Genomic DNA, 72,089 nt, shown 5'->3' on the forward strand with positions numbered 1-72,089 from the left:
TTACAGTCCTTTAAGAACAAATTATTTTAGCAAATATTAATAACGTATCTATTAGTATTATGTTTTGCAACGATATTTCAAAGGTTTAGAATAACCTCCATCAAAGGGCAGTCGATTACTCCTTTGAACCAAGAAAATCTTGACTGAATGCTAACTCCTGAATATCTCATATTCGCTTAGCACTTAGTTTCCGCTACTTCGATCAAGAATATAATAACAATTTAGTAATTCTTGTAAGTGTAACACTCCATTTTTCGGATCTCAGAGATAAGAATCATTGTGATCAAAAAATGGAAAGTCAATATGAAAACCAATCTAAGAAACCTTATTCATAAAAGGAGTTTGTGGTATTCCAAATCCTATAATACAACCCTTTGAAGGGAACGTCGCTCCAGGCAAACAAGCAGGTGCAATATAGGAATCTTACGGTGCGACCTAATCGTGGGATGTGTTGTCACATATCCTTCACCTACTTACAATGAACTACTTTCCCTTTTCAACTTGATAATCCATGCAAACACTCTTTGAAGGGAGTCCGCTCTTATGCATGATCCAAAGCCCTGTATGGACCTCACAGTGTGAACTCTTAGGGACGCTGGAGCTAAAAGTATGCACTTTTCTCTAGCTAAAGTGTTTTATGACAGTTTTTAAAGGATACTAAAGAAATAGGATCATATTTAGGCTAACTTCAACATATCCTAAGTCTAGGTGAAACATCTAGCATAACCATTATACCGGATTTTAACCTACAATGTTTAGGTGATAACAATTTTATTACCTCACATATCTCTCACGCATGCTCATAAAACTAGATTAACTAGGCTCAAGAACTGCTCATAAAACTAGGTTAACTAGGCTCAAGAACTGATTACGATCTCTAGGTAGCAGGTGTTCCATAAACTGTGAACTTAAAAACCTCCAACCTTAGTCATCTTATCTGACTTGTTGACAAAATCGAATCAAGTGAGCCTTTTATAACAAGTCTTACAAGATATCGACCCAACTTTATGAAAAATGGTTGATATCTTTTTAACCTAGGTGAGCATGCAACTTATCTTTGTTATAGATTTTAAAAGTCTAATTCATTTTATAACACTTATAAAAAGTTAGACAAACCTAATACAGATTTTAATTTATTTAACTTCTAATTAAATCGTATTTAATAAAATTAAATCATATTTAATTAAATTAAATAAATTACTAATTAAATAATTAATTTTTATTAGATCATATTTAATCAAAATCAATTCAATTAATTAAACAATTAATTTATCAAATTAATTAATATCCATATTAGTTAATTGACATGCATACCATACATTATAACCATTATAAACATACTTTCAATGCATGAACATGTTAACTTATGGTAGGATTTTAAATCTATATGGCATACTTTATGCACATACAAACGGTCTATAGTGTATGAATAAAGTTGAGCGCCTTATTCTGGAAACACTTGATTTGACTCGCTTTGTAGTTAGTACAAATGAAGTGATCTTGAATCGTTCATGTAGAGACATGGGAGTGAGGGACATCCTATGTAAAGAGTTTACATAAGATTGAAACCATGAAATAACCACTTTTAAGTTATAACACCGTTGATTATATAAAACTGACTATTTCGATTTTTGATGACCCACGTAACTTAACCTTAATTTTGAGCTAACTATGAACTTCTGTTCAAACGATATTATCCTTAGATTTGCATGGGTGAGGGTAGCTCAACGACACTGGCCCAATAAACCTCCCATTTTAGGGTTTCGGGTGGATAGCTAGAGACATAGGGTGCAAGACGAAATTCACTCCTACCCACATTAGGGTTAGTCGATAGGTTGTTCCCTTAAGGACTAAGATGGATTTGGTTTATAGGTTGGACCTTAAACCAATTGTTTAATAGTGGATCCATGAGACTTAAGAAACAAGATGTAATCTCGGGGGTAAAACGATATTTTGACTTAGCCGAGATTACAAACAACTAGTGAAGGATTAATTTACTGATAATGGTTATACAGATGGACAGAAATATGTCTATAGTGAGGGGAAAATGCAACTACGAGACTTTAGTGGAATGATCTATTAGTTAACGAATATTGATTAGCTCGGTCTAAAAGATTTTAGCCAGTTAATCTTGGATTGTTGGAGCTCATGACCTATAGGTTCATTAGGTTCCCCTGCTAGCTCATATGAAATTAACTTAGAACAATATGATGGAATAATTTGAATTGTTTGAATTAGGTGAAGAGAGAGAAATCAACGAATATATGTGATATAGCCGTTGGTTATAAATTTTAGATACAGCTTTATGTTTAAATGTGATTTAAATATTAAAAATATGAATAAAGATTCATATTTGGAATCTCAGAATAGATGAAAATGATCAAAGTTGTAAAAAGTCAAAATGTTGACTTTTGGCTTTGAAAAGTCAAACTTTAGCCTGCTTTATATTCAAATGTGATTTTAATTTCGAAAAATGAATGCGGATTCATGCTCGGGAGGCTAGAATTAGTCGAGATGAACAAAATGGTAAAAAGTCAAAATGTTGACTTTTGACTTTCACTAAAATGGTCAAATGGTCTTTTTGCCCCTTGACTAAAGTTAGTGGGAAAATCCAACATTTTGTTGGATAATCCGACTAACTTTTAATGGACTATATGGAAGCTCATGGTGATGACACCAAGCCTACTAAGAGAAATTGGAATGGTGATTAATTCCACTAAAAGTTAGTGGAAAAATAAGTGTTGGGATTTTATGAAGAAATTACATGCATTTTTGTAGGGGTGAAAAAATCGAACCGAACTGATTTGGTTCGGATTGGACCGATTAGTAACAACAATGTTATCGAACCAAACCGAATCGATTTGATTCGGGTCGGGTCTAAAATTAACAAATTAGGTTAAAATAAACCGTGTCTGCTTCATTTCTTCGTGCTTCCTTTCTTCGTCTTCTTCCTTTCTTCATCTGCATCATTGTATCATTTCTTCGTCTGCATCATTTCGTCTTCACCTCTTCATCTGCATCATTTCATTTGCATCATCTCTTCATCTTCATCACTTCGCCATTCCGTCGTCACTCGCTAGATAATTTTTCACTATTTTCCTATCTCTTTGCTTTGTTATCTGTGGGGTTTTTTTTTTATTTACAACACTCGCCAGCTAATTTTGGTTTAATTTCGTTGATGGGTTTTGATTTCTTGATTTCTTTAGAGTAAAAATATTGTTTAATTTAGGATATGGTGTTCATACTGTCTGGGGTATGTGTTTGTTAATATGTTAAAAATAAATTTCGGGTATAATTACAGTTGTAAATTATAGTAAGTCCAATGATATTCTTTGGTTGCTATAGTTTTATTGTGAATGTGTTTGTCAATTTACAGGGGCTAATAGTTGAGGCTAGGGAGTGACACATGTGTTTGTTGTTTTTTTTAAGCCATTAACCACCTTAATTTTATACAAGTTCTGGTCTCTGAGACTTCACTTTCTAGTTTCTACAAGTTGGAGTTGTGATAGTATCAAATTCTATAATTGGAATAATCCTAAATTTCTTTTTGTGACTGTGGCAGTATAGTTAAATGAATAAAATAAGATAGCAAAAAAACAAAGGCATGCAGATTGTGACTCATTTCTTCTTGTGTTATTTGTTCAAAAAATCTTCTACTTTTGTTCAATGATTATTAGTCAAAATTTAAGTGTTCTTTTTCTGTGTGTTTTGTTTGATGATTATTAGGATGACTTCATTCTCAGTAGATGAGACTTCAAACTAGAGTTGTTCTAGTCCGGTGTTAGGAAAAAGAAAATCGGTTAAACCACCATCATCGATATGGAAACATTTTATAAAAGTAGAAGGATGTGATCCGAAATATCCTAGGGCTGCTTGTAAACATTGTGCGGCTTCATATGCTTGTGATTCCAAAAGAAATGGTACCATTAATTTAAAAATACATTTAGAGAAATGTAAGATGTATGTAAATCAAGTGGAAGATAATGTTGAAGGAGAGGGAGATTCTGAAAGTAGATTGATGGTTGCATCATTCACTCAAGAAAATTGTAGAACAATGCTTGCTAGGATTGTTATCTTGGATGAATTGTCATTTAAGTTCGTAGAAAGTGAAGGGTTTCACCAATTTTGTCGAGCATTAAATCCAAAGTTTGTGATTCCATCAAGAGTAACCGTTGCAAAAGATTGTTTTCAAATGTATATGAGGGAGAAGAAAAGTTAAAAGATGCATTAAATCGAAGTGGCCAAAGAGTTTGTTTAACAAGGATACATAGACTTCTGTGCAAAATATTAATTATATGGTTATAACGGCTCATTTCATTGATGATGATTGGAACTTGCACAAAAGAATTTTGAAATTTTGTCAAGTAGCTAATCATAAAGGAGATACAATACAATAGGTAGAGCCATTGAAAAGTGCTTAGAAACTTGGGGTATTGATAGGCTCTTTATTGTAATAGTTGATAATGCGAGTTCAAACGATGTCGCCATTGCCTACTTGGTTAAAATGTTTAAAGGCATAAATGGGTTGGTGTTGGATGGTGAATTTATTCACATTAGATGTTGCGCCCATATTCTTAATTTAATTGTTAGTGATGCCTTAAAAGATTTCCATGTGTCTATCATTCAAATCAGAAATGATGTGAAGTATGTTAGGTCATCTTCTGCTAGATTGCAAATATTTAAAGATTTTGCTAAAGAATATAAGACGTCAACAAAAAATTGTCTTACGATGGATGACAACACGAAGCAATTCTACTTTTACTATGTTGGATGAAGCAATTAAGTGTCAAAAGACTTTTGAAAAATTAGAGGAGTGTGACCCTAGTTATTTGTCAAAGGATGATATTCCTACTGCTGAAGAATGGGATAATGCAAAAGTGTTTGTAAAGTTCATAAAGACTTTTTAAGAGGTAACAATGAAGTTTTCTGCATCTATGTTTGTGACTTCAAACATATTTTTTCACAAACTTTGTTTGATTCAAGAAATAATTTGTGAATACTCATCGTATGAGAATGCATTATTGAGTCACATGACATTAAGCATGCAGACAAAATTCAATAAGTATTGGGGTATAACTACAAGTGAGAAGACCAATTTATTATTGTCACTAGTACAAATTTGGGTTTTAACGACACTAGTAATCAAATTATTGTGTCGTTAAAAATAAAAATCAGGGTGGGTGGAAGTAAAATGTGTCGCTAAAACTAACAAATGCAGAATTTTTAATGACACAGTTTTTGGGTCGTTATTTAATTTTTCTTGACATAAATTTTGCGTCTTAAGAATAAACTCCAGCAATTTTTTTTGATCTAATCAAAGGGTAATCTTCTAAGGATAAGAGGTAATAGATATAACATTTTGTCCTTTATTTATTATTATTTTTATTTACTTTTTTATTTTATTTATCTACTTTATTTTACTTTATTTTTATTTTATTTTGAAAAGTTTGATTTGAATTTGAATTTAACCATTTGTTTTTTAAAAAAAAAACAAAAAAATGAATATCACATCTCCTTCCTATTTATTTTCCCTCAACTCACCTAATTCTCTCCTAAGATTTTTTTCCTCTCCCTCTTCTCTTCCACCTTCCACTCTTAAAACACGATACTGCCCTCTCTATCCAATAAAAAGAATTTCTTTTTGAGAGGGTATGTTAGATTGAGATCAATTGGAATAGTTGAAAAAAAGCTAAGGAAACTATTATGTCAGATTGGTCTTCAAAGGTAACTTTTTTTTTTTTCTCTATTTCCTTTCTCTTTTGAGATTGTGACTAATTATAACGGTGTATTTTTTCAAACTTTTTTTTAAATTACATTAATTGATTTTACGGTGACTTCAATTTTGTTAGGGATGTGCTTTTATTGTTTCTTCAAATTTAGCACCAATTGATTTCAATGTACTTCAAATTTTTAGATTTAGGTCATTTGAGTTGTCTGCTTTACTATACTTTAATTTTGTAAGGTTTAGGCCAATTAAATTTATTGTTACATCAAATTTAGCAGATTTAGGCGAATTAAGTTCAATGAATTTGTTATATTTAGGTCATTTGAGTTTACTCCTTTAATTTTGTTAGGTTTAAGCCAATTAAATTTATTTTTATTGTTGCATCAAATTTAGTAGATTTAAGCTAATTGATTTCAATGAATTTGTTAGATTTAGGTTTTACTTCTTTAATTTGCATCAAATTTAGTAGATTTAGACCAATTGATTTCAATTAATTTGTTAGATTTAGGTCATTTGAATTTATTAGCTAAAGATTTAGATCAATTGATTTAAAATGTGTTTCAAATATGTTAGATTTAAGTCATTTGAGTTTATTATGCTATTTTTAAATTTGTTTAAGCCAATTGATTTAAATTTGTTAGATTTAGGGTTTTAATTTGATTGTTATTAATTTTTTTTATTTACTGTTTATTAAATATATTGATTAGAGTTGTGAAAGGCAGAATAGTTTGTTAGGTCTGTATTTATTTCCCAAACTTGTATTATTTATGAACCGGTATATTATTTCCAATATATTATTTTATATTATTTTCAATATATTATTTTATATTATTTTAAATTATTTCCGATATATTATTTTATATTATTTTAAATTATTTCCAATATATTATTTTATATTATTTTAAATTATTTCCAATATATTATTTTCAATATTTTATTTCATATTATTTATATTATTTTCAATATATTATTTTATATTATTTTATATTATTTCCAATATATTATTTTATATTATTTCAAATATATTATTTTATATTATTTCCAATATATTATTTATATTATTTCAAATATATTATTTTATATTATTTTCAATATATATTTCATATTATTTCTAATTTATTTTTTTATATTATTTCAAATATATTATTTTATATTATTTTCAATTTATTTTTATATTATTTTTTATTATTTTCCAATATATTATTTTTTATTATTTCGAATATATTATTTTATATTATTTCGAATATATTATTTACAATATATTATTTTATATTGTTTTCAATATATTTATTCTCAACCTCTATATTATTTCCCAACCTTGTACATTATTTCCAACCCGGATTATTTGTCAAATGTATTGTTTTGTGTATTATTTGTCAAATCATTTGCCAACTATTTTATATATCAACTTGTATTATTTTTCAACTTGTATTTGTCATATTTTACATTGTTTTGCTAGTATTATTATTAATATTTATTTTTTAATTTTTATAATTGTAAAATGTATGAAAATTCATTTGTTTTTTTTTTCATATGGATATAAAAATTGGAGATGGAAAAGAAGTGATGTTCATCTATGGATTTTATGATTTAAATTCCATAAATACATGAAATTTCTCATTTTGAAAAATTAATTAATAAATTGTTTATAAACAAAATATATCAACAATTTTATATTTTAAAATGAGACTGAATAGTGTTTTTTTTTATTTATTAATTCTCTTGATATTCCCTACTTATTATTTTATGTTTTCTTTTTTCTACTAACCACTTTCTTTTCAAAATTGATCAATCCAACTCCAATTTTCACCAAAAATCTCTCTAAATTTCATTTTGCCAGAACTCTTCCCTCTCATTTTTGCCATTTTCTCCTAAAAACTCTAGCAATCTTCTTTACTCTTCTCTATCCATTTTGTCATTTTCTCCCAAAAACTCCAGCAAATCTTTTTTGATCCAATGGAAAGGTAATCTTCTAAGAGGTAAGAGGGCAATGAGTATTCAATTTGTTTGAGAGTTTCTTCCCTTTTTTTCTACTTTTTGTTTGCTAATTAAATTTGCATCTAAAAAACAACTTATTTTGATTTTTGTTACAAATTCTCTTGATAATCCCTAAATATTCTTTTATGTTTTCCTTTTTCTACTAACCACTTTCCTTTCAAGCTTTGGTTTCAAGAATTTTTATTAGCAATCATTCCCTTGGGTCTGACATCCTAACTTGCCACCAAGCTACGGTAAAAAGTAAAAGTAAATTTTTTTTTTGTAAGTTAAATTGTTGAGTTTCTTATCATTTTTCTTGGTTCTTGGTTTTTTTAAGTACATTACATTTTCCAATTAGTAAAAAAATTTAATTTTTCCTTACTTAGATGATTTTTTTTTTACTTTTTCAAACTTGTGCTAATCTATGAAGTATCATGCTATGTAAGTTTCATTATCATCTAATTTTAACATTTATGAATAGTGATAGACTAAATTAAAAATTATACGAGGATAAGTTACAAAACTATGACTTCTCAATTTAAACCATTAAAGATTTGCTTATGTGTTGTATGTCAATGATGATGTTTTCTTGTGCTATGGTTCCTAGGGAAAAGCAAACATAATTTGGATCAATGCATTGTCTACTCGATTTTTTGGTTTGAATTTGATAGAAGAGGATCTACAAGAGATCTTTGATAACAACACTTCCCAATCCTCATGGTAAGAAAGTTTTGAGACTTACTTATTTTGCAACTGCATTTTATATATTATTTGGATTTTTTGAGTCACCTTCTTATGTAAATTTTTAGAGTGTTTGTTATTTGTTACGTTGTTTGTTGTTTTCTCATAACGTTGGTTGCAACTTTTGTTCTTGGAATAACTTTGATAATGATGTTAACTTAATTTATCAGAAGCCTCTGTGGAGGGTAATCAAGATATGGGGGTGGGGATTTAGTAAGCGTGCTTTATGTTTTGCAACCATAACTTAACTATTTTGTTTTAAGAATCATGTTGACATGTACTTAGGAATGTTGCTTTGATTATCCTATACAGTGGTAGCCATTGAAAAGCTATTTTGTGCAATCCACTTAGACATATGTTTTAGGAATCGTGTTGACATGTACTTAGGAACTTGATACTTTGTTATGTTGACTATCCTGCAGTTATGGTAGTCATGGAAAAGTTATTTTGTTCGATCCACTTAAACATATGTTATAGGAATCATATTGTTTTGTAATGGCTTTGGAGGAGGGGGGCCTAAGGGTAAATTTATTGCTAAGTTTCAACTTGATGCAAACTAGAACATTGCTTGGAATCTAAAGATTGAATTGGAACTTACATTTGCAACATTTATATACTATGTTTGTGCTTATTCTTATGTAGTCAGTATTTTTTTTTTCTTTTGCGTTCCTTATGGGTCTTCTATTAAAAACCTTGTTTGTATGAACTTTGGGCACTTATTTTGAAAAGTTTATTAGTCTGCTTATTAAGAAGGTGATTTCTGTTTCGCATGTACTTAATGTTTATGCATTTTCCATAATGAATGTTGGCTAAGGTTCATTTTTTTCAAATTTGGAGGTATAGTTGAAGAATCCATGGACTATGGTATCAATCAAGTTCATTTATGCGTCAATTTGGTTAGATTAGACCACACATACATGTAACATTACAGTTAATTTATTTTTTGGATTATTGTAAAACCTTTACCGACAATGTAATTTATATTTTTTTATTATCAATATAAATATCTTTCCAAACATATGTGGGTAATGTTGAAATTTAGTATTTAATTTCTTTGAAAGAAGAAATATATGACAGAAAAATATGTGTTGCGAAAATGAAGAATAACGACACAAAACATGTGTCGACATATAAGCCTTTATTAAATAGAAACAGTGTCGTCAAAGCACATTTCTTGACAACGATTTTGTGTAACGAAACATTTACAATGGCAATACATTAGTGTCGAGTTATATTGAAAGATGACACACTTAAACCGTCGTTATAAGAGTATTAATGACAATATATTTCTGTCAAGTGATATATAACGGTGACACATTTAAATTGTCAATATAATAGTATTAATGACAATATATTCGTGTCAATGTATAGATAATGATTACACTTTTAAAGCGTCAATATAAGGTTATTAATGACAATAAATTTGTGTCGAGTAATAGATAACGGTGACACATTTAAAGCGTCAATCTACGAGTATTAATGACAATATATTAGTGTCAAGATATAGATAATGGTGACACATGATTTGTGTCAATATAAGGGTATTGATGACAATATATTGGTATCGAGTTATAGATAACGATGACATATTTATTGCGTCAAGGTAAAGGTATTAATGACACAATTTTGGTGTCATCTAAGCATATTTAATGACACGTTTTCCTAAGTGTCGTTAAATAATCTTTCTTGACAGTGACTTCAATGACGCGAAAATTGTGTCGTTGAAAGTCTTTATGACGCAAAACTTGCGTCGTTAAAACCCAAATTTGTAGTAGTGTGTATGTTTCTGTAGTTCTTGACCCTAGGTACAAGCTAGCTTATGTGAATTATTGTTTTAATGAATTTTTGGAGGAAGATTGTTCAACAATATGGATGAATAAGGTTGAAGAAGCATTTCGTCGATTGTGTGATGATTATTATATGAGAATGTCAAAAGAAAAATATTTACAAACACAATCATGTACACCTATTGAAGGATTTGGCTTTCAAAGTCACTACTACAGAAATTGGATTACTTGACATTAATATAGCGTCAAGTAAACCTTTACTTGACGTTTTTAAAAGTGTCAAGTAATCGACTGTCAAGTATAGTTAAATTACTTGACACTAAAAAACCGTCAAGTGTATCTTTACTTGACACTAAAAAGACGTCAAGTATACCTTTACTTGACAGTAATAAACCGTCAAGTAAACGTTTATTTGACACTATATGGACGTCAAGTAATCTACCCTCAAAACCTTTACTTGACACTAAAAAGACGTCAAGTATACCTTTACTTGACACTAATAAACCGTCAAGTAAACATTTACTTGACACTGTATGGATGTCAAGTAATCTACCCTCGAGATAGCATGCACGATATTATTTACACGTCAAGTAAAATTGTATAGTTGACACTATAAAACCGTCAAGTAAAATATTATATTTGATTCAAATAAGATAGTATACTTGACGTGTATTTAACGTTATGTATATTGTTTATTAATATATTAAATATATAAATTTTCCATTTTCTACTTCCTGCATTAGGTTCATTATTTTCCAACCAGTAGTTACACAACAAAAAAATGACAAATAATTGAGTATAGTAAACCAACAATAATTTTGTTCTTCTCATCAATGTCATCAACAATTACAGAATTCCAATCCAAATATAACCAACTAAAATTTCCTACATGTGGCCTATTCCAAAATCAACAATAATAATAGCTATCTTATATAACCAAAAACATGTGTTATCTACAAAAACTAAAGTCTATCCCCTTACATATATTGCCTCATGTATATAAGTATAATGACTATATAAACAAAACATTTATACAAAAAAGGTTATGGACATTCTCATATGTTAGCCATTTACAAAATTAAGATCATATCTAAATGTCTATCATATGTACCAAGCTAAAAATTCAGCCCACTCCATTCGTACTTCATCCAATTCAAGCTTTGAGCATGAGTTTCTCGTAGCAATCTATAAAACATAAAAGGTCGAGTAGTCACGTTGTTAAAAAAAAGTCAGATATTATACTATTTATAACGTTACAATGTAAGTAGTTTAAAAACATACCGCAACAGTAATAATGCTTGTGTTGTTACTCACAATTTCGTGCATGTACCTCATGATATAATATCCACATTCAACAGTACCTACTTGTAAAGGACACTCTAACACAAAACCAAATAACAATGCATATTAGATTATGTGCTAAATTAAATTGTAAATAATTTTATAAATATCAATAGAAGAAATATAGGCTTTAATGTCGGTTGGGAAAAATGAAAAAAGAACATTAATGTCAGTTTTGAAAAGGCGGATGTTTAATGTCGGTTTTCCACCGACATCAAAGACTAAGCTTTAATGTCGGTTTTAAACCGACATTAAAGGTCCGCCATTTTGAAAACCGACATTAAAGGTCCATTTAAATTTAAATTTTAATAATTTTATTTTGTGAAAAATAACACGCTTTAATGTGGGTTTTCAACCGACATTAAAGGTCAATTTAACTTTTTTTAATAATTTTATTTTGTGAAAAAATAACATTGTCTCTTTCTTACTTGACTCTTTCGACCCTCTCCTACTCGCAATCCCTTTTCTTCTCCAAATGAATCCGTCCATTTCTTCTTCGATGACTTTTTCTTCTCCGATGTCCGTTCTTTCTCCGAATAACCATCGTTGCCACCATTGAGCTTGTCGCCACTATTGTGATCGATGCCACCATTGTGCTCACTGCCGCCAATTTGCTTGCTCCCTCCATTGTTGTTTTGATCGCCCACCCTTCAAAACAAATTCTTCGCGTTTGCCTCCTTCTAAACAAACTCGTCCGCATCTCCCTCTCACATTCTCACCCTAGACTATTAATGCCGCTCCTACCTTTAACATTCACACATTCTGCATCCACCTTCTAAACAAAATCGCTCGCGTCTCCCTCTCACATTCACATTCTCCCTCTCACATTCACAACAACGGTAATTTCCATCTTCTTTCAAGTAGTCACGATTTTTTTAATTTGGGGGTTTAAGCTGCAATGTTTTTTGACTTCGATTTAGACTACAAACCACCCATCAATCTCAAAATTCAATTTATTTCAGTATTTGAGTATTTGTGGACATGATTTTAATTAATTTGCAGCTTTGTTGTTATCTTTCTATCTTGCGTTTAGTGATTCGGTTATTTCATTCTGATGAGGACTGAGTTTGGGTTTTGCTCAAAATTCAACATGAGTTGTTTCAGTATTTGAGTATCTGTGGACATGATTATTACTTCTAAATCCTTTCTTTTTTTTCTCTCTTTGTAGGTAGAATCGTGATTGGATTATATGGGCAGATTGTACCCAAAATTGTAGGTATGTCCTTCCATCACGATATAATTAATTTAAATTGAATGGAGCCTTATGCTTGCTGTATTATCTCTGAGTTTATTGTTCAACCGAACATATATTCATGAATGTGTATACACTTCTTTCAATGTACTAGTTTATGAGTTGTATATCAATGGAATGGGATATATCAGGGGTGACCTAAAAATAAATAAATAGAAGCCCCCACCCACTTCAATCTTGGAGTATCCTGATTTGGGAAAAGGAGGAGGTTGGTTTGAGTTTATATATATATTGAAGAGAAGAGGGGTGTAAGGTGTTAGGAAGTTTCAGAAAATGGGATTGTAGGATGGGTGGATGGATGGCTAAGAAGGAAGAGGAACAGAAGAAGGATTAACGCTAAGAAGTAAAAATATATGCATACATCAGCCTCTGGGTATAAAGTGATTTGAGCATAGACTTCATCCGAATCCTTTTCAGCCTAAAAAATTGAAAGCAAAAGAAGAAAATGAACATGAAGAATCAACATAAACAAAGTAGGCAAGTGTACATGAACAAAAGAGAAAATAAGTAATACCAGCAAACGAATGTTAACAACACGACATAGGATCTTGGGAGGGAGATCAAAATGAGAGATTTGGTGATTAAGCTCCTGATTTGTGGACTCTTCCAACTGATGAAGAACCAAAAAGCAGAAGAAATTTATGAGGGGTTTTTGTTTCAAGGGTGAAATTGAAAAAGAGATGACAAAATACTTGTTCCATATGACTCTGCGGGAAGTAAAAAACCCTTTCTCCATCGATAGGAACTTCAACAAGAGGTCCTGCACATGCCTTCCACAGCTCCTCATACAGATCCTCACCTTCCAAACCTACCCACCAAACATAATCAATCAAACACTCCAAAAACACCTCGAAATTTCAGTCCTTTGGGTGTTTTGATAAACACCAAATTTGAAAAAAATAGAGAGATTCAACTGGGTTTCACCTTTGTGAGACTCCCCTGGTTTCTCTTCGTAAAGCGTCATACAAATTGAAAAAATGGGTCTCAGTCTAAAATGCCAAAAATTGAAGAACAACAAAAGAAGCCAAAGAAGAAGAGGAGAAAATAGGAACAGGGGAAAAAGGGTCTCTCTTTTCTCTCTCTCTCTCTCTCTTGCTCTGTTTTTCACAGTCTGAAAGAATGGTAAACTGTCGTGCTACTGCTACCCCATCTACCGATCAATCAAAGGACGAGGCACAGAAGAAAGAAAGAGAGAGGGAAAAAGCTAAGAAAACAGGACGGTTAAGCAAGCAATCATAATTAACTGCACAAGTTTATTTTCCCCAACCTCGTTTCTTTTTTCTGCTTTTTTTCTGTAACAGACTGTGTCTGTGATTATTATGTGCTCAATTTCTTTCTCTCCCTCATCTCCTTCAGTTACAAATCAAGCTTTATGCAGCATAGAAAAATGCTTCCGAGGGAAAAGAATTTGTTGGGATGTCTTTAACTGGGTTTCACCTTTCAAATTCTGTCATCTCATTTTTCATTCACCATTTTTTCTCTCTTTCAAAAATTTTTTATTGCTTTTTATTGCCAATTATAGTTTTGAAAACTTTATGATAGTTTGAGCACAATCTTCCGACTCTTGGAAGTACATTATTTGAAACAAATGACAAATTTGAAGTAAACTTTTTTTTGGTTGTTTATGAAGTGGGACCAGTGGATGAATCCACTTTTTAAAATATCTATTTTGATTTAGGTGGATGGATGAGTGTTTTCTCGATAATAATAATAATTAAAATATCCTATAGTTAGTAAAAAGTGATGTGATTCTTCTACTTTTTATTTTTTTATTTTAAAATTTTGGAAATAGAGAGACTAAAATTATCCAAATTTGAGAGTGAATATTGAAAAGAAAAGTAGAAAAAATGGAAGTAAGTCGTACAATTATTAAAATGATGTTTTGAAATGGATGGAGGAGATTTAATGAAATAAATGAATTTAGTTTGATTAATGTGTTAATGTGTTATGGGTATAGGTATTGGAGCTTGGGATAGTGGTACATTCGGTAATTATAGGAATAGGTTTGGGTGTTTCCGAAACTCCAAAGACAATAAGACCCCTTGTCGTTGCCATCACTTTTCATCAGTTATTTGAAGGCATGGGACTTGGAGGTTGCATTGCTCAGGTACTTCATCCAAATTCCCCCTTTTCTTCCTTCTCTATCTCTCTTCTTAATCAAAACTTGCATCAATTATTTTTTCTTCTTTTAATCATTTGAAAACCCATAATGTGGATGGCGATCATAGGGTTTGTCCATTTGTAATTCAATTTCTGGGACCTTCGTCTTCTGTGTGCATTCATGTTAATTTTGAAATGGGTTCATGGACATATATTATGTATACATACAACTGTGTAGAGAGTTAAGATCATTGTTATATTTATTTTATATCCAAGATATAGTTACATTCATTTACATAATCAATTTTTATATATTAACTATCATGTTAATTTTTATACTCTAATAATGCCACTGAGATTGAGATTGAGATTTGAGATAATTTTCAAAGCTCAATAATGCCTTTTTTTTTCTTATTTGTTATTTGTTATTTATGATTTCAAATGCCAAAGTTTGGTTCTTATGTAAGGGAGCAACATTGCAATTTATAACGTGACGTAACATTGCAATTTATAATGTATCACGTTAATGTTGATCATGTGCATCGTATCCATATGCCCATGTAGATTATATATTATGTTTTTTTCATTGTTGTTGGAGTGGTGCTTGCAGGTTCATTTTCATCATCCTACCACTATAATAAAAGAGTTTCCAATACTTGGACGTTGTAATGCTTAGAAATTGCCTTTTACTAGAAATAAAGAGCCAAGGATAGATTGGAAACAAAGACATATTTATGAAAAATAATTTCTAACCCAAGGATAGATTGGAAAAAAAAACATATTTATGAAAAATAATTTCTAAGCCAAGTAGATTGGAAACAAAGACATATTTATGAAAAATAATTTTATAACCGATAAAGGCCTTCAATAACACCTTCAAAGATGTCGGTTTATAACCGACATTGAAGGCCTTTAATATCAGTTTATAACCGACATTAAAACCCAACTGACATTAAAGGCCTTTAATATTAATAACGCTCGGAAAGATGTCGGTCGCCAAGTGACATTAAAGGCCAGATTTCTTGTAGTGTATATTTACCTTTACCGCTTTCCAGAATGTTGTTTTTCTGGTCTTTTTCAAATTCTTTTGATATTGGAAAATCGTCAAGGCCCTACATTTCCCAAAGTATAGTATAAATCAAAATGAACTAATTTTTTTACCGATTAAAAGAAAAGGAAACATAAACATAGTTAGCTTACATATTCGTTACGTATTTAATATCATCTCGAGAGCTTATCCTCAACGAGTCAGTATGGTACACCACATCATCATATGGATTCATGACTATTAATGACCAATGATCCCAAAATGAAATATATATATGCAAGTAATTAGTATTTTGGTACTAATACAAGTTTAAATTGATTAAAATTATATTGAATACTTACCCAGGATTATAAGGAGCAACAACCAATTGATCATGTTTGGAAGTCATTACTCTACTACATACGAATTAAACCAAGGTAAAGTAACATTGCAAATTCTTTAAAGAAATGACAAAATTAAACAAAGGTAAAGTAAGTAAATTTGAAATCACATACAAATTAAAGTACTTGGAGTTTGGTGTTAGTTTACGTCCTAGGAACTACCAAGCAATAATTAGAGTGATTGAAGAAAAACTGAAATGGATACTTCTTATTCTTTAGTTCATTCTCTCAATCGTAATCTTAATGTTAATCACTACCAACATTACTCCAGATACGAATCGGCTTTTGTGAAGCGAAGAATAAAGAAATTAATTAATGAATTAAAGAGAGAATTAGCCAGGAAAAAAAGCCAGAACTCCTCAGCTCCAAAACTTCCTAGTTCTTCGGATTCTATGGTGTATTATAATTCAACAAAGATGTAGTTGGAATCTATACATCATTAAAAAAGAAAATTACAAAGTGCTTTAAAATAAAGAAAAGTATACGTAGTGTGTGATGTTTAAGTTGTTTCTTTTTCTTTACTACTACTTCTATAACTTTCATTAGGTGCAGCGGCGGGTTTGTAAAACAGAGTACATAGAATTATCATTCCCTCTTCTAACAAAAAACTGAATCCTTTTTCTTTTCTTATTTAATACAAGTTAAAAATTAGGTTGGGCGAGAACCATTAGTTAGTCACTTTTGTTCTTCAATACAAACAACAAACTAGCATGTACTCTAGTTAAAAAGGAGTCCAAATAGAAGAAAACCTCTTAGAATTTGAGGCTTATTGGTATTATTAATGAGAATGATATATATGTTTTGATCTGACCGTGGGTTAGAGTTAGTGTGGGAGTGGTCGAACTACAGTGGGTCGCCATCGGAAGGTCGTGGGTCGCTGTCGGAAGTCTGTGGTTAGTCATCGAAAGACCGTTGTTCACAGTCCAAAGCCTGTCGAGGTCGCCATCTGAAGTCCGTCACGTGTGGAGATGCCGTCTGACGAAGCCCGTCGCGTGTGGAGATGCTGTCTGAAACCCATCGCGTCTATGGTGGCTGGCGGTGGAGCATTTGCCTGGGTTGTAATGGTCGGCTACTGAAGATAGAGTGACTGAAGATGGAGAGATTGAGAGTTTTGGGAAAGAAAGGGGCGTTGAAAGGTTTGAAGCAAAATTTTTAATAAATTTGTTTTTAATAACATAATTTAATTATTTTAATAAATTTCTTTTGGTAAATTAATTTTTAATAAGTTTCTTTTTACTAAATTTATTTTAATAAATTTATTTTATTAAATTAATTTTTAATAAGTATTTTTAATAAATTTATTTTAATAGGTTTGTATTAATAACTTTATTTTAATAGGTTTGTATTAATGACTTTATTTTATTTTAGTAAGTTTATTTTATAACTTTATTTTAATAAATTTATCTTAATAAGTTTATTTAATAGAATGAGAGAAATAAAAAAAATATTTTTATATTTTATATTTTTATATTTTTATACTTCACGTAAATTTTTATCTTTTTTAAACTATACTTGACGTTGTTTTCACGTCAAGTAAATGTTCGTAAAACTTGACACGAATAAAGCGTCAAGTAAAATGTCCTTTATACTTGACGTGAAAAAAACGTCAAATAAAGGTTATCGTAAAATAATTCAAAATATTCCATGAAAACTCCGCTTTTTTGAGACTATACTTGACGTTTTTCCTTTAAAATGGTCAATATAACAAAAATGTCAAGTATGTAAAAATACCTAGTGTCAAATAAAGTATATTTTGTAGTAGTGAGTCAAAGTGAAATACCCTCTATCTCATCTAGTGGATCTTATAAGGCACGTGCTGCTATTCATGATAGATTTAAACAAAGTAACAAAACATGTATAGATGAGGCTAAAATAGAGGTGGCTCGTTATCTGGATGAGGCTCGTATAGAAGATGAAATACTTAGATTTGTTAACTTGGTGGAAGGTGAATTCCTCTCGATTTAAGATCATTAGCCAAGTAGTCAGGAACATCTACAGTATTCCTATATCAACTGTGCCTTTTGAGTCCGCCTTTAGCACTGGAGGACGGGTGTTAGATTCTTTTCGAAGTTCTTTAACTCCTCAAACTGCAAAGACACTCATTTATGCTTAGAATTGGATTCAGTCTAAACCTTTGGATGACATGACTGAACAAATTGACAGGGCTGAAGAAATTGATGAAGGTTATATTCTTTTTGATGTACGCATTTAAAATTTTCAATTATCCCATATAAGCTAACGGTTTGTCATTTTGATCTAGAATTCATAAACATAGGAAAGGAGATGGAAGCCACATTTGAAAATATGAATAATAATGACTCAATGGTTTAAAACCCTACTCTCAAATCTTTATTTACATTTTTTTATTTTAAATTGTTAACTTGTTAAATATTGAATCTTGTTTTTTTAGAGTCTTGACGTACGATGATGGAAGTAATTTGGGTTATACAAAGTGTAATGTAGACAAGGTTAAAGCAAGTAGGAGGCACATCTAGTCACCGTAGTTTTTTTGTTAAGGTCGGAATCCAGCAGTGATGGTAATTATACACTCTATATTATGTTGCAATTACCATTTGGTATATGGATGAACATTTTGTGTATATTATGTAATCTGAAGGAAAGCTCAAACGATTCAGAAAAGGCATTTTTCTGCTTAGACAGTTTATTATGGAATGATTAATGTGACTAAAATTTAGTGTTTTGAATAAATATCAAAGATGTTTCATTCCAAATTCTTTTTCATGTGAAGTTGCGTACAATGTGCTCTTTCCTATTTATCTGCTACCGCTAGTTGAGCCACTATTTTTGCTTGGAATAAAGCACAAAATGGAGAAATTAAAAAAGTTGGTTGATAAATCTAATTGCCATAAAGTTAATAAGTTAATTTTATTTTGCAGGTGTGTGTTTATAGTTGTTCTTGCATTTCCATCATTAATCCATGATCCTTGAAGCTCAGGAATTGGTTGATGTTTTTACAAACACTGCCAGTTCTTTGGCCAATTGTTTTTATGTTCTCTTTATGCTGTCCTCGTAGCTCCTGGATTCTGGCAATCGACTGCTGAATGGAAAACACTCTTCGATCCAGTTAGGGCATTAATTGGGCAGCCTAAAACTGATGAAAATGCTGTAGACGACTCCTCAAGTGAATCACAATATTTCTGGTTATTTATTAGTTATATGTTTTTGTTATTGTAATTGATGTTTTTTGCGTCTGCACAGCTGTTATTTATTAGTTTATGTTTGTGGGACCTGGTAGGCATTTTACTTCACAGCAACAACATCAACAGTGAGCGTTTTTGTTTTGCTCCTTCATTCTCTCTCTCTCTCTCTCCTTTTTTTTTTTTTTTTTTTTTTTTTTTTTTTTTTTTTTTTTTTTTTTTTACCTTTTGTTTTGTGCTGTTCAAATGGGGGTTTTGGTGTCTTGGGTTCCTTAATGGTCGAGCTAGGGTAAAATGGGTTGTAACTTGCTAAGTTTTGCCATATATATATTCAAGTTTTTGAGTTGCATTGCTTGAATTTCTGTCTTGAGATTCTTTGTTTTAGGTGGTGCAAGGCTTTATAAATGTGGTTGTTAGGCATTTAAGCTTTGGTTTACATTGATGCATTTCTCGGATGGGCTGACATCGATGTTGTTATTGTGTTTGAATATGCATGATTGAAACTTAACTCTACCTTCTCAAAAAGTATGGTTAGTTTGTTTTATGACTATGCTGTGGAATTTTCATTATCTATTGTACTTTCTATCTGTTGATTTTTTTTCCTTTTACAATATCTCAAAGGATGGCACCCTTCGAGCTTTTAACCATGGTTGCATCTCAAACAAGAAAACAATCTTCCATTAATGGCACCCTTCAAGCTTTTAACCATGATTTGTCCTGTTTTTACTTTTTCATTTACCTTTTCGGTGTTTGAAGAAATGATAAAGTTAGAGAATCTTTTTTTTTTGTTGTTGTTTGAATGGGTTGTACGGGGAATTTAAGGAATTTTGAGAATGTCCTTGTTGGCGGAGATATAGATGTTTTTTTTTTTTTTAATTGTGCATTGAAAAAAAAGACCCGACCCGAATGTGGGTCGGGTCGGGTCGGGTTGCATCAAGTCGGTTTTGAAGGAAACCCAACCCGATCCAATTACACCCCTACATTTTTGCATTTAATTTGTTTATAAATAGCTTATTTGTCAAATTGTTGAAAACTTTTTATTTTTTGAAAATTTAGAAATTACAAAATTATTTTTTCTCTCCATCTCAACCCTAAATCCCAACCTTCCAATTTTCATCTTTTTCTCAATTCTCTTTAACGAGTCCCACAATCCGGTTCTTAGTCCAGAATATAGCAGGTCAACAATAGTGGTGGTCCCCGATTCAAGTTCGTGAGGAGATTACGAGGAACGGGAGTCTTCAAAGGTATGTTCTTCTCTTACCCTAATTTTATTTAATTAGCGTAATTTGTATGTCAATCTCTAAATTAGTTAGATGCAATCTAGAGAAAAGTTTTTATTCTTAATTTCGCTGCATTTGTATGCTTTCTATCAAGTCTTGGTTGAATCACTTTTGTAAAGATGGCTTCAACATGATTTGCGGTGGCTAAGTTTAAACGAAAGCGCTCTTTGGAGGAAAAAGATTAGAGTTATATTGGTTCAACAAAATGTAGCAAAAATCTTAAATGAAGAGAACCTTTTGGAAACTATTACAAAAGCGGAGAAAAAAGATATGGATGAAATGGCCTATTCGATGATCCTTCTATATCTCAGATGAAGTCCTTAGGCTAGTGGATGAGACTACTACTATAAGGGAGTTGTGGAAAAAGCTAGAGAGTCTTTATTTGACAAAGTCCTTGCCAAATAAATTATATCTAAAAGAAAAATTCTTTGGATATAAGATGGACCAAAGTAAAGCCTTAGAAGAGAAGCCAGATGAATTTGATTATAGTTGATCTCAATAATATCGGTGAGAAGATGTCAAATAAGAATCAAGCAGTGATTCTTTTAAATTCATTACCTAAAACATAATGAGAGGTTAAGACAATGACGGATGACTTCAAGGCTAGACATCTCGAAATTAAGAAAGAACGCATGGACGGAGAGTTACTCATGGCAAGAGGAAGAAGTAATAAAAAGAGCTGGAAAGGCAAAGAGGAGTTCCAGGATTTCCCTTTGAATAAGGGGGAAGCTAGAAAGTGTTTCCTTTTTCATAAAAAAGGACAATTTAAGAAATATTGCCCTTTGAATAAGAGCAAGAAAGCATCAAGTAACAAGCATGCAACTGAGACTAGTGCAACAAATGTTACAGGGTATGTTTCAGTAGAGGTTTTGATGGTGTGTCACAAGGATATGTAGAATGCTTGGATCATGGATTCAGGTGCACGTATCACATGACTTCTAATTGGGATTTACTAATTGACTTTAAAAAAATGATGGGAGAAAAGTCTTATTGGGCGATAACGATACCTTTGATGTCAAGGGAAGTAGGTCAGTTAAAATTGCAACACATGATGGGATGATCAGAAAGCTCACAAATGTGAGGTAGGTTCCAAAACTCAAATGTAATCTAATATATCTTCGTGAATTAGCTAGATCAAGTTATGCTTTTAATTTTGACAACTAGAGTTCTGAAAGTTACAAAGGGTTCTTTGGTTAAACTTAAGGGAACCTTAAGGAATGGTTTGTATGTGTTGGAAGGTGCAGTTTCAGGTAGTGGTGGTACGACATCAAAACAGCAGAACAACAAATAGTTCATGTTGTGACAACGGTCAGAATTGATTCTAGAGTACGATCATTAGGGAAAAGTTTAGGTGTATCCAATGATCAATCACCACTAGTTTCACTGATAGAGGCTACAGAGCAGTCTGAATTTGTTGGTGTAAAGTCTCAACAGCAGATGACTTTGATTGATGAGGGAGTTTTCAGTGACAGTATTGTATCTGATTCGAAGAAACAATGGAATAATGCTACGGGAGCAGAGTTGTTCTCTTTGCAAAAGAATTAGACATGGTCATTGGTTCCAAAACCTCCTATTTAGAAACTCATTGAAACAAAGTGGATTAAGCCAGGAGGTGACAGTAAGCCATGGTATAAGGCTAGATTGGTAGCCAAGGTTGTTGCAGCTCAAAGGTTTAAGTATCGTTCAGATAAGCTGAAGGTTAATTCCAGATGATAGGGTGATTGGGAGAATCAATTTAGTGTCTTAAATAGTTTGTCATGAGGGAGATTCGTAGAAAAATGACAAATATTTAAGTGGTTTAAAATGAGTCTTATGTTGAGGGCAGAAATGTAATTATACCTCAATAGAATTTTTGCAAGTATTCACATCTTCTTCTTTAGGTCTTTTAATATAGAGACAAGAAAATAATGAGAGGTGTGAGAGAGGGGCAGCCAATGCAAGAATAAAAAAAACCTCAATGAGAGAGACAATTTTTCTTACAAACAAGAGAGGAGAAGAGTGCGGTCGACGGGGAGGAAGACGTTGAAGTTTTGGCATTAGTGACAACATGCATTTTTTAGTGGTGTTCAATGGCGGGTTTCAACGTGGTTTGACTGAGTATTTCGATCGTGGTTTTTTTCACGTGATTTAGCCGTGGGTTAGTTCTTCTTGGATTTGTAGTAACTTGTTCGAGACGTGGGTCTCCGGTCAAATGAGGCAATTTTCGGTGGTTTTAGGTCTTGATATCAGAGGCAGTAGCCGACACGTGGGTCTCTCAGTTTCTTGATGTTGGATCGATAGTAAAGTTGGGTTGGGCGGTAAAATTACAAATTGATTTTACTTGTTAATTTCTATAATTGTATCTTGATGTTGCTCTTAATAAAATCCCTCTAAGCTGATTCTCAAAATGGATGTAGACCGAATTGGTCAAACCATATATATCTTTGTGTCATTTATATCGCTTACTTTGTGGTTATTTGGCTATTGCGTTATGCTTGGTTTGACATTGTGTCCTCTGATCTAGTGCAAAAAACTATACCAAGTGGTTGGGAGCTTGGTATAGTCATAACAAGTGGTAACAAAACCTGGGTGTACTCCCAACACAGTGAAAGATTTTCCTCGATGTATTCCCAAACACACTGAAAGATTTTGCTATTTTGCAACAATTTTCAAATATTGTTGCATATTTTAATATTTTGAACATAATTAATATATATGCGATTGTTCATATTTTTAGTCTGTGAAGTGCAAAACTTCAATTATAATTTCAACTATTAAAAATATGTGTTCAACCAGCCCATCGAAATTCGTTAAAGAGTTAAGATATATTACACATTACAAAGTTGTAAAATGTTGATAGATTCATGCATATATGTGGGTAATACTAGATCCTAGACAACATGAATATGTGAGAGTAATTTTAGAGTAGATATTTTTAGACGAAATGATTTGATAGAGTCATCCGTATGTGAATATAATTCCTAGGAGATTTCGGACAGAAAGGGTTATAATAAGCAAAGCATTACACAAAATACATAAACTGGCACAATACCTCACAAATACCCCGACCAAAAACCAACGCACTAAGACCAAAATGTATCTAAATTAAAGGAGCCCACAAAGCCAAATGATATTAAGCTGGTGCGATTTAACGCCTTTGGTTCTTTTAAAATCAGATCTCAAATGTTTTTTAATTTTTTTTTTAACAGATTAAACTAATAATTTTCTAAGACAACAGTTGTGGGAATAATTATCCAACCTCCCACCCAGGGAGGATGAAATTACTAAGAAAAAGTTTTTCAAGATTCAATCTAAAAATAATGAACCTGGACAAATAATAAGCCGATTTATGATTAACTCTTGAAAAGAATTTATATTTGTTTAATCTAAATTCTACTGATAAAATTATTTAATCTAAATTCTATTAGAGAATTTTTTATAAATATAACATAACACTAAAATATTTACGGTTTATGTAACAAAATAAAAAATTTCATGAAGTCGGCTATTTTCTTTTTAAATACTTCATGTTTGTTCTTTCTTTCCATCTTCTTTCTTCTAAATTTTTCTTTTCCTTTCCATCATTTTTTCTCTTCTTCTTCTGCAATGGTTCCTTTATTCTTTTTTTTTTCAAACTTTTATTTAGTTCATGTACCAAATATAAAATATCAAAAAATATTTACGGTTAATGTAACAAAATAAAAAAGTTCATGAAGTCGGCTATTTTCTTTTTAAATACTTTATGTTTGTCCTTCCTTTCCATCGTCTTTCTTCTGCAATTTTTCTTTTCCTTTCCATCGTCTTTTTCTCTTCTTCTTCTGCAATTGTTCTTGTCGTCACGTACCCGAGACGACGCGGAGCGGCCGACATCCTTAAGAAGGGTTTAATTTTAAAAACAAACAAGAGAGTCGCCACCAATCTTTTTTACGGTGTGATTGGACACCGAAATAAAGTAAATTATTTTAAATAAAATAAAAAAACTGGTCTACAAAAAAAAAATTGAGTTGAGTTCGGGACTCATTTGTGTACGGGGTAGGTGTTAGCACCCCGTAACACCTGTTTAAAAAAATGGTGGCCAAATTTTATGTCTTGAGTAAAATTCAGTTTTTTTAAAAAAAGAATCATGTCTTATTTCATTGCTCACCACTCCAATATTTGGAGCAATGATCCCATAAAATAAGTGGGATTCACCCATTAATTAGACTATATTGAGGAAAAATTCCTTACCTTAAGAGAATGAGAAATTATTACAATTTCTCAAATTCTATCATAGACTAGTTTTCGAATAAAGTTTTTTTTTAAAAAAACATTGATTAAATTTTTTTTTTCTTGGGATTAAATGTCGGACTCCCAGAGATATTGATCCCTCACCTCAAAAATCTAGAAATAACGGACTCCCATAAATTTCTAGATTCCATCGTAGGATTTTTTAACGAAATCGATGTGGGTTATTACAAAAAAAGGCTGATTAGGAAACCTTATGAAATATCTATTTAATTTTGAGTTTTAAAATAAATAATTTTAAAGCAGAAAAAGATTCTAAATGGTTTAAAAATTGAGATATAAGAAAGATTTCAAAATCACATGTAATTAAAGCTATTACTTTTGTACCTTATTCTTGAACTCACAACAATCCTCAATGAAATGGTCATCTATCTCGGGGTGGAATAAACACTGCTTCTCGTTGACACATCCAAACTTCTCCTCCTCATCATTGTTAAACCTTGGTGACAAATATCCAGCTCCACGAGGGATTTGGAAAAATGTATTCATTGAAGTAGTCACATCACACACCTTATTCTTGTATCTTTCCGTAAATGTGTCAACAACATTTGTGGCAGGACCCTCATGATTTGGTAAAGGGTTCTAGTTAACGTTAGAATCTTCTCCTGTCTTCTTGAATTTCAATCATCTGACCTTGACTAGACTTTGCACTTTAGCTTTCAAAGGAAAACAATTACCCCCAACTTAAGACTTGTTCGTCCCGAGCAAGAAAATTAAAAATGTGCTAACATTCAGTCATTCATCATGCAAGGGATTCAATATTATTTTGCAAGAATTAAACTTAAACAATCATGCAAAATTTTTGATGATGTTTTCAAACAAATATGCAAAGGATGTTACGCATGCCTTAACAATTCAACAAAGTAATTTTTTATTAAATATTCAAGAGAAGCAAGTAGTCAATTTGAGGTTGACTTTTAATAAAGTTCATTTATTGGAATCATGTTTAGATAAAACATCTAAGTCTTGCTATTTTGACTCACTAAACATGCTTCGAAAGAATTAAAAAATGCCCTAGGCTTGTTTTCCCTCTACTCTGAAGCGGGAAGGATCCCTCCTTAAACTCGGCCCTCGGTCAAAACATTGAAACTAGCTAGAAAATTCTAAGATAGAATTGTACGGATTTTACTAAGGCAAAGGATAGGCTTTTTCCGTAGGGATTTGTACCTCACTAACATCGGGTAATCCTAACGTTCGACTTAATCGTACTCTTTCTTTCTTTCTTTCTTTTTTCTCTCTCTCTCTTTTTTTTTTTTTTTTGATAAAAGTATTTTGCTAAAAGTATGAATTTTGCTACTTTTTTTTATTGGGATTCTATTTTTGGTAGCAAGCTTTTTGTTTAGCTCCGGCTTGGCTAATTCTAATCTTGGATTTAATCTATTAGGTTCTATGATTGACCGTTCTTTCGAGGTTACAACAAGCGAATTTAAGCATTCTATCCTTTTCTAAAGACTTCTAGGTTCGTCATGGCTCGACAAAGGGGTTTTTTTTCTAATTCATGAGTCAAAGAGATGAAAAGTTTAAAAATTAACCTCAATTTCATAAATGGTTCTTTATCCTATCAAAACAAAAATTGCTAAGAGAGGTGTATCATAGGGGCAATCATCATAAGAAGCTTTGCAAAAACGTTAACATACATGCATTTTCTTTTGCAAGCATTCATTCAAGCAAACAACATTCATTTCATTCATGCATTCAGAATAATACTAAAAAAAAAATTTGGTAAATTTTAATCTACCCAAGTCATGCAAATGCTTAAAAGAAGAAAAAAAATTAGCACCCACCCCCAACTTAAAAACTTGCTTTGTCCTCAAAGCATTTTTATGTAAAAAAAATGTATGAAAGTACTGAGGAAAAGCTTGCTTCAAAGCGAAGTGGTTGCTTCCTTTTATGATTCTTTGATTTCTTCAAGTGAAATTGCCGACAGGGGAGAGGCGCGCGCGGACGAGGGCTCGACACGTGGCGGACTAGGCACAGGTTGCAAATCGGTTCGTGGATCGGGTTGTCGGATCGTGCTTCCGGGTCGTACGAAAAAATGAAAGGAAAAATAGGGGCGCACCTGAGATTCGAACACGCGACTTCGAGGCGGACGCGTGGCGTGATCTGGTGATGCCACGTGGTGCGATCTAGTTTGTTCGATCTTTTCCAATTTCCCAGTTTTCCCCTTAAACTTATTTTTTACCGTTCTTCTTCGTTATAACTCCGATTTAAGTGATTTCAGTGGCGTTGGACTCGTATCGAGGTGAAGTTTCATATTCAGTTAGGATATGGTAGTTGCAAAGGCTTTTGTGGTATGATAGCCACTTAATGACTCTTTAAAGGTTGAGGCAAAGGCTCTGTATATGACATAGGTATGGGATCAAAATTGGTTTGCTTCCAATTGTTCCTTGTGTTTCTCTGAGTTGCCTGACCAAACGGGCTTTTACCTCAATTTTGATAACTAGGGGAGTAATTTGTCTGCCCCACAGTTTGTGAGGATACATGCACTACTCTTTGAGTCGAGCTCAACTCATGTATTTCTTCCTATTTCTCTTTGGGGTCATCATTCTTCTTATCTCTGAAGCGGGATCAGAGATCCTTCCATTCTTCACTCCAAATTAAATCTTCTCCTCAATGGTTATGACGTCCGAGAAATTAGTTGAAGCACTTCCAACCATTCTATCATAGTATGGGGTCCGAAGAGTGTTTATGAACATAGCCATCAATTCTTTGTCGGTTAGGGGAGGTTGCACTTATGCAGCTAACTCTCTCCATCGCTGTGCATATTCTTTAAAAGTTTCAACATTCTTTTTTTTCCATTCTCCGAAGATCCAGACGATCGGGTGCCATATCAATGTTGTACTTATATTGTTTTAAAAAAGAATCAGCAAGATCCTTCCACCTATGCACTTGTGAACCATCCAATTGCATGTACCAGCGAGAAGTCGAGCCGACTAAGTTGTCTTGGATGCAATCAATCAACAATTTATCATCATGAGCGTAAGCTGACATTTTCCGACAGTACATAACTAGATGACTTTTTGGGCATGTGGTTCCATTGTACTTCTCAAAATCTGGAGTCTTGAATTTGGCAGGGATCACCACATCTGATATCAAACATAGTTGTGCTGCGTCGATACTCCCATACATGTCTGCACCTTTAATGGCACGTAATCTTTCTTCTAGAAATTCTAGTCTTTTTCTACTACCCTGCTCTTCTGAAATTTTCTTACCACTTTCTGTAATTGGAGTAGACATTGGATCGCTCACATGGTTTGCCTGTTGGGTGATCGGATTAGGATTTTGTGTAGGATAAGTCATGCGAGGACTAGACGACCTTTGCGGAGTAAAACCTTGAGGGTATGCAGGCATGTCTTCTAGCACCTGGTTCAGATCTACTTCCACTTGTGATGAAATCCCCGCAACACTCTTTCCTCTTCCAGTAGTGAGCAGTTCTAAGATCTTTGCCAATTGATCTTTCAATCCTTCAACGTCTTGACGAACTGCTTGAACCTGATCATTGGTTTGCTCATCCATTATTCGAGCCTTTCTTCTTGTCCAATATGGATGCTTAGGAGGTGAACCTTGAGCTATTTTGCAAATTTTGGCTTTTTATCTTTTTAAAAAGAGAATAATGTTTCATTTAGGATGACTCTGCATGTAAATGCTAAATGTGAGAAAGAAAACCATCAAATAATGTAATGGCTCAAACAAACTTAGTGAAGTTAATGCTAGCATCCTATTTGACACAGGCCCTCAAAATGGTGTATAGTCACACTTGATCATACAACCAAATTGAGTGAGAATTTTTCGTGTGTTTGCATGGGAGCAACAACTCCTCGAAGGTCAAACACTACTACATTCTCGAATCTAATCCTATGGTATAACCCGGGTAGAGGGCTTGTGCTAGTGTGTGAGAATAATATAATAAGGTAGAAAATTAAAATTCTAAAACATGACATGCGAATCATAATGAGTGAAGCTGAATATAAGTCCTAAAAGATAAAAGGCTCTCAATTTGATCACAACCGTCACACGTGATTGTATGACCAAATTGAGTGAGAATTTTTCGTGTGCCTGCACGGAAGCATAAGTTCCTCGAAGGTCAACACTACTCCATCCTCGTTTCTAATTCTATAAGGTGGAGCTCGGGTAGGAGACTTGAGATTTTGTGTGAAACAATAATAAACAACACACTAAACTGAAAAGAAAATAAAACAAATAAAAAAAATATACAAGATCAAGACAGAAGAAAAGGCCAAACTCTCGAGGTGGAACCTCAGGTCCCCAGCGGAGTCGCCAAGCTGTCACCACGTACCCGAGACGACACGGAGTGGCCGACATCCTTAAGAAGGGTTTAATTTTAAGAACAAAAAGGGGAGTCGCTACCAATCTTTTTTACGGTATAATTGGACACCAAAATAAAGTAAATCATTTTAAATAAGATAAAAAAAAACTGGTCTACAAAAAAATTAGAGTTGACTTTGGAAGATATTTGTGTACGGGGAAGGTGTTAGCACCTCGTAACATCTGTTTAGAAAAACGGTGGCCAAATTTTATGTCTTGATTAAAATTCATTTTTTTTTTAAAAAAAAGAATCATGTCTTATTTCATTGCTCACCACTCCAATATTTGGAGCAATGATCCCATAAAATAAGTGGGATTCACCAATTAATTAGACTATATTGAGGAAAAATTCCTCACCTTAAGAGAATGAGAAATTATTACAATTTCTCAAATTCTATCATAGACTAGCCTTCGAATAAAGTTTTTTTTTTAAAAAAAACATTGATTAAATTTGTTTTTTCTTGGGATCAAATCTCGGACTCCCAAAGATATTGATCCCTCGCCTCAAGAATCTAGAAATAACGGACTCCCATAAATTTCTAGATTCCATCGTAGGATTTTTTTAGCGAAATCGATGTGGGTTATTATAAAAAAAGGTTGATTAGGAAACCTTATGAAATATCTATTTAATTTTGAGTTTTAAAATAAATAATTTTAAAGTAAAAAAAAAAATTCTAAATGGTTTAAAAACGGAGATTTAAGAAAGATTTCAAGATCACGTGTAATTAAGGCCAGAAATATTTTAAAAAACTTCAACAAATTCTTAATGAACATCAAATAGGAATAATGCATCATAAGTCAAATCAAGTACACCAACAATAAGTTAGGCAAATAACATGAGATATCAATGCATACATATATGTATTTAAAGTCATATACATAATAATTATTATTATGGTGGTAATGAGAATATGTTAAAAGAAAAAGAAAGGAAAGGTACATAATAATGATAAAGAAAATAAGGAAAAGAAAAGGAAAAACTAAATGAAATAATTAACAAATAAACAAATAAATAAATAAGTAAATATAAGGAAAAGAAAAAAAAAAAAGAAAGAAAACAGAAGGTGGCTCTAAAAGGAAAAAAAAGAAAAAAAAATATATATACACACACATATATATATATATATATATTAATAATAATAATAGAAATATAATAATAATAATAATAATAATAATAATAATAATAATAATAACAATACAAAAATTTTAGCTTATAACTTTTTCTTTCTCTCTATTTTTTAGAGAGAACAAAAAGGTTAAAAGACTTGTTTTTTTCTTTAGCATGACGATAAAAAAAGTAGCAAAAAAAAGAAAATTTCCTTATGTAAATTTTCTCTCTTTACGTTTAAAAAAGAGAAGAACAAAGATAAGCACTCAATCCTGAAGGGAATTGCTTATTGTATGAGGTACGGATCATTGGGAATAAATCCCTACCTAATGCAACCTCCAACTAAGTTTTTCCTCAATGGGATTAGATTTTGGGTAAAAAAAAAGACAAGTAAATAAATAAAAATGAAAATAACGCATAAAAAAAATAAAGCGAAAAGAAGTAATAACCCACATTGTAGAGAAATATGTATCTTCAAAAACGTTTTGTAGAGGTTTTCTAAGCAATCAAAAAAATTGTTTTCTCTCGTAGAGATTCTTTCTAATAGACTTTTTTTTCTTCTAAAGAATTTCTCTAAAACAATTTCTTCTCCCCTTTTCCAAATGACAAAAGATCTCTACTTAAAGACCCCGGGGTGTGCCACAAATTAGGGAAAAAAAGTATAAAATCAAATTAGGTTATTTTATTGAATTTCTTTTTCCTAAAATAGTAAAAATATGATATTAAAAGATTTTTTTCCAAAATAATACTTATTTGTTTTTCCTAAAATGATAAATCAGAAAATATTTTATATTTATCTTTTTCCTAAAATGATAAGTAAAAAATGATTTGATTTTTTTTTTAAATAATAGATATTCTCATTAATGGCTCTATTTTCCATTTTAATAAAAAGATTAAAAAAACATAAGATTTTATATTATTACAAAAGATTTTACCTTTTTCTTTTTTTAACAAAATAAATGAATAAAATATGTTAACCATAGCTACAATTAATATTTTAAAGAATAATAAAAAATGTAGGATAAAATTAGGTGGCTATAGATCTTTTATTTTTTTTTCAAATTTTTATTTAGTTCAATATCGTGTATCAAATATAAATATAATTTTTTTTAACTGTTATTCAAATTTTTATTTAGTTCAATATCGTGTATTAAATATAAATATAATTTTTTTTAACTGTTATTTAGTTGTTTAAGATTATGTCAAATATAAAAGATGGTGAAAAAAAATCATTGGGATATTGGGTACCTAAATCTAAATATTGTGTACAAAAAATAGCCAAATTTAAACGATCGTCCACCAAGAATCTTAAAAAAATCGTTTAGGTTTGGCTATCCAAATTTAAATGATCAAATCTAAACGATTGTATACCAAAGAATAACAATCTAAATGATCGTGTACAAAAGAATAGCAATCTAAACAATCATGTACCAAATAATCTTTAAAAAAAATCATTTAAATTTGGCTAAATTGAAACGATCAAGTCTAAAAGATCGTGTACCAAACATAAACGATCGTGTACCAAAAAAATCTTAAAATCAATCGTTTAGATTTGACTATCCAAATTTAACGATCAAATCTAGACGATCGTGTACCGGATCTAAATGATCGTGTACCAAAAAATCTTGAAAAAATTCGTTTAGATTTGGCTACCCAAATTTAAACAATCTTGTACAAAATCTAAAAGATTATGTACCAAATTTTTTTAAAGAAATCGTTTAGATTTGGCTACCCAACTTTAAACGGCTAAATCTAAACAATCTTGTACCAAATAATAGCCAAATCTAAACGATCGTTTACCAAATATATTACACGCGTAGGGTGTCAATTAATCACGGGTGCATTTTTTGTATTGCTCATGTGGGCCTATGGACTTTTTTCATTTTCGAAATTGTTCTATACAGTGTAAATATTTTGTCGCTTTGTTATATTTTTGAAAAGACCCCATAATAAAAACTATTTAAAATAAAATTTGAAAACGTTTTTCTTTTATTTTCACGATTATTCTCCCACTTGTTTCATCCGATGGAAGTGCCATATTTTCCGATAAATAAATCTCTTGTGTTTTATTTAAGGTTAATTTTCATAAATGTAACAAAACATACAAACATTTACGATTCGTGTAAAAAAGAAAAGAAAAAACCCAAGAAGCCAGTATAATATTTTTATAAATTTCAGATTTGTCCTTGAACATTGCGAACGATTCGTCACTTCTCTTTTTTCTTCTTTATGATTATTTATTCATTTTCTCATGTATATTTCTTTATCTTTTTTTCAAATTTTTTTTCTTTCTATTTTTAAACGATTCATTCTTTTGTTTAAATCTCCTATTTCATCTCCACAATTTTCGGTAAGATTCTTTGAAGCTTGCTTCATCTTCCTCATATTTGAGAATTTCAAGATTTTATAAATATCATTTTGACATAATCTAAACGATCGTTTACCATTGTCAACACGATCGTTTACCATTGTCAACACAATCTTTTACCATTGTCAACACAATCTTTTACCATTATCAACACGATCATTTATTATAGCCTACACGATCATTTAAATTTGAAGCATTTTTCCCATCGTTTAAAATGATCTAAACGATCATGTTGACATGATCTAAACAATCGCTAATCATAGTTAACACGATCATTTAGCATTGGTCAACACAATTGTTTAAATTTGAAACTTTTTTCTTATCGTTTAAAATTATCTAAATGATCGCTTACCATAGTTAACACGATTGTTTAGCATGGTTAATGCTATCGTTAGATTTGAAGTTTTTAATGAACATTTACATTTGATTACATGATTGTTTACCATAATCAATACAATCATTTTTCATGATCAATATGATCGTGTTACCATAGTTAACACAATCGTTTAGCATGGTTAACGCTATTGTTAGATTTGAAGTTTTTAATGATCATTTACATTTGACTACACGATCGTTTACCATAATCAATACAATCGTTTTTTATGATCAACGTGATCGTTTGCTATGGTTAACATGATCGTTTAGCATGGTCAACAAGATCGTTTAAATTTGAGCATTTTTTCTAATCATTAAAAAAGAACACACGATCGTGTATCATGAGCTAAACGATAGTAGATTATTCATTTAGACTGTAGTACACAATCGTTTAGAAGAAAATTACTCCCACGCGTAGCCAATTAAACGCGTGTAGCCAATCTTCTAGTGGAGACATTTTTTCTTTTTTTAATTTTCCATTGTAGGTCTATGAGTTTTTTCTGTTTTTAGAATAATTCTATACAATGTAAATATTTTTTTTCCATTTGTTATCTTTTTTAAAAAACTCCTCTATTTGATTATGTAATGGACATTCGACACAAATAACACGAGGGAGAGACTTGTTTGGCAAGAAAATAACCTCATGTTTATATGTAACAAACATTTGACAAATCCATCTCTTCAACCGATGCATCAAATTTCTATTGGACCTGCTTTTCAAAGGCATCTCTAATTTAAAACTAAAAATCATTTTACCTGTAGCAAATATGTTTTTAGTTATGCCAACGCCAACTTCACCTGTCGATATAGTGAATAAAGATAAAAATGAATTAAAATATTTTGCAAAATATCACAACATTTTATTTATAATAGATTGCGCATACTATTTTCTATATTTATCCGTGTCTATGTATATAGTGCACATAAATTTTGTAACATTTTTAAATATTTTCAAAGTTTTTGATTTAAGATAATTTTCGTAAAATATTTGAAATATTTCCTTTAGTTTATCCTACTAATTTTCTATTTGAATGCTTTGAATTATGGGTGGATAATTTTAGGACCAATAATTAAGTGTATAGCAACATGTTAAGAATTGCAAGTATCCTAAATTCTATCAGCGATGGTAGTCTTGATTATTGGACTCATATCATCGGTAGACTGAATTGCAAAAATTTGAAATTACAAATTTATTAAGAGGTAAGGAACGTTAGAATGAAAAACGTGGTCCATTCCTTGGAAATTTCCTTATGCTTAACGTGTTTGATGGTTAACAGTTATACAAGGGCATGTGATTGCGTTGGGACCAAATACTTTGATTTTGTCGTTTCAAATGCTCTTATGTCAACCTTTTGCATGTCTTGGTCCAAGTAAACAGCTACAAATTGAACAGTCTTCCCCTCAAGAATCCTCAAGTAAGTACTAATTTTTTTACTCATTCCAACATCGCTCAATTAGTTAGAGCTGCAAACATGTATTCAATGAATGATCATAAACTTTGAATTTTTCGACTTTACAATCTTCTGTGTTGAAATTTAAAAAGAAAAAACATGATTGGATTTTCATTTATGAATCTCTGTGTTTTGATGTTCTTCTCACTCGATTAAAAGAATTAATTAATGGGAAATTGACCCAAGAAGAGTTTGATTTTCTCAAATGCTATAATTTTCTCGAAATGTAATTAAAAGATCTTGCATCGGAAATATTGAAAAATTAAACCTTATAACTCTTAGAAGATATAGGATTTACTTATTTCATTAATCATTGATTTTCAGATGCACTCTTATATTTATCTAATACAATAAATCTCTAAATGGATATTTGGTAAAAGAAAATTATAACAATAAAATGAATTTGATCCATAATTGTTAAAAAAGAATGCATCGTCTTGAGGAAGAGACACCATACCTTATGATATGTAATAATCCCCAGGGTCAAGATTTAGAATCCATACGAGGCATCTCCTACAAACCAATACTAGATCTTTTGTACTTGTTTTGTCCTACATTCACATGCTTGCTAAAAAAACTATTATGAAGTGACCTAACATAGAACTACTCCAAGCTAAACTTACACTTAATTTGAGCATTTCTATGATTGAGCTATTGAAAATGAAGATTGTTCACATAAGATTTTCAGAGAATTTTGATTCGTGGAGTTGAACTTGTATTAATATTGTATTTATGTTAATTTGATGTGATGTAGTTTGATTTCTAGTATTTGATCCTTTGATTCTCTCTCGACTAGATGCTTATGCTTGATTTGGGAAAATGAAGCACATGATGTTTTTTAAGTTAGAGTTTTGGAAGAATGCTTGTATCTTCAAAGGAACTTCAATCGTCAAGAGCAGTCGGCTTCAAGAGTTAAGGAGTCTTCTAGCTCTTTGGAGAATTCCTTCTAGACTTTTTGGAGTAAAAAATTTCCAACCCCACAAATGAAGAGAACTCCTCTATTTATAGAGTTCTCTGGTAGTTTTTATGAGCTTGAACCTTGTTGGTCCATGGATCAGACCTATGAGCTCAGCTACTTGAATTTGGATCATATTTAACATGAACCTAAATTAAGCTTATTTTGGAGCTTAATTAAACTTTAGTATATAATATTTAATTTGACCAGAATAATTAGCTTCATCCAACTATCATAATGAAAACATGTGGCATCATTGGAATTAACCAATTTATGTCTTTAATTTTAATTTGGGACACATATAAACTTTTTAGTTAGTCCCAAATTCAATTTTTTTTCTTTTTTATCATTAATTTAGTAAATGATGTACAATTTGTGGTTAGTCCAGAATTTCTTATTCAACAAATATGTAATTTGTTGGGAATAAGTAGTAACTTCAATTTTTTAAAGATTTTTTTTAACTATATTTTAATATTCTCATAGTTCTTCTCATTCCATGATAACGATTCGTTTAAGTACCCGTCTAAACTCGCCTTTTACAAAATTTACGAGTTATTAGATCAGTAGTCAATTTAATTTTAATATACAATTTCATATTAATCTTAAATCGTAATGATATCGTTTTCTTGTTACAATTTTTTTTATTGTGCATAAAATCAAAACATACGATCTTTTAAAATAAGAAAAGAAGAACAAAAGACAAAAAAACTTGAAATTTTATCTCAAAGGTGGTATTCCTCCTTTATAATTTGTGAAATACATTTGAACTCCAATTCCCATAATCCAATAGGTCTTACATCATTTGGTTGATCTATAGTCTAGACAGAATTGGAATACATAGATTCCATTTCGAGGTCCATGACTTTGATCCATTGGTCACAATAATCCACATCATTCATTGCCTGTTTATAGGTCAATGGATCCTCTATGCCATCATCAGGTATGATGATTTGAGCTTCACTTAAACTCAAATAACGATCAGGCTATCGTACAACCCTCCCACTACGTTCAGGCTCTCCCAAAATTTGAGAAGGATGTGTTTGACCAATATTCCTAGTTTTATCTACTACTTTAGTAGATGAACTAGGTCTATCTGTAGTATTCTTGGAAATTTCTTCTAATACTAGTTTACTGTGGGTTTGATGATTTCTTATGTGGTTTCCTCTAAGAACGTAGCATTTGTCGATACAAATACTTTATTTTCTTGAGGATCATAAAATAAACCAGCTTTGATTCTTTTGAATAACCTACAAATAGGCATAATTTTGAACAATGTTCCAATTTTTTAAGGTTTTACACCAACACGTGTGCTGGACATCCCCAAATCCTAAAGTGACGTAAACTTCCTTACGACCTTTCCATAGCTCATAAGGTGTTTCAGAAACACTTTTAGAGGAAATGTTGTTCAAAATATAGATAGCTGTTTCTAAAGCATATCCCCAAAACGAATCTTGCAACTGAGCAAAACTCATCATAGAGCGAACCAGGTCTAACAAAGTTTAGTTTCTTCTTTCTGATACACCGTTCTGCTGAGGCGTATTAGGTGCAGAGAGTAGTCATTGGATTTCATGTTCTATCAAATAGTCTTGGAATCGTAAATCAATACACTCTCCACCTCAATCTGATCGAAGTGTCTTTATTGTTTTGCCTAATTCATTTTCAACTTCAGCCTTATATTCTTTGAAGTTTTCAAAAGACAGACTTGTCTGAATTAGGTAAACATGACCATACCTAGAATAACCATCAATAAAGCTGATGAAATATTCGTATCCTCCTCGAGCTTTGACATTCATTGGTCCACAAAGGTCCGAATGTACGAGCTCCAAAGGTGTTTTGGCTCTAAGACCATTTCCAGTAAAAGATCTTTTGGTCATTTTTCCTTCAAGACAGGAATCACAAGGAGGTAAAGAGTTATCTTCTAACTGATTTAGAAGTCCACTCTTAACCAATCTCCCAATCCTATTGAGATTTATGTGACTAAGTCTTAAGTGCCATAATAAGGCATTAGAAGAAACTTTTTGTCTTTTATTCTGAGTTTCAGCTGCTCTAAACATCTCAGTATTTAAGACAAAATTTGCTCGTGTTGGTCTTAACTTATATAAGTTGTTTTCAAGTATAGCAGAACAAATGTGAATACCTTTTCTTAAAATGAACGCTTCATTAATTTCAAAAAATATTTTATACATATGTTCTATTAAACAAGAGATAGATATCAAATTCCTCTTCATTTGAGGTGCATACAAGACATTCTTGAGTAGAATATATCTATCATTAAAAAATAACTTTAAATCTCCCATTGCTTTAACTGAGACCATATCTCCAGTTCCAACTTTGAGAGTGATCTCGCCCTCAGAAAGCTTTTTCCAAGAACTAGTTTCCTGAAATGAGAAACAAATATGATTAGTGGCTCCTGAATCTAATATCCAGGTAGAATTTTCATTTTCTACTAAACATGTTTCAAGAACAAGTAAATCATATTTACCTTGTGCTTCTTTCTCTGCTTTTTTCTGAGCAAGGTATTTTGGACAGTTTCTCAGCCAGTGCCCATTTTCACCACAGTGGTAACATTTACCTTTTTCTGTAGTCTTCTTTACCTTGTTTTGCTTGGGAGTCTTCCCCTTTCCCTTCTTTTTAATCTTTTGATTGGGTTTTGATGGTTCATATTTAGATCTAGAGGACGATCCTCTTTTGAATTTTCCTTTTGTAGTAGCAACATTTGCTTCTACTTTCTTTCCCTTACCCTTGGTAAGATTCTGGAATCGCTAGAGCTCATTCAGAAGGATTGTCAGATTAAACTCTATCTTATTCAGGGATGCATTCGTTTGGAATGGTATGAAGCTCTTCGGAAGAGACTCTAAGATAAAACTAAATTGATTAGCTTCATCGATGGCACCACCATTTACCTAAGCTATATTGAAGTGCATCATCATGTCCAGGACATGTTCTCTAACAGAGGTCCCCCCTTCATACGCTTAGTGTAAATGTATTTGATTGCCTCGTGTCTTAGGGACCACTCTGGTTGCCCAAACATTCCTTTTAAAGAATCCATAATCTCTTTAGTCGTGGCTAAGGATTCGTGTTTCTTTGCTAAAACATCTGACATGCTAGCAAGGATATAGACACGGGCTTTCTCATTTGCTTTTATCCATTGATCATATGATTTCCGACTAGCTCGGTTCGCATTTAAGGTTGGGGTTTGAGGACATTCCTCAGTTAAGACAAATCTTAAATCATCAACAACTAGTATTGTGTTAAGATTTGATTTCCATGCCGCATAGTTATCGTCGTGAAGTTTTTCGGAAGCTAATAATTGAACTATCGAGCTATTCATGCTGAAAAACAAACATACTTTGTTTAGAAACTATAATCTGAATAAACCAATAATTTTAGCAAAACTTTAAATAATATACCCTTTTATTATGTTTTGCAACGATAATTCAAAGGTTGAAAATAACCTCTACTGAGGGGTAGCCGATTACTCGTCCTTTGAATCAAGACAATCTTGACCAAACACTAACTCACAAATATCTCATATTTACTTAGCATTTAGTTACCATTTACTTCGGTCAAGAATACACTATCTATTTTAGTAATTCTTGTAAGTGTGCCCCTCCATTTTTGGTCCTCATAGATGAGAATCATTATGCTCCTGAAAGTAGAAAGACAATATGAAAACTTATCTAAGAGACCCTATCCAAATATGGAGTTCGCGGTGTTCCGAATCCTATATACAGCCTTTCGAAGGGGACGTCACTCCAGGGCAGACAAGCAGGCACATTATAGGAATCTCACGGTGCGACCCAATGGAAGAGACCGTGGGATGTATTGTCATAAATCCCTCACCCACTTACTATAAACTACTTCCCCCATTCACCTTGTTCATAGCTCATGCAAACACTCTCTGAAGGGAGTCCGCTCCTATGCACGGCCCAAAGCCTTGCATGAACCTCACGGTGTGAACTCTTTGGGACGTTAGAGCCAAAAGTACGATACTTTTCTCCAGCTGAAGTGTCTAAAAAGATTTTTTGGTAGATTATTTAGGATTTATTTTATGCTAACTTAAACAAATCCTAAATCTAGGTAAACCATCCAAGTATAACATTTATACTGGATTTTAACCTACGATGTCTAGGTGATAAACCAATTTTATGACCTTACATCTCTCACGCATGCTCGTAAAACTAGGTTAACTAGCCTCAAGAACCAATTACGATCTCCAAGTAGGAGGTGTTCCGTAAACCGTCAACTTAAAAACCTCCAATCCTTAGTCATCTTATCTAACTTGTTGCAAGATCGAATCAGGTGAGCCTCTTGTAACTTAGTTTTACAAGATATCGACCTAAATCTAATTTTGGAAGATATGGTACTTAACCTAGGTGAACATGCATTTTATCTTATTTATAGATTTTAAAGTCTAATTTCATTTTATAACAATTATAAAACTCTTAGACTAACCTATAACCATTCATCTAGAAAAACAAATTAATATGGCTTTGCAATAATTGAATAATTTTGTTAAATCATATTTAATAAAATTAATTCAATTATCTTTTAAATTAATCAAATTGATTTAACCATTAATTAATCATATTAATTAATTTTCATATTAATTTACTCAACATGCATGAACATGTTAACCTATGGTGGGATTTTAAAACTATATGTCATACAATATGCACATACAATTTTATTAATAATTAAATCATACATCACATGCAAGATTAAAACACCCCAAAATAGATTGATTTTGGCTCTCTAAATTAAGTTCAAACTAAGTTATTACAATAATAATTTGATGGAGTACAATAATCACATAACAACCTTTGCACGATCGTTGAGTAGGCAGATGACATTCACAAGCATAGGTGATTCGCATACCATATGCGATCGCTGAGCAAACCATATGCGATCGCTTATCAAGTACACGATCGTTTATAGATGCCAGTGACAAGCGTACCATATGCAATCGCTTAGCTTGTAAACGATCGTTTAAGCACTTAACGTTACGCATACCTTACGCGATCGCTTAATGGATATACGATCACTTCAGAGATAAACGATTGTTCAGCGCTAGGACAACACGTACTTTACGCGATCGCCTAGCGGGTATACAATCGTTTCTTACGCAAACGATACGCGTACCTTACGTGAATGGTTTATCATATAAACGATAGAGTCTTCTCAAAATGATATGCGTACCAAACGCGATCTTTTAGCTGGTAAGTGATGAAGTTTTCTTCAAACGATACGCATACTATACACGATTGTTTAGCTAGTAAGCTCGATGTTGACTGGCTAAAGTGATATGCATACCATATGCGATCGTTGAGAGGGTGAACGATAGACTTGTTTCATCTCCTTCTGAGCTTTCTTAAAGAGCATCATCTTCTTCCTGCATGTAAGAATTACAGCCTAATCTCAACTCTAATGACTCCAATAAATTGCAGACTCTTTGCAAAATTAAATTAAGCCACCAACAGGGCTAATTACAAAGATTAAAGCAAATAAACAACTTAATTTAGAGCCAAAACCAAAACTAATCTATTTTAGTTCAACCATATCAATTTATCACATAAATTATAAGAACCCACCATATGCATATGAGTGAAGCTAAGCATGCTCTGATACCACATGATGGAAAAACAAAGCACTAGAGACATGCAACGGTGGAATTTAAAGGATCGTGCTTTACTCTATATGCATCTAAATGATTTGGAAGTTAACATGCATCTACTAAGTGATGGACTTAAACGAAAAACCAGAAGATAAACGATGTTCTTACCTTTGTAGTTCTGAACTTCTTCTTTAATCCAACGCTTCTTTGCCTGAATATCACAAACATGGACAACCACCAAGCTGACCTACTATGCTCAGGACCAAGAACGAAGTTGTGGGACTCGGTTTTGTGAAGTGAGAGAGGGGAGTGTATCGTTTAGGTGTTGTTATTCAGAGAAAACCTCATCCTTTTCTCATTCGGTAATGAGAAGTTTTTTATATGAAATATACATGCAATTTGCATGTAAATTATTTCATATATAATCAACACCTAATCAAATCATTAACTCTTTAATGAAATTAGTGGCTTCAAATTCATAATAATTTACCACATTTTCCATTAACCGTTAATTAATGAAGTAATTAGTCAAAGGGACGATTTGGTCATTTGACCAATTTAAGTCAATGTCAAACTTTGACTTTTCTTAGTCAAAAGTCAACTTTTTGACTTTTTACTAATTTTCCCATCTTGACTAATTCTAACCTCCCGAGTATGAATTCGTACTTATTTCTTTAAAATTCAAATCATATTTGAATATAAATCCGGTCGAAGTTCAAAATCAACATTTTGACTTTTGACCATTTTCTAAACTTTTCAAAGTTTTAAATACGAATCTATATTCATATTTATTTAAATCATATTTAAACACAAAAATTAAAGTTTATTTCTACCGAATTATATCTTATATATTTGTCGGTTTCTCTCTCTTATCTTTATTCGAACAATTCGAATTACTTCAACATACTTGTTCTTAGTTGAATCCATATGAGCTAGTAGGGAAACCGAATAGACCTGTAAATCATGGGCTCCAACGATTCGAACTTAACTGGCTAAACTCTTTTAGACCAAGGTTAATCAACATTCGTTAACTAACGAGTCGTTCTACTAAAGACTCTTAGTTGCACTTCCCTCACTATAGATATATTTCTATCCACCTGATATAACCATGATGGGTAAGTTGATCCTTCACAGGTTATTCGTAATCTTGGCTGGGTCAAAATACTGTTTTACCCCTGAGATTACATCTTGCTCCTTAAGACCCACTGATCCACTATTGAACAAATTGGTTTAAGGTCCAACCTATAAACGAGAATCCTTCTCGGGCCAATGAGAAGGTGGGGCCCCTTGTTCAAGACTTGGATTCAGTCCTTAAGGGAACAACCTATCTACTATCCCAGAAGTGGGTAGGAGTGAATTCCATCTTGCACCCTATGTCCCTAGCTATCCACTCGGTCTTACCCCTGAAATGGGAGGCTTATTTGGGCAGCGATGTTCAGCTGCCCTCACCTATGCAGATCTAAGGATACTACCGAATGAACAGAAGTTCATAGTTAGCTCAGGATTAAGATCAAGTTACCTAGGTCATCATAATTGAAATAGTCAGTTTATAGTTTACGGTGTTATAACTAAAAGTGACTCCTTCGTGGTTCCAGTCTTATGCAAACCATTTAACTCTTTCTGTCCTAAAACTCGTACTTTGTTATTTGATTCAATAAATTTTATTATTGAATGCTATAATCTTAAAACCAATAAATTTAGGTTCCGAGGCTATTTTATTGAGTTTGTCAAATACACTTGAACTTTATGTTGAGACATAAACATGGATTAAGTTCAAGTTAATAGCCCAAATAATCTATAGTGTATGAATAAGGTTGGGCGCCTTATTCTAGATAAACACTATGGATGCGGCCCGCTCCGTAGTTAGTACAAACGATGTAATCCTGAATCGTTCATGTAGGACATGGGAGTGGGGGCATCCTATGTAAATGGTTTGCATAAGACTGGAACTACGAAATAATCACTTTTTGTTATAACACCGTAAACTATAAACTGACTATTTCATTTATGATGGCCTAGGTAACTTGATCTTAAATCTTGAGCTAACTATGAACTTTTATTCATTCGGTAGTATTCTTAAATCTGTATAGGTGAGGGAAGCTCATTATCTCCGGCTCAATAAGCCTCTCATTTCAGGGATAAGACTGAGTAGATAGCTAGGGACATAGGGTGCAAAACGGATTCACTCCTAACTATTTCTGGGATAGTAAATAGGTTGTTCACTTAAAGACTGAATCCAAGTCTTGAACAAGGAGCCCCACCTTCTCATTGGCTTGAGAAGGATTCAGGTTTATAGGTTGGACCTTAAACCAATTGTTCAATAGTGGATCATTGGGTCTTAAGGAGCAAGATGTAATCTCGGGGGTAAAACGGTATTTTGACCCAGTCCGAGATTACGAACAATCTGTGAAGGATCAACTTACTCATCATGGTTATATCAGGTGGACAGAAATATATCTATAGTAAGGGGAATGCAACTAAGAGTCTTTAGTGGAATGACTCTTTAGTTAACGAATGTTGATTAAGCTTGGTCTAAAAGAGTTTAGCCAGTTAATCTCGAATTATTGGAGCCCATGATCTATAGGTCAGGTTCCCCTACTTGCTCATATGGATTCAACTAAGAACAATATATTGAAGTAATACGAATTGTTCGAATTAAGAAAAGAGAGAGAAAGCGACAAATATATAAGATGTAAGTCGGTAGATATAAACTTCAAGCTTTGTATTTAAATATGATTTAAATAAATATGAATATAGATTCATATTTAAAAGCTTGAAAATTTTTGAAACGGTCAAAGTTGTAAAAGTCAACATGTTGACTTTGAACTTTGAACTTTGATCGGATGTATATTCAAATATGATTTGAATTTTATAGAAATGAATACGAATTTATACTCGGGATGTTAGAATTAGTCAAGACGGAAAAATAGTAAAAATTTCAAAAAGTTGACTTTTGACTATGAAATGTCAAAGTTTGACTTTGACTAAATTGGTCAAATGACCAAAATACCCCTTTGACTAACTATTCTATTAATTAACGGTTAATGGAAAATGTGGCAAATTATTGTGAATTTGAAGCCACTAATTCCATCAAGAATTAATGAATTAATGAGGTGTTGAACATATATGAAATAATTTGCATGTAATTTGCATGAAGATTTCATATAAAAAATTTCTCATTACAAAATGAGAAATGATGATGTTTTTCTGAAAACCAACTAAACGATACACTACCTCTTCTTTCAAAAAGTTTTACTTCTCAAAACCGAGTCCCACAACTCTGTTCTTGGTCATGAGCATAGTAGGTCAACTTGGTGGTTGTCCTTGTTCGTGATTTCCAGGCCGAGAAGAAAAAAGGATAAAAGAAGAAGTTCAGAACAACAAAAGGTAAGTTCATCGTTTACCTTTTAGGCTATTCGTTTAAGTCTATCACATAGCATGTGCATGTTGCCTTCTAAATCGTTTAGATGCATATAGAGTAAAGCATGATCCTTTATTTTCGCTACAACATGTCTTTTGTTGTTTTTCCATCAGAAACTACACTAGAAAATGCTTATAAATAAGAGAAAATCTTGTCATTTTTATGTTGATTTTACCTCGAGCTTACTATAGAAAGAGATGAAAGAATTTACAATGTTTTTAGATATCCAAAACGAACTTGAATTTGAAAAGAGTCGTAAGGAAGTGCATAGAAGTTCATGACCAAGAGACAAGCTGATTGTGGTTGTGAGTGATTTTTCTTATAAATGCTTTCCAAAATAAAAAAGGATTTCTAAAATATGTTTAAAATCCTTATTATATTTCTGCTGAGACCATGAACAACATGATTTCTCTTATGCTTTCTAATTCATAAAATGTATGTGATTCATAAACAAATTATACTTATTATGAATTAAAACAATGTAATGAGACATTATGTATTTGAGAATGGCATAAGATATGATGTGAATTGAAATGGTCAAAGGAGATGATCTTTTGTACCCTATGCAATGAGATGCCTTATCTTTGTTGTGTGATCTAAGATAAGATGCTCTATTTTTGTTGTATGCTCTAGAATAGAATGTCTTATTCATGCTGTGTGATATTGAGTAGGATGCCTCGTACTTGCTGTGTGATCTGGTATGAGATGCCTATTGCTTGCTATGTGATTTTGTCATTGGAAGATGCATTATGCGTACTATAATTGATGGATCTTGCTAAATGTGGTGAGATTACTTCGCATAGCTGCAACTAGATAAAAGAGCGTGGTAAATGCTTGAACAGAGAAAACTGTACAAAGATGTAATTAAACCAACAAAATAATTTTGTAAGGTGATTATATTATATGCGAGATGCATATCATGGGATGTGAATTACAATGAAAGAATTAAATAGAAAATGATTTCCTTATGAATTATGATTTATGAAAGTTGTTGGTGAAATTAAGATGTTGTGAATCATCTAACGCGTTGAAAATGATTTTATCATTCAAGAGCCTTACTGATTGAATCGTATATTATCTATCTCATATGACTTGGCGAAATAACTATAATACGTTAAGACAAACTTTCATTTATTAAAGACATTGATAAAAGTCCCCACTCACCAGACATTTTTGTCTTAGCTTTCAAATCTTTTGTTTTAATCCCCCTAGGTAGCGAAATACATCAACCTTTAAACTTGCAACCTTGATCGCCTACTGTGCCATTCGTGAAAAAGTATCATTTTGGTTATGGCCACTGTTAGCTCGTGTAGCATGTAGAAGCTATGCAAGAAGAGTCTGATTGTTTGTTTTGAGTTGTACATAATTCTTTTGAAAGAAACTTTGTATTAAGTACTAAATGTACTCTATTCTTTGAAATATCAATGAAGTCTCCGTATTGCATTTGTGATCACATTTCATGTTTAAGTTGTTGGTTGCATTTATTTCTACTTACGTAAATATACTAGGCGTTCTACGCTACATCTCACGGAGAGACTCGAGTAGAATGTCTAGGCGGTCACATCCGCACCTTGTCACATAGAGTGACTTTTGGGGGGGAGCATGATAAGTTGGTATCAAAGTTAGCTTCTTAGGAAAAGTCTTTGTTAGAGTCATGCATATAGAGAGTTGCATGTTGTTATGAAAGTCTAATGTATTGATGCGTAATTATGAATTATGGCACCACGTGGAAGGCCAAGGCGAGTTAGGCAAGTAACAATGGATGGTCCAGCTACTAGGAGCCCTAGTGCCCGACGAGATGTCTAGTAACCCATAAGAGATGATAGAGCAAAATGTGGGGGATCATTTTTCTCAAAAGTTAGATAAGAGGTTTAGTATTGAAAAGTTGAAGGTGTTGGGAGCAACAACCTTCAGAGAAACCACTAACCCAACTGATGCAAAGAAGTGGTTAAGTTTAATTGAGAAGTGTATTGGGGTGATGGATTGCCTTGAGGAAAGAAAGGTGAAATTAGCAACATGCTTGCTGCAAGATAGAATTGAAAACTAGTGGACTCTCGATGGGGCGAGAGCTGACGGTGTAAACTTTGTCACATGGGAGGAATTCAAGAAGGCATTTAGGGAAAAGTTCTTTCCTTGTTCCTTCTGTGACGAAAAGATAAAAGAATTAATGAGTTTTGATTCAAGGTGACATGACCATCGTAGAATATGAGAAAAGATTTACTGAATTGGCTAAGTACGCACTAGCCCTTGTGATTGATGAAACAGACAAGTACGAGAGGTTTCAAAATGGCTTGCGTACTAAGATTAGAGCATCAATAACCGCCTGCATAAACTGTCAGTTTTTTTTAGATTAGTTGAAGTTTCCATGAGAGTTGAAAGATGCATGGAAAATGATAAGAAGAACAAGGTTGCGAAGGAAAACTCATGTCATCAAAATCCTAATAGCATGCAAGGTAGTGAACATCAGAATCAGAATATGTGTTATCCGTCAGGCATTCTACTGCAAGGAAATTTCAAAACTCGTTGTCATGTTCCATCTGAATCCAGAAGGAGTCATGGAGGAAGATTTAAGAGTAGAGATCAAGGAAAAGGAAAGGACGAAGAATGTCCCTCAAAGGAGACAGGCAGCTGGATCGAGTTAAGGTTTTGAAGAAAGGACAGGTTTTCCAATGAATTGCTTCAATTGCGAACAACCATGACATTTTGCTAGATATTATCCTAACTTGGAAAGTCAAGGTAACCCAAGGACGTATCACAATCAATTAACCAACCATACCGCCCAGATGAAACTAAAGTGGAGTTAGAGGACCTAAGAGGTTCAAGTCCCAAGGAAAAAATTGTGCTGTGACCCAAAGTGAGGCCAGGAACAATCCTTACCTAATTATAGGTTAGTTGATGATTTGTAATTATCCTATCCTTGTGTTATTTGATTCCGGAGGCATTCTTTTATTTCTGTATCACATGCTAAGACTTAGAAACATGAGATAGAACCCTTAGAAAGGGGAATGTTGATTAGCACAACATGAGGCGAGGTGTTCGTGGTAGAATCCATGTATAGAAATTGTGAGTTAAGGGTTGATAATGTCGCATTGAAAACAAACTTGATTTCATTTGAGCTTGATGAAATAGAAGTCATCTTAGGAATGGATTTTCTTACCAAGTATCATGCAGTATTTGATTGCTCCAATAAGGATGTAGTATTAAGGGAACCCCAAAAGTTTGAAATCAAATTTGTAGAAGATAATAAAGTGGAGTTAGCGAGCATAATATCCATACTTAAGGCGAGGAAACTGATAAAGAAAGGGCAAATTGCCTATTATGCTCGCGTGGTAGACATTCGGGTGGTCAAGAATATGATCCAAGAAGTGTACCTATAGTTTGCAAATACTTAGATGTGCTTCTAGAGGAAGTAGTGGATTACCACCAAAAAGAGAAATTGAGTTTATGGTTGAAGTTGTGCCTAGAACGACATCAGTTTCTTAACCTACTTATCGCATGGCCCCAAGTGAGTCGAAAAAGTTAAAGAGTTGTTAGAAAAATGTTATATCCGACCTAGTGCTTCACCTTAGGGAGCCCCTGTTTTATTTGTGAAAAATAAAGACAAATCGATGAGGGTGTGTATTGATTACCAACAATTGAACAAAGGGACAATGAAGAGTAAATATCTTTTGCTACAAATAGATTACCTCTTTAATCAACTGAAAGGAGCCTCATTATTCTCCAAGATCTATTTGTGTTAGGCTACCATCAACTAAAGATTGAGGAATCAGATATACCAATGACAACCTTTAGAACATGTTTTGGATATTTGGAGTACTTAGTGATGCCTTTTGGATTGACTAATGCACAACCATTTTCATGGACCTGATGAATAGTGTATTTCATTGGCACTTGGATCACTTTGTCATTGTCTTTATTGATGCATTTGTTTTATTTGCAAGATGCGGTAAGACACGTAGAGCACTTGAGAATTGTCCTACAAACTTTGCGAGGAGATACCCTATTCGTGAAGTTTAGTAAGTGTGAGTTTTAGTTGAACCAAGTGGTGTTCCATGGACACATTATATCCTTTAGAGTGAAGGTTGATTCGCAAAAAGTTGAGGTGATTGAAGGTTCGAAATGTCTCAAAACAGTTTCTGAAGTTAGAATTTTTCTAGGCTTAGCAAGCTACCATTACAGGGATAAAGGTCTACGATAGCTCGCTAAAAATGCTATCGTAGACATTTTATAGCATTCAACAAAAAGTCGTGTCAGTCCACGTTATTAAAAGTCTGGATTTTTAATAGTGTTTTTTCAAAGCTATAAAAAATATTCATTATGATAGCGTTTTGTGTAGGTTATGAAAACAACTTTGTAATAACAGTCTTCTATTTACATCATTTATTATAGTTTTTTCCCAAAGCTATGAAAACCTTTTTATAGTGTCTGATGAAAGCTATGAAAAGTGTGCATTTTGATAGCGTTTTAGGAAGGCTATAAAACAACTTTGTAATAACGTTTCTTGTATGTATATTATTTATGATAGTGCTTTGTCAGAGCTATGAAAGTTTTTTTATAGCAAGTATAAAAAGTTATTAATTGTTTATAATAGCATTTTTTAACAAATTTAAACGTTTAGTCATACCTTTAGATAAAAGCTTTAATAATGTATTATTTTCACATATTTTATCTATAATAAACTTTTTTAAATATCAATGTTCAATTCCCAACATCAACATATAAAATACATGAATATATTTAAAATGCTATTGTCCATGTTGTTGGAATTAATGTCCTAAAACTCGTAGTTTATAATCATATTCTTTTCAATAAAGTCATTATTGAGAATTTGAAAAACTATTTTCTTAAATCCAATAAACATAGATCCGAAGACTATTTTTGAGTAAACTTGAACTTTATGTAGAGACGTAAACAAAGATTAAGTTCGATTAAATAGTCTAAATAGTTTATAGTATATGATTAAAGGTTGAGCGCTTTATTCAGAAATACTATCGATGTGGTCCACTTTGTAAATAATACAAACGATGTAATCTTGAATTGTTCATGTAGAGACATGAAAGAGAGGGCATCCTATGTAAAAGGTTTACATAAGACAGAACCATGAAATAGTCACTTTTACATAATAATGTCGTTTACTGTTTAAAACTGACTATCTCGTTTATTGATGACCTAGGTAACTTAATCTTGATCCTGAGCTAACAGTAAACTCCTGTTCACACTAGATTATCCTCAAATCTACAAAGGTGAAGACAACTCATTAGCATTAATCCAATAAACCTTCCATTTTAGGGATAAGATCGGGTGAATAGTTGGGAACATAGGGTGCAAGACGGAATTCACTCCTACCCGCTTTAGGGTTAGTAGATAGGCTATTCTCTTAATAACTGAATCCAAGTCTTGAACATAGGGGCCCTAACCTCTCATTGGCATGAGAGGGATTCGGTTTATTGGTTGGACCTTAAACAAAATGTTCAATAGTGGATCAGTGGGACTTAAGGAACAAGATGTAGTCTCGGGGGTAAAAACGGTATTTGGACCCAGCCGAGATTACGAACAATTTGTCAAGGATTAACTTACTGATTATGGTTATATCAGATGGACAGAAATATATCTATAGTGAAGCGAGTGCAACTACGAGACTTTAGTGGAATGACTCGTTAGTTAACAAATGTTGATTAGCTTGATCTAAAAGGGTTTAGCCAGTTAATCTCGGATTGTTGGAGCCTATGATCAATAGGTCAATAATCCCCTCTTTCGAAGCAATCTTTCACTTGCCAAGATTCCATATATTTACACAACATATATTGATTTAACATCCATCATGAAACAATCATGGTGCATGAAGGGAAATAATCAAGGAGTGATTCCCAAATTATACATAAAACAATCTCCAATATACCATGTATTCTGCTTCCAGCTTCTCTCTAATTTCATGAGAAATGGGGATGATACACTACTTTCTATGACACGTTACAAAATAAAAAACTGCAGAAGAAAGGGAAGGGGCAACATTACCCATTGAAAACTTCTTTAAATGTTTCCTTTTCTAATCCCTCCCTCCCCCCCCTCCCCCTCCCGCCCAAATCATAAAGGAACACAAGGAGGGTACAGTAAAAGCTTGCAGGGGTAATAACGTGCAAAGCATCAAAAAGATAATTCAAAGACGAGAAGAAAAAACCACAAGCTACTTTAGGTTAGACCTGTACATTATTTTGAAGATAAGATATTCATTTAAATCTTTTCCAGTTGACAAAGTGTATAAAATCCAAAAACAGGAAATAAAAAAGGAATCAAAAGAAAAATTGATTATATATTCCCCAAATTTATATGCATTGGGAGCATATTAAGAGTACACATAAATAAAACAATAAAATAAGTATTCAGAATCGATTACCAAGATGGTCCAAGACATAGAACAAGCCAAAGGATGTGCCAACAAGAATATCCAGATTCCCATCACCATCCTTCATGAATCCAGTATAGCTTATGTCATATGTTTTTATACATTAGCTTCCTGAAATGGCAACTAATTTCACATTGGTTATAGAAACTAGTACTTATTTGATTAACTTGAGATTCCATTCTACCAACAATTGACAATCGGAGGAGTAACCTCATCTGTCATATAAATATTGTTAGATCTCCACGTCATTGACGTGGGATCCTCAACAATACTTGTCATATCCTATAATCTTCAATGAACAAGACAATTGAACAATGGTCAATAATTTTGTGTTGCCTTTAGAAAGGAAGCATAAACAAAAAAAATTATGTTGCCTTTTCATATATGGGAAAGGAAAATGAGATTCTTGACACTTACTACCGCCATAAGCAAGATGGATGGGAAAGGAAAACTTCCGGCTCAACCGGACCATGCTAATGTAAGTGCCATTTCACTAAGGAGTGGTAAGATTCTTGACACTCCCACCACCAAAGAGAAAAAGGTAACTTCCAAACCCTTACCTCTTAATAGTAAGAATGAGTCCAAGGAAGAAAAGGTTGAAACAAACCCCTCACCATCTAATTCTAAAAATGATAAATCTCCTCTTAATGATTTTATTCCTTACATACCTAAACCTCCTTTCTCCTCTAGGTTGGCTCCAAAAAAGAAGGAAACACCCAAGAAGGAAGAACTCTTGGAGATGTTTAGAAAGGTGCAAATCAACTTGCCCCTTCTCGATGCAATCCAACAAGTCCCGAGGTACGCAAAGTTTCTAAAGGAGTTGTGTACCAACAAGAGGAAAACAAAAGAAAGACCAATGGTAAGTCAAAATGTTTCGGCTCTTCTTAAGAGTAATATTCCGAAAAAATGCAATGACCCCGGTATGTTTTCTCTACCTTGTGTAATAGGAAATAGGCTAATTTCTCATGCAATGCTTGACTTAGGAGCATCCATAAATGTCATGCCATACAACGTCTTTAAAGATCTAGAACTCAATAATTTGCAAAAAACTAGTGTATGCACACAACTAGCGGATAGATCTTTTATTTCACCATTAGGAATAGTTGAAGATGTCCTTGTAAAAATTGACAAACTAATTTTTTGGTGGATTTTTACATATTAGAAATGAATGAATCATGCCTAAAACCATCTCACTCTATTTTATTAGGAAGACCTTTTCTTAAAATTGCAAAAGCCATTACAAATGTTGATAAAGGTTCCTTGATTGTAGAGTTTGATGGAGACATTGTCACATTAAATATTTTTGAATCCATGAGATATCCGGATGAATGTTTGTCTTTATGTTCATTAGAATTGCATGGTGAAGTTGATGAATTTTCTATACATGATGAATTTTTTGAACAAGAAATGGTTGAAAATAGAGAATTGTTAGAACCCAATGTTGACTATGCTTTAGAAAAAAATAATTGTGATAATATTTTCTTTTCTCCACAGAAACTAGGGATTGAGCTCAAAACTCTCCCACCACACTTGAACTACATATTCTTAGGAAAATTAGGAAAAAAGAATACGTTTCCCATAATCATCTCAAGGGAACTAAACCAAAAACAAGAAGACAGACTTATCGAAGTCTTGAAGAAGAAAAAACAAGCCATTGGTTGGACTCTTGACGACATCAAGGGCATATCTCCCACTTTTTGCATGCACCGTATTATCTTGGAGGAGGGAGCAAAAGACAAAATCCAACCACAAAGAAGGTTTAACCCAACATCGAAGGAAGATGTCATGAACGAGGTACTAAAGCTAAAAGATGCTGGAATTATCTACCCCGTTCCGGATAGTACATGGGTAAGTCCAATTCATGTGGTACTAAAGAAGACGGGATGATCATTGTGAAGAACGACAAAGGTGAGATGGTTTCGATGCGAATACAAAATGGTTGGAGAATGTGCATAGATTACCGAAAACTCAATGAGGTAACAAAAAAGGATCATTTCTCCTTACCTTTTCCTGATCAAATGATAGAACATTTAGCGAGTAGATCATATTTTTTTTCTCACATGGATTCTCTAGTTTTTACCAAATTCTTATAGCATGTGAAGATCAAAAGAAAACAACTTTTACTTGTGATTATGGAACTTATGCATTTAGGCGTATGCCATTTGGTCTTTGTAATGCACCGGGCACATTCCAACGTTGCATGATGAGCATATTTTCCGACTTTATTGAAAAATGCATTGAAGTTTTCATGGATGATTCCACAGTTTATGGTGATAGTTTTGATGAATGTTTAGCCAGTTTAGAATTAATTCTAAATAGATGAATAGAAACTAACCTTGTCTTGAATTATGAAAAGTGTCATTTCATGGTGTCTCATGGTATAGTTTTAGGATGTTAGATCCTTCCTTCGTAGTGTCTGCTTTTATAGAAGATTTATAAAAGATTTTTCTAAAATTGCTTTGCCTCTAACTAATCTCTTGCAAAAAGATGTACCTTTTCTGATTGATGACAATTATAAGAAGGCATTTGATGATCTCAAAGAAAGGTGAGTCTTTACCCCTATCCTTCTATCTCCTAATTGGAATTTACCTTTTGAAATAATGTGTGATGCAAGAAACTTAGAATTAGGAGCTATTTTAGGACAAAGGATAGATATTAAAATTGCATGCTATATACTATGCATCAAGGACCCTTAACCAAGCACAATCTAACTACACCACAACTGAAAAAGAATTTCTTGCTATCGTTTTTGCTTTAGATAAATTTAGAAGCTACATTATTGGCTCCCCAGTGATTGTTTACACTGAACATGCAGCGGTTAGGTATCTTGTATCAAAAAAATAATCAAAACCAAGGCTTGTTCGATGGGTTTTACTTTTGCAAGAATTCAACCTAACCATCAAGGATAGAAAAGGAGCCAACAAATTTTGTAGCCGACCATCTTAGTCGAATTGTAGAAAAGCAAGAAAGTATGCCAATTCGAGAAGACTTCCCTGATGAACATCTCTTTCAAACAAATCTTCAAATACCATGGTACGCCGATATTATAAACTACTTAGTCACGGGTAACTTTCCTTCAGACTTTTCTTTTTCACAAAAAGTCAAATTACGTAGTGATGTTAAAAACTATTTTTGGGAACCACCATGTCTTTGGAAATATTGTTCTGACCAAATCATTAGGAAATGTGTTCCCCAGCATGAATATGAATCAATTTTATCATTTTTCATGATCATGCATGCGGAGGTCACTTTAATCCCGTCTAGAAAAATTATTGAAATTTTATCAATAAAACATTACTTTTGTCAAACAAATGGATTCTTTCCTCAACATCTCTTCAAGAAATTTATCAATCTTCATGGGCTAAGGTAGTCTTTTGAGACTTTTTCTTGGGTTAAATTACCATGTTTTCATTGAGAATTAAATTTCTTTCTATATCTTTTCAATTTTTTATTTGATTGCTTGTTTCCCTTTGCAATTTCTTTTGAAATTTCAATAAAACAAATAAGTTTTTCCCATCAATTTTTCATTGAAATTTCTTTACAAACTCTTAAAATGCTGAACTTCAATTTCGATTTGCAATGGTTAGTTATGATGAATTAATTGTTGATATTGTCTTTAATTTTGTACTAATTGATTCTTGCATAACAAGTTTGAAATGGGCATTAATTTTGCTAAGGGTAATGGCTATCCCCTCCTTAGCAAATCTTGAATAAGATAAATTTTGCCTCAATTTGAACATGTTTTGGTTCCTGAAATTGATCATGTTTTAATAGACATTTGGTTACTTTCTTTTTGTAAAAATTCCATTCTTGCATATTCAAGAAAAGATTAATTGATCTTCTTTCTTTTTCAATGATAAGAAACATGGTAATTGCCCAAAAAAAAGTCCCTCTACTAAACTTGAAAGAAAAACTTTTCCGTCTACTAAACTTGAAAGAAAAATTTTACTTGAATTACTTGTTGTCACTAATCATCCCTTAATGCTTATTCTTTACTATAGTTCAAAAATGACTTCCACAAACCCCCCCCCCCCCCTTTTTGTGTTTCTAATTTTTTTTAGATCCTGAAGCTACTAATCGACCTTGTTTGTGAATCTTGAAGTTTTGAATATTAAGTGCTCTCTAAGGTTCGACACCCTTCTTCCCCGTACTACTCTCAATTTCCACAAAGGTAAGAAGGGTTAAAAAGATAACTTTGAAAGGTAACTGAATCCCTAACCCTCATATTTCATCTAGTCTTTCTCTATTCTTGTATTCTTTTATTTTAGACTAGGAGTAAATTCTTGTTTTGCATACTTACATCCATAACAACCTATTATTTTGATAACGACTTACCTCAAATAACATCCTTTCATGAAAGTAGATATATACCATAAGCTTATTTTCAGCCGCTACAGCCACTACACCTGTCTCTCTGTTGTCAGCTGCAATACAAATAACATTTGCACCTATATTGAAGAAAAATATATATGAAAAACTCAAGAAATTAAAACTAATAATAATAATAATAATAATACTGTAAATGAAACTTTTTTCGAAAGATACAATGGGAAATGGCACTATTACGATGATAAACAAATCTCTATTCCACTTCCTAACTTTTAAAGCAACTTGTCTTTGATTTGTTATTGTGTTTAAACTTCACAACTGTCCAAAGAAGTATGATGAGTATTGACTCTTTTGTTTTTTCTTTTCACTCGATGAGTCATGAGAATTATTGAAATATTTTCAATATATTACTAGAGAAATGAACTCTTTTCACAAAGAACTCCAAACATTTCGATAATTTCTTTCCTTCAAATTAGTATCATAAACTAGTTAAGCATGAGAAAGAGGTCACATAATACAGTAAGAACTAAGAAGAAGGTGGATGCCAAAAACATCAAACCACCCATAAACATTTTCCCATTGACCAATTTCACACCCCAAATGTTGTTGTACTCAAAAAATAAAATACAGATGAAGAAGGAGGAAGCTTCAGAGTGTTCTACACAAATGGTGACTTATCAATCCACCTACCACGAATAATGGTATAAGCACTTTTTGGACCTTCAGATGTTGAAATCTTCCTCGATGTGATCCTCTGATGCATTTTATTTCTCAAAATTAGGTTGCGAGTTCACATAGGGGAGGAGATCAGGAACAGGCCTTTAGAATCCAGACCAATTTATTGAACTCCCAACATAATGCTTTAAGTTGTTCAAATCAACAAAATCTGACCAACAAGCATTCCAGTACCATGGCTATCTATCTAGACCTAGATCCTAGCAATTTAACTAACCCAGACAACATTGAAACACATAAATTAGAAGCTACACTCCACACTGCAATGGACATTGTTTTCTAATAAGAGCCACAGGAAATTTCTACAGACAAACATTTCAGAATAAAAGATAAAAAAACTAATCACATGAACAATGGAAACAAAAAACAATAAAACATGCATAATGATACAAAACAAAAAATATAGAACTTGCAAATGTTGTCTGTAGAAATTTGAGGATAAATTTGAAACTCATAGAGCCAATTTCACATAATACAAAAATAAACAATCTTTTACTACTTAACGAGAAATGTTGGTGTAGATACAGGAAAGAATGTTGAAGCCAAACGGTAAAAACTAGAGAGATAATAACAGGCGTCTCTTATAATTTGGTTGAACTAAAAAAGAAAAGGAAGGATAAATAACAAAACTCATTGATGGAAACGTCACAACAATCAAAAGCACTAGAGCCTAATCCGAACTTCACTCTGCTCTCTGCTTGAGCAATAAACAAAATCCCCCTAAAAATTTCTTCTAAATCTTCATAAGAGAAGTTAGAAGGTCCATGAATGTAAAATACATCTCACAGTTCCACCATCTGAATAAGAAATAATGATATGCTTTGTATTCAAATCATATAATGGTGTAAAAAACAAAGTTAGAAAGCCACCTCTTATCAGTTTCATCATTCATAGAAGGCCCTACATACTTCACTCGGTAACCTGAGGGAGAATATAAAGAGTTAAGAAAAAAGAATAAATGTATGTAGATATAAGGGACTCATTATCTCTTCTGTGTGTGTAAAGCACTCTTGTTAGACCAACAAAAATGGGAAATTCAAAGGTGTTTTGTCATTCTCAATTGGTAAACATATAAAAAACATCGAAAGTTGTTCTGTTAAATTGATCAAATCCAGTGAACCCTTCTGCTATGTGGCCTCCTCTGCATCTTTAATCTAGATATTTAAAGAAACCCAGACTTTCTCCTCTCATTGTTCAGATTCGATTTGATATACCAACAACTATTGATTATTTTTTATTTTAATACATATGTACATATAGAAATGACAAGCAATCCAATTATTGTGTTTAAGATTAGTGAGGAAAAAGGAAAAGGAAAAGGAGAGGTTATTTATAAAAGCCTAAACCCAAAACTTGTGTCCACAATATGATTTTGACTCGTAAACAACACTTTATTGGGGTATTAAGCTAAAGAAACAATGAAAACACCGACACTATCACTATCTTAACAAAGAAATAGAGAAAACTGAGAAATAGAAAGTGTTACTTATCAGGAGAGACGTCGTCGTCGTCGGTTAACTAATATTCTGCAAAGAAGTCCATGTATCAATTGTTAAACAAAATCTTTGGCCACTTCAAATAAATGCACTTGTTAACTCTTTTTCTTTTTTTCCCTCGTATATATTTGAAAACAATCCTTTGCAACAGTTACTCTCGATGGAATCACAGACTTTAGATTTAATGCTTGAAAAAATTGATGAACCCTTCACTTTCTATAAACTTAAATGACAATTCATCCAAGATAACTATAGTAGCAAGCATTGTCTTACACTTTTCTGAAATGAAGGATGTAGCCATCAAACTACTTTTAGAATCTCCCTCTCCTTCAACGTTATCTTCCAATGGATTTGTATACTTCTTACATTTCTCTAAATGTCTTTTTAGATTAGTTGTACCACTTCTTTTGGAATCAAAAGCATATGAAGCCCTACAGTGTTTACAAGCAGCCCTAGGATACTTAGGATCACATCCTTCTACTTCCATAAATGTTCTCATATCGATGATGGTGATTTAACCAGTTTTCTCTTTTCTAACACTAAACTAGAACAACTTTATTTTGAAGTTTTGTCTACAAAGAATGAAGTCATCCTAAGGAAATGAAATTAAATTGTCACACCCCCTCCCAGACTACCTGCTAGCTTAGACCGAAAGACGACGTGAAGCCGACTGATATTTCTTTCCTCTAACGATATCTATCGACTCTACTAAATTCTTGAATTGATAAACTTGCTAATCTAGTATATAAACTATTATACATGGAACACAACAAAGTGGAACCTAGACTAATCATATACATACATGAAGTGTAGCTCGGAAATAACTGATTTCGAAAGTAAACTTACTAGAGACACCTTAACCAAAACATAACCAACAAAGATTTATACAACCGCAACTCCTACAACTTCCACAAACTATAGAGTATCTATATCATACAAAGACATATACATCATAACACAACTGACTTTGTATACAACTCTAACCATGTACTGCAATCGATATTAGAGCTTCAGTAGATTAAGGCAGTCTATCAAGCATCGGGAACTCGATCTCTACCTGGAAAATAGGTAAAACATTTTGGAAGGGTAAGCTATAAAGCTTAGTGAGTGACTCAATTTAAAACTATGAATTTAAAGATAAGAGCACATGAAAGCTTTACACATATAAATCTGTTTATACGAGTCGTAAATATAAATGTATAATAGTAAGAATAGCTTTCTCAAATACTCAGCATGTACGTCATTGAAATCTAGCAAGGCATATCAAGTATATCAAAACATTTTAACTAACATGAAAAATCTACGTTGTGGTAGGACACGCCCAATACCACCAATATTTACAAGTTCTACGATGCAGTGGGGCCCGCCCAACACTCCCATCGTCTTTGTCATAGTGGGGCCAGCCTAGCACTCACAACAGCATTGTTGTTACAGAGTACACTCAATGCCAACAATGGAATCTAAACCGTGTGCACACGATACCATATAGCCTCGGGCTCAACGTCTTTGTCATGTAGTTAACATAAACATCAGAAAACATTAAAACATGCCTATTATCTTTATCTTTCGTAAAGCTCAAGCATACTTATATTGTTCGTGGAAAACTGAAAAAAATATAAAAACAATACTTGCTTAAAATGATTTGGTTTTAGCTACTTTTCAAAAATTCGATAATAACGTGCTCATATATAAATTTAATCATAAAACTTTCCGCTTGAACTTATGCTCGAAGCCATTCATAGAAATCATGTACTATCTATAGAAATATAATCATACATAACAGTTTAGAAACTGTTCATAGAAATCATGTACTATTCATAGAAATATAGGTAAAAATAACAATTTAGAAAATCTATTTTGTCACTCGCTGTCTGAGCTAGATCCATGATCTGTAAGCTCGATTTAATTCTTCTTAGACTGTCAACAACCAAACCGAGTATTAGAACCCTAAATATTATGATTTTCAAAAAATAGACTTAACGTCGCACTAAAGATGACACTCACGAAAACCAAGCTTAAGAAACAAAATCCTATTTGAACAACTCTCTGTATTTTTCATATTTCTAATACAAACTTCAAATGACCATAATTCCCTCACTACTTAATCCAAATGAGTGTTCTTTATGTCAAAATCTTCATTTTGATGTCCTCTAGAATTTACGTGAAGATATGTAATCCAAATTCCCAGTCAAAAATCTCAGAAACACCACGAAATAAAACTATTCTAAAATCACGCACTCTACAGACCTTCAACTTGTCCCTATAAATTAACACATTTCCCATCATAATTGGTTCTCGGTATCTTCATGAAAGTTATAGAGGAAATTGAATAAGATTTTCAACCATATCAATTAGAGGTTTTAACCCAATGTATACACATCGGAAAACTCAAAAAGCCAGAGGATATTTGATTTCGCATGGAAAACACCTGCTCTTCCTTCTCTGTCAAAAATCACCAAATTAACAACACAATTGACTCAAACATCCTTCACGAAAATTGTTAAAAAATGAATTAACTTCCAGGAAATTCAAACCTTACCTCTTAGTTCTTCTTGAAAAGATCAAACCGAATAAAAAATTAGAAGTGTGTAGAGTGGGTGAAAATCTGCCATGATGGAAGCTTCCTTTGAGTTTTTCCCTTTCTTCTTCAACCTTAAAACTAAGAAATCTTTTCTTCTTCTTCAGGTTCTCTCTAAATCTTCTCTCAAAAGAAAACTAATCATAGACCAGTTCATGTGCACATAACTATGATAAAGAAAACTAAACAAGTTCATGTAGTTATTTTATCACCATAACAAAAATTACTAAATTAAGCCTTATGATTCTCATTCTGCTTGTAAGCATACACAAAGAAAAAAGGTGGCCTTCTAACACAGAGCAATTATTTCATATCTTTTTTTCTATAAAAAACAAAGGTAATATATTCATCAGAATAGCCAAAAGAATAGCTTAAGAACGGTGCTAGAGGGAACTCCCTCCCACAAAACTAAATAAGAAGAGCTCTCCAATTATTAACAATCATAAACACAGAAACATTTACTAGAGTGAAGGAAACAAAGAAACACATAAATATCTCTATTCCACCATAACAGAAACATAGAAACTCTACCTTAATTTCTAAAAAAAACAGCCATTTACATGAGTGAAGGATACCCAATAGGGATTTTGAGAGATGAACGACGAATGAAATTAAAAGCTAATGGGGTGACCGAAAACCTGTAAACGAACGATTAGTAAGGTGATGCAGTTAACGACGGTGACTTGTAAGCTGATGGGGTGAACGTCGGTGTCTTGTAAGTTATGAAAATAAAGAATAAGGAAGTTCAACAAAGAGACCAAAAAAAATACTGACGGAATGGAAAATGGAGGATGGAGAATGGAGAATGGTGAATAGAAGACAAAAGGAAGTAAGAACGAATGAAATACCGAATGGAAAATGAAAGGTACCCTAGTCACTTGACGAATGAAAGGACAAAAGAATTGCAGGATAATGAAACACGGAAGACATGAAAGGAAACTAAGTTAATTTCATTTTTTAACCTAACTGGTTTTAACCTCGAACTTAACCAAACCAAATTAGTTCAATTCGGTTCAGTTCAGTAATATTATTATTGTAGCCTAGTCCAACCCGAACGAAACTGGTTCGGTTCGATTCGGTTTTTTCATCCCTAGTTTCAAGAAAACTGTCTCCAACCTTAAATTCCAATGCTCTGGGACGGTTGTCCGTGTAACTCTTTTGTCTATCGCGGGCGGTCTTCAAATTATTCTTAATTACTTTTATGTTCTCTATCGTCGCCTAGACTAACTTCGGTCCATATAATTTTCTTTTGTCGACTTCTTTTTAGTAAACTAGCATTCTGCCTCGCCTTCCATATAATGCCTCAAATGGAGTCATTCCAATGTTGAAATGATAACTATTGTTATAGGTAGATTCAATCAAAGATAAGCACTCGTCCCAACTTCCTTTGAATTGTAGTACACAAACTCTCAACATATCTTCCAATGTTTGAATGGTTCTTTCATATTGGCCATCCTTTTGTGGGTGGAATGCAATGTTGAAACGCAACTTAGTGTCCAACGCGTCTAGCAATTTTGGCCAAAACTTGAAAGTAAATTTCGAATCTCAATTCAAAACTATAAACACTGGAGTCCCGTATAGACTTGCAATTTTGTCAATATATAACTTAACCAATTTATCTAATAGAAGGGATTGCTTAATAGGGATGAAGCGTGCTATCTAGTATGGAGATACGCGTTGAGTGACTAGGTGGCAAGCCTCCACTTGGTCATATAAAGTGGCATTTACAGCGGGACGTGACAAGTGGTATCAAAGCACAATTTCATTGGAAAGTCTCAAGTAGAGTCCTGTGTATGGCGTCATGTATTGGTACGAGAGTCTAATGTATTAACGTGATATAGGAACTATGGCACAACGAGGAAGGCCAAGATGAGTCAGAGAAATGGAAACAAATGTTCCAGCTACTACGAGCACCAATAGAGCGCAAGTGTCGGATGAGATATCTAGTAACCCATACAATTTAGTGGCAGAAGAGTTAAGGAAGATATGTTCGATCGACTCCCTTGTAAGTTAGACAAAAGATTTAGTATCGAGAGGCTAAAGGCATTAGAGGCAATGGCCTTTGAATGAAGCATTAATCCAGTTGGCATGGAGAAGTGGTTAAGTTTGATAGAAAAATGTTTTATGGTGATGAACTGCCCCAAAGAGAAGTGAAATTATCGACGTTCTTGTTACAAGATGACACAGAAGACTGATGAATTCTTTACACGGCTAGGGTCGATAAAGAAGGCCACATTGCATTGGAAGAATTCATAAAGGCTTTCAAGAATAAATTCTACCCTTGTTCCTTCTATTGCTCGAAGAGAAACGAGTTTATGAGTTTGGTTCAAGGCGACATGATCATTGCATACTATGAAAAATGATTTACTAAGTTGGCTAAGTATGCTTTAGCCTTTACAGTTGATGAGGCAAACAAGTGAAAATGGTTTGAAGAAGGTTTACAGATAGAACTTAGAGCACTAGTCAAGCCAGTATGGATTGGTTCAACTTTCCTAAACTAGTTGAAGCTACCATGAGGGTTGAAGAGTGACGAACGACGCAGCGAGATCACGTGTCAAGCACCAAGCATCCAATAACAAGGAAATTTTAAACTCATTCTCATTATCCTATGGTTCTAAGACTAATTATGGAGGAGGTTTTCGAAAGAAAAATAAAAATCAAGGAAAAAGAGATACCTCAGTGTGAACATAGAAAGAGCCCCAACGAAGGAAAACTAAGTGGCAGAATCTGAATCTTAAGGAAAAGAGTGGCTTTCCAAGGAATTATTTCAATTACGGACAACCAAGGCATTTTGCCAAATATTGTTCAAATGTAGGAATTCAAGGTATCCCATTAATTGTGTTGCAGTCAGTCAATCATTAATTGTTAGGGCTTAAATCACCAAATAAAACCTCTAAAAAGTGGGTTACTGATTAGCACTCCTTTCAGTGAGGTGTTATCAATTGAACTAGTGTGTAGAGATTGCAAAGTAAGTATTGAGAATGTCGTGATGAAAGTTGACTTATTTCTGTTTAAGCTTGATGAATTGAATGTGATCTTAGGAATGGATTTACTCCCCAAGTACCATGTGATATTGGACTTCTCCAATAAGGAGGTAGTACTAAGAGACCCAGGAAAATTTGAAATTACACTTGAAGGTGATAAGATAGTTAATTTGGAAGGATCATATCCGTACTTAAAGCAAGAAAGTTTATGAAGAAAGGACATGTCGCTTACTTGGCACACGTGGATACACGGGTGCCAAGAGATGATCAAAGAAAGGTATCTATATCTAAAAAATTATAATAACTCATACTTCTAAAAGTTATCAGACGTGCCTAAAATAGTATTTAGAACGCCTTTGGGCATCATGAGTTCTTGGTAATGCCCTTTGGATTGACAAATTCCCTAATAGCTTTCATGGATCTATGTTTCATCACTACTTAGATCAATTTGTCATTGTTTTTATTGATGACATTTTGGTTTACTCCCCAAATTCAAAAAGACATACAGAACATTTAATTATTGTATTACACACCTTGCGAGTGGAAAAGCTATTCGCAAAGTTTAGTAAGTATGAGTTTTGGCTAAACCAAGTAGTCTTTCTTAAGACACATTATATCCTCAGAGGGATTGAAAGTGGACTCACAAAAGGTTGAAGCGATTGAAACTTGAGAGCGCCCCAAAATGGTTTCTAAAGTTAGAAGCTTTCTTGGCTTCGTTAGTTACTTTTGGTGATTCATGGAAGGATTCTCCAAATTAGCTCTTCCATTGACAACACTTACAAAGAAAGCGACGAAGTTTAAATGGTCGCATGACTGCAAAGGGAGTTTCTAAGAATTAAAACATAAGGTGACTACTACACCCACTCTCGCGTTACCTACACCCGAACAGGAATATGAAGCCTTTTGTAATGCGTCTCACCAGGCCTAGGATGTTTTTTGATGCAAGAAGGGAGAGTAATAGCCTAGGCATCCTGGGAACTGAAATTACACAAGCAGAACTGTCCAAAGAAGGACTTGGAATTGGCAACCATTGTCCATGCATTAAAACTTTGGTGAAAATATCTGTTGGTGGGAAAATGGAGCATCTTTATGGACTACAAAAGTCTTAAGTATGTATTTGATCAAAAGGAATTGAATTTAAGAAGAGGCATTGGATGAAACTCATTAAAGATTATGACTGCACCATCGCATACCACCCTAGGAAAGCCAACGCATTGACTAGAAAAAGTCCCAACTCAAGGAGCAGAGGGAGATTACTCGTACTAAAAGAGTTAAGAGGCGTCAAGGCAGTTTTAAATGCAGGGACATCTGGGAACTTGAGGCACGCTTTCAGGTTGAGCCCATACTTAAAGAAGAAATTGTTAGATCACGACCTGTAGACCCTAAGCTGAGAAAGTTAGTCGAGGAAGTGAGATGCGATAGGCGATCAGATTATGCATTCAGAAAAGATGGTGCATTGTTAAAAGACAAGAGGCTATGTGTCACACCTAGCCCCGTAGACCTACTAGCTTGTCTTGCAAGACGCGGTGTGACTTGAGTATCTTGATGTGTTAAACGCTAAAACTCTCAGTCTTGAGGTTCATAAGCTTTGCTTAATCGCCTGAGTTCTTTTCCTTAACTTAAACTACAGTCCTACTTTAAGCGATAAAACAACTTAACACAAGAGAAGTAAACCAAACCAAAACTTTTATATACTTAAAAAAAAAAAAGGCATTCTACAACACTTAATACAAAATATAAAAGTACAACTCTTAAGCTTACAAAGTAAAATGCTTGGCAGCTCGTCTCGCCTAGCAAGCTCGACTCAGTGAGGTTTTATGAAATCCTTTTCGCAAAATACCTTTTGTAAACATCATTGTGCCAAATATTTCAAATCGCATAAATTCATCTCTTATGTAAACATATCATTTTGTATATTACATCAATATACATTTCACATATCACACATTAGTCAAATCATTCTTTTCACCAGGAATCCCAAATCAATCTTTATGCAAGGACTCATCATCTCGCGTTTAGACTACTGAGATGGCCTTTTCATCAGCAGCATCCGAGTATATCTTGATTCGCTTTTGTTGGTCAGGTCGCTAAACACAATTCAGTCCTTTTCTATATTGGCCAACTTCACTTCACCATGTAGTCCTTTTCTACACGGCTGTCTTATTCCTTATGTGCATAGAACAATCAGCTCATTTATCGGAAGTCGACTAATGGTTTAAACACCATTTCATAATCACTGAAATCTCATAAAACATGCTTTCAACATAACATAAACATTTCATGGAAATCTCTTTGAAAACATGCATATTGAAATCATTAATTCAAATAAATAAATACTTTATAAAGAAAGGTGGAAATCATTTAAATACATTAGAGAAAACACTCACACTACTTAGCTACTCAAACTTCAAAGGCTTCTCTTCTTCTTCTTCCTGTATAGTCTTCTTGCGGAGACATTTTGGCGCAACACTTCGACACTTAAACTTTTTTCTTCAAATTCTCATAATAACCATGACTAATAATTTGGCTGAAGAGTCCTCTTTATACTAATCCTTAAACAAGCTTAGCCACCCTTAAGCTCTTGATAAGTCGCCACCTTCTGCTTCTTATCTACCTCCTACTTGGCCACAAAAATGCATGTGATTAACTTAAGACGCTTGGATGAACTTTTAATCGATTTTCATAAGTTTGCCACGTAACTTGTCCAAAACGCCTTGCCTTGTCAAAATGCCCAAATAACCTCTATAGTTCTTCTCGCATAACCTTTCTCATGGAGTAACCAATCTCTTCTCGTGTAACCTTTTTTTTGCAGACTAACTAATCTCTCTCTTCTCGTGTAACCTTTCTCGTAGACTAACCAACCTTCTCGCGTAACCTTTCTAGCGGAGTAACCAACCTTTCCTCGCGTACCCTTTCTCTCAGACTAACCAACCTCTTCTCGCGTAGCCACCCAAAACACCTATTTTAGGACATTTAGTCAAAAAAATTTACTTCTTCTATTATACAGGTCTTAACTACTTGTCTTAACTATGGTCTTATTTACGGGTCTCAACTACTTGTTTTAACTACGAGTCTTACACTATGCGACCCAAAATAAGACGTTGAAAGCACCTTGAAAGTACTAAGATGTACAGGACTCTGAAAGCCTATATTGGTAGTCAGGCATGAGGTGAGAGATAGATGAGTTTATAGCCACATGTTTGATTTATCAACAAGTCAAACTTCAACGACAAAAGACTAATGGGTTTCTATATCCTTTACCTAGTCCACAATGGAAGTGTGAACATATAACCATGAAATTCTTGTTCGAATTGTCCAAAACGCTAAGTGGCTACGGGGATTTGGGTAATTGTGGATAGATTCACTAAGATGACACGCCTCCACTTGGTCACATGAAATGACATTTAGAGCAGGGCGTGACATTATGTCCCAGCTCTCCACTTCATCTTGTCTCCAAAATGATAAGCATATTAAGTCCACAATCCGACCACTCTCACCCGTACAAATCAAAGGACAATCCTTTACGAACAGGAGTTCATAACACACTTAGCATTAAAACTAAGTTAACTAGGCCATCCTAATGAAATAGAAATCTAACTAGTTAACGGAGTTACATCTAGTGGTTACTATTTCGTGGTCCGGTCTTATCCAAACTTATTACATAGGATATCCTCACTCGCATTTTATCTACACGAACGCATTTGGTCATTGTGTTTATATCAAATACAAAGTGAGTCATATCCATAATGTTAACAGGATAAGGTATCCAGCCTTATCCCTATACTATAGACCCTTTGAGTTATATCTCAAATATTGATCCTTGTATGTCTCTACATATTATTCAAGACTCGTCAAAAAGCTTAGGATGTTAGCTTGGATTTAGGTTATTAAGACAAAACCAATAATATAATCAATAATGTTTTATTGAAATTATAATAATAACACTTTATTAATAACAGTCAATGAATTACATTTACTATCTATAAGTTTTAGGACATAAAACCCACAAAGTGCACAGAAAAATCTGCCTCGTAATGTTAATATATATCTCAAGATATTTCAAGTATAGACAAAAACATGTTAATAAATCTCATACTTTCAAATAATATGCTTTTCAATCTCAATCTCAGCATGTTTAAATACTATTTGAGTAAGCAAATTATCACCTTTGTAAATCTTGAATTGCTAAAACATTCTTAAACACATGTACTTTACAAACTCAAGAGAATCATTCTTGCTTTATAAATCTCATAAGTAAACACATCAATATTCTTAAGCTTTTCAAACACTTTCTAAACTTCAAACTCATGCTTTGGAAATCAATTATATAAATTAAGTATAACTCAAATACTTATATTCAAAACATGCTTTAAACATAATCTACTAAAACAAGTTTAGAAATTATGTTGAAACTCATTTTAGTCACTCACAGGTGGGAGCTAATTCCTTGGCCTATAAATTTACCCAATCTCTTCTTACTCTAAAACTAGAGAACTAAGTCCAATTTATTCCTCTAAAATAAGAAAATATCTAAACTTAACTCAAAATTCCAAAAAAAAAAACACAAAAACAACTAAAAAAAATGGTGTCATGGCATGTCTAATCGATGAGCATGGGAGATAGGAAGCACACGCACGGGAACAGGCCCCTCCGGGTGCCTAGCTACATGCTAGCCTCACACTCATCATGTCACACCCCTCATGGTCATCCCCTTCATGATGCTTCTGGTGCCCTACGTGCACATGACCTGTTGCATGGCCTAGGCACGAGCCCGAAGTCGCCTGGTTGTGCGTTAGGCATGCTGCTTGCATGTTAACAAGCTCATAAAACCTCTTTTACCTTCAAAATGCGCGCACACCCAAAACCCCGTGTTCTTATACTCAGTCAACCTTCAACCTTTGCCCAAAAACTTGTTTGAGTCTAGAAACTTCAATCAATTTCCAAAGATTATTACATTTAATCAATCCATTAAATTGAAATAGTTCATTCTTCAAGCTAGCTAATGTCTTAACTAGCTTATCTCCAAATTTTAGCTTCAAATTTGGAGTGATGTATTTTCTAGCCTTCAAGAAGTCCACATTGCTCATAAATTCGTCAAGAATATCTTTTCTTGCTTCCTTCCACTTGAAGAACACCTTCCTCAGCATCCCCTTTGTTCGGCAGTCCTACTTGAAAAACTACACTCTTTTAGGATTCTTTTAAGACAAATTTGAGAGAACACGCACAAGGGGCTTAAGAGCACTCTTCACTTGAAAATAACCTATTTATAGAGCTCTTGCATGGTTGACCACCTTGTACTTGCCAAAATCTTGAGTCTTGAATGTTGTAGACACTTGTTCTTCAGTCCGCCGACTACCTTGAATATCTAAGAGCCTTCCATGGTTGCCTAGCCTCCTTACTTACCTCACAAAGCCTCTCAATAAAGCCTTTTCACATGCCTTGGAGCCTCTTGTCGCATAACTAACCTCACAAGGTTGTCTTGCTCTTGGCCACATAGCTCATTACTCGTAGCTCCTCACTTGGCTTGCCATAATTATGCTTAGTTTTGGCACATGGACGTTCTGAACGTGCATAGCTCTTCAAACACTTTACAAAGCCGCAACATAAGCTTACAAAGGCTTGCCTTGTTGCCTACCCTTCAAACCTTCAACACTTAGGCAAAACTAGCTTCAACTTTTCCTTCAACTAGACAACCTGTACAACAAAACAATAACAACTTCAACTTTCATTAATCTTGGCTTTCCTTCTAACTTAGGAATTCTTAAGACAGGTTAGGTTTATGTTTTACAGTATTTATGGGTCTTTAAATAACAGTTATTTTTATCGTAAATACAATATTGAAAATTGGTTGTCCAATTTCTATGAAATCATATTTGACGATACACGTTTTTTAAGACATTGTATTTGTAGTAGGACACTGTATCTATAGAATGGGAGCTAATAGTTATTTTAAATGTTATGGTTCATATATTTTTTAAAAAACGTAATTTAAGTTTTTTTTAAAATACTATGTTTTTCCATAGTTTAAGATTTTTTTAATAATAATTGTTTAGGGATATAGTCAAGACTTGATAGTTAGGATTTGAATTTTAGATTTTTTGAATTAGCCACTATTTTAATAGGATAGAAGTATCTAGTTTTTAATTACAAAGAAATTTTAGTTGTTAGGATTAGAAGTAGGGATATTCTGGTAAGTTACTAATACATAAGATAAATTTTTATAAATATAACAAACTACTAAAATATTTATTGTTCGGGTAACAAAACCCATAAAGTTTGTCATTTTTTAAATATTTCAAATCTGCCCTTTCGTTTTTCTTCTCTCCTCTCTTGTGATTTCTTTCTATCATCTTTCTTCATTTTCTATTCTTTTTTCCGTTGCGATTTCTTTCATTGTCTTTGTTTTTTTCCACTTGTTTTTTTTAGGTCATTTAGATTTTGGTAACCAAATCTGATTTCTTTCTATCGTCTTTCTTCTTTTTCTCTTCCTTTTTTTTTCGCTACAATTTCTTTCCATCGTCTTTCTTCTTTTCATCCTATTTTTTACATCATTTAGATTAGGATAACGAAATCTAAAAGATTGTGTATAAAGAATCTTGAAAAAAATCGTTTAGATTGAAGTAGTCAAACCTAAACGATCGTGTAAAAAAAATAAACATACCAAAAGAATTTAAAAAAAAATCATTTAGCCAAATCTAAACTATCGTGTACCAAAGAATCTTGAAAAAATAAACATGTAAACAAATCTAAACGATCGTGTACCAAATTTTGAAAAAAAATCGTTTAGATTTGTTGTAGCCAATCTAAACGATCGTATACCCAAATTTAAACGATCCCGTAACCAAATCTAAACGATCGTATAACCAAATTCAATGTTAGAAAAAAAAATCGTTTAGATTTGGCTATCCAAATCGAAGCGACCAAATCTAAACGATCGTGTACCAAATATATTACGTGCGTTGTTAACGACGTGGTTGACGGGACATTTTTTGTATTTTTTCGTTGAAGGTCTATGATTTTTTTTTCGTTTTCGAAATTGTTCTATGTGGTGTAAATATTTTACCGATTTGTTATATTTTTTAAAAGACCTCAATTCATAATTTATAACTCTAAAAAGCACTTGGCCATTTTCTAATTTAATTTTCTAAATATATTTTTCAAAATGAAATGTTTTATTTTTCTATTTATCCTATTAGCTCAAGACTTTAATATATTTTGTTTGTTTTGAAACATACCCTCCTCCAAGTAAACAACTCCTAACTAAAAGAACTATATTTCTCTTTTATATTTCTCTTTTATTAAACCATGCATGCATGTATGTATGTATGTATGTATGTATGTATGTATGTATGTATGTATGTATGTATGTATGTATGTATGTATGTATGTATGTATGTATGTATGTATGTATGTATGTATGTATGTATGTATGTATGTATCAAAAGACTTTTTTTTTCTTTTTTACTAAGATAATTATCAACCATAAGCATTTCACTTGATGCATTTTCTTTCCAATTCAAAATCACTCCAAAATATAACTTTAACTAGTATAATTCTTTTTTTACACTTTTAAATTTGTTTTCTTATCAACAAAGTTAGTTTGAATGATTAAAGTGTTTTTTCAAAATGTTAAATGTTATTCTAACTGTTTTAAAAATGTCCAACTTTTTTATTCTATTAAAGTTGTAATTAATGTTTTCACTACTTGAGCTTCGTTTAGATAGTTATACTTAAAGATTTAAGTGTTTTTTTTTTTTTTTTTGATAATTCACAGTAACGCTCGAAAAATTAAGGTAATTTTAAATTTAATTATCTTATTTTTATATAGGAGCGTTTGCAAAAATAGCAAAAGTTTATGATAATAGGACCCATGTTATTACATTTTCTAAATTGCAAAAGTAACAAAGTTAAAAACAGATATCACTGATAGCCTTCTAATAGTCATCTGATAGCCCTTTGATAGCCATCTGATATATCTAATCACTTGTCATATTTGCAATATGCAAAAAAGAGATGTTATAGGCAGTTTTTTCTAAATTGTTTGTCATGTAATGCAATTTTTCTTTTATTTAATTATGTTAAAATTGTTAGGTATTATTTAGAGATATTTGATTTAGAATTTATGGTTTTGTGGAATCAGAATTAATTAATTATTTGTGGTTGAATATTTAATTAATTATTAGATTTGGATTTATTTTCTTGGCACAGTAGAAATTGAATTTAACTAAATAATTTTTGGGTGTTTATTTAATTAAATTAAAGAATGGAAGTTTTTTTAGAGTATTGATAATTATATGTATATGTGGTTATATATATATAATTATTATGGGAAAAAAAAAGATAATTATTATTAGTAAAAAGATACTTACTTTTGAGGAAAAGATAAAAAGTCGATTTGATGGAATTTAATGAAGGAAGAGAAAAGTTTGATTTATTTGAATCAATAAGGAAAAGGATTAATATTAATCATAATAATATTATTATAATTATTCTTATAAATATTATTTATAGCCTCGTGTTGTGTGCATCAAAGAAAACTCTTAACTATTCATCTTCTTCTTTCTCACACAAAAATCCTAGCCATCACCGTCAATCCCTCTCCGTCGTGTGTAGCACTCTAGCAAGCATTTCTGTTTGTCTCGTCGTCAGCCACACATTCAAACGAAGCCGAGCCACCTCCCGTCGCTAGCCAACCAGCCAACGAGCTGAGCATCTCTATGTTCGTCGTCAAAAGACCTTTACTACTCAATGTCTCCAAGCCAACCTTTTCGTTCACGTTGAAGGAGCCATGTTCGAGTCATTTAGGTCTGAGCCACCTTTTCATTCACGTTTCATTGAAACGAGCTAGCATTTTCGTTCCGTCAAAGTCCAAGCCAACCTGTTTCCATTTGGAG

General features: G+C 32.8%; 2 protein-coding genes, 1 long non-coding RNA gene and 1 pseudogene across 4 annotated transcripts; all 4 read right to left on the reverse strand.

Moving 5' to 3' along the window:
- Window positions 1–12,839: 12,839 nt before the first annotated feature.
- Window positions 12,840–14,350, reverse strand: LOC103500375 (auxin response factor 11-like). Its single transcript, XM_017047269.2, has 4 exons — window positions 13,748–14,350; window positions 13,516–13,631; window positions 13,338–13,433; window positions 12,840–13,241 (listed from the first exon to the last, which is right to left on the reverse strand). Exons 1-4 carry the CDS (start codon window positions 13,785–13,787, stop codon window positions 13,080–13,082), a joined length of 414 nt encoding a protein of 137 aa, XP_016902758.1. The 5' UTR covers window positions 13,788–14,350; the 3' UTR covers window positions 12,840–13,079.
- Window positions 14,351–27,830: 13,480 nt separating this feature from the next.
- Window positions 27,831–28,568, reverse strand: LOC107991868 (uncharacterized). The gene has a single exon (XM_017047267.2). It carries the CDS (start codon window positions 28,566–28,568, stop codon window positions 27,831–27,833), a length of 738 nt encoding a protein of 245 aa, XP_016902756.2.
- A 9,588-nt stretch (window positions 28,569–38,156) lies between these two features.
- Window positions 38,157–39,295, reverse strand: LOC127149001 (uncharacterized; annotated as a pseudogene).
- Window positions 39,296–56,600: 17,305 nt separating this feature from the next.
- On the reverse strand, window positions 56,601–61,120 carry LOC103500374 (uncharacterized). 2 transcript variants are annotated; one of them, XR_540036.3, is made up of 2 exons: window positions 60,173–61,120; window positions 56,601–58,690 (listed from the first exon to the last, which is right to left on the reverse strand). It is a non-coding gene; the product is annotated as an uncharacterized LOC103500374 (long non-coding RNA). The 2 variants fall into 2 exon arrangements; XR_007820054.1 differs by having other exon boundaries at window positions 56,601–60,075.
- Window positions 61,121–72,089: the final 10,969 nt, after the last annotated feature.

This window comes from Cucumis melo, chromosome 4 (assembly GCF_025177605.1).
Source record: "Cucumis melo cultivar AY chromosome 4, USDA_Cmelo_AY_1.0, whole genome shotgun sequence".
Classification (NCBI taxonomy): domain Eukaryota; kingdom Viridiplantae; phylum Streptophyta; class Magnoliopsida; order Cucurbitales; family Cucurbitaceae; genus Cucumis; species Cucumis melo.

What these genes read in the sequence shown, in the direction of transcription:
- LOC103500375 (XM_017047269.2), bottom strand. Translation starts at nt 13,787, where the DNA reads ATGACGCTTTACGAAGAGAAACCAGGGGAGTCTCACAAAG. An exon ending in CGCAGAGTCATATGGAACAA is followed by an intron (nt 13,434 to 13,515) that starts GTATTTTGTCAT and finishes GTTCTTCATCAG; the next exon opens with TTGGAAGAGTCCACAAATCA. An exon ending in TTGTTAACATTCGTTTGCTG is followed by an intron (nt 13,242 to 13,337) that starts GTATTACTTATT and finishes TCAATTTTTTAG; the next exon opens with GCTGAAAAGGATTCGGATGA.
- LOC107991868 (XM_017047267.2), bottom strand. Translation starts at nt 28,568, where the DNA reads ATGGATGAGCAAACCAATGATCAGGTTCAAGCAGTTCGTCAAGACGTT.